This window comes from Lathyrus oleraceus, chromosome 3, assembly GCF_024323335.1.
Source record: "Lathyrus oleraceus cultivar Zhongwan6 chromosome 3, CAAS_Psat_ZW6_1.0, whole genome shotgun sequence".
Lineage (NCBI taxonomy): Eukaryota > Viridiplantae > Streptophyta > Magnoliopsida > Fabales > Fabaceae > Lathyrus > Lathyrus oleraceus.
Genome location: NC_066581.1, coordinates 458379982 through 458452070, shown reverse-complemented (window position 1 = coordinate 458452070; position 72089 = coordinate 458379982). Strand labels below are relative to the sequence as shown.

The 72089-nt window shown below is 38.5% G+C and overlaps 1 long non-coding RNA gene across 1 annotated transcript; it reads right to left on the bottom strand.

The window, feature by feature from the left end:
• Positions 1-35585: 35585 nt before the first annotated feature.
• LOC127129386 (uncharacterized) lies at positions 35586-47083 on the bottom strand. Its single transcript, XR_007806326.1, has 2 exons — positions 46806-47083; positions 35586-35876 (listed from the first exon to the last, which is right to left on the bottom strand). It is a non-coding gene; the product is annotated as an uncharacterized LOC127129386 (long non-coding RNA).
• Between the last annotated feature and the right edge of the window lie 25006 nt (positions 47084-72089).

The following is a 72089-nucleotide window of genomic DNA, read 5'->3' as shown; positions in this document are numbered from 1 at the left end:
GGATTTTATCCTATAAACAACCCAGTAACCGGTTCAGGATAATTTTCCTTTCGAGTATATTATTCACGGTCTGCCGGTAATGAATAATATGTCTCATTTGAGTATTCTATCCACGTTCTGACGGTAATGGATATTATATCTCGTACGCTCTTGAGTCAATCGTTTGATTGTTTTCCCCTCAGAGTAAGATTCATTTTCCTTGTGGAATTGAATGTCCATCCTATAAACAAGTTTGCTTTTCTAGCTCTCTTCAGGATGATGAGTGTTTTGGAAGTGAAATCCAATTCACGCTTTGGTCGGTCACCTGTTATATACCCAGTAACCGGTATCCTTGGTGTTCCCTCCTTTCTGCTCCCTATTATGACCTCGGTCCCCCTGTGGAGTCAGATTTTTCCTGAGTTTGTTACCCGTATGCCTGGTAACATCTCATTTCTTTGTCGCTTCCCTCAGTGGAACTTTCTGTTGCTCCTCCCCAGGAGTCAGCTTGTGTCTCTCCAATGGATTTATTTTCCATTTGGAATTCTTTCCCCCGTGTGAGTCCTTCACTCCCCAGTGAGTTCTCCTGTCTGTTTTCTATTCTTCTAATCAGAGTCGTGTCTTGTTCACGTTGTGTCAGTTTTGTTTTTTCCCCAGTTTAGAGTCGTGTCTTGTTCACGCATTTCTTTTATTATCCCCATTAGAGTCTTGTTAGAGTCTCTGTTCCTGGTGAGTGTACTACTCCGATGGATCGTCTTTTCTTCTGTGTGAATCATATTCCCCACAGAATTTGTGTCTTTTGCACGCATACATCTGCATCATGAGGTCTCTTAGGGACCAAAATTTGTCTCATTACTGTTATTTAAGCCCATTCTACCGCGTCGAGTTGAAGATTTCTAAACTTCACTTCTCCGGCTAGAATGACCTTAAATAGGGGCATCTGTAAGACCCCAATTTTGGGCCCTAAGATCCCTCATGGCCCATATCATTCATATCATAACCTCAAGGATCAATGCATGCCTTTGCTTTCCTCTTAGTGGGTGGTTTGCCTTGTGGGTTGTTTTCTTGATCACCAAGCATACTTTGCATTTGTATATCTTTGCTTTCATATGTTTATCATTCAAAAAGTACAAAAATATTGTCAGTCTAACCTTGTTGCTTGCAGTTGAAGCAGTCATCAGCAATTAGGTCAAAATCAGTCGTTGATCAGTCAAAGCAATGGATGATGGCCATTCTTGTGGAATTTGGGCATCATGATCAATAATCAAGAGTTCATACATCTTATGACATCATTTGAAATCAATTTCTCAAGGAATTAGGGTTTGGAATTCATCAGAAGTGGTTCAGTCAGTCCAAAACCCTAGAAAAGTCAAACTTGGTCAACTGAGGATTTAATCAGAGATTTGATGGATAGAATTGATTTGAAGGAGTTCATTCATGCTTGTATAAGCCTCATATATCATGTCAAACCTCATCATGGAAGAAAATCAAGTCAAATCAGAAATTTTCCAGAAATAGAAAGTGGACCTGTAATTTTAACTGCCAAAAATGGAAACTTCTTGATCCTCAACTTACATCATGATACAAGCTTCAAATGAATTTTTGCCCAACATGAAAGTTGAAGATCTTGTCTTCCCATTTTCAAAAAGTCCAAGAACTCTCAAATCCCATGTGTGGTTGTCAAGATATGATCAAATCATTTTCACCAATTTTTGAACTTCAACAAGCCATAACTCTCAAACCATAAGGCCAAATTTGGTGGGGTTTTTTCCTACACACCACATTTTTCATCCTCTTTCCAAAAATATAAATTTCATGACCTAAAACCTTACCAATCAAAATGGCATTTTTGGACCTTTTGCATTTAAATTCAAAGTTTGACCAAACTTTGACTTTTTGAGTTTTTGACTTTTTCTTGATTTGGTCAATTGGGGAATGTTCCATACATCATTTGTGACTTGTTCCAATCCCAAAACCATCATCATACCACCATTTTCCCATCATTTTGAATCAAAATGCAAATTTGGCAATTTGGCAAAAGAAGCTTCACAAAAGTAAAAATCAGTACAGCATTTCACTTGTACAACCAAAGCAGCAGAAATGCAGTCTGTTTCCAGCCTGTGCCCAGCCCAAATTCGCAGCAAAAACACACCTCCACTTCCACTTTGTCCACAATTAGCAACTTTGCAAATGAAGGCATTTACACTAAGTTAGCTTAGCACATGGTTAAGTGATGATTAACAGATGATATTTAAGGGATTCTTCTGATTCCAACCCTAGTTTTGGCAGCCATACAGAAAAAAAATACTCTTACTCTCTCATCTTGCATTTTTGCTTGACTGAGATTTTCTGCAAAAAGCTGTAAACCCTCGAGCTTTCTTGGCTTTCCTCATCATCCATCATCATTATAGACTGCTTTCCAATTGAAAAATCCTAGCTGGACCAACATTTTCAAGCTCTGTTTTACAAAGGACCTTTAATGGCAAGATGAGATTTGAAGAGCTCCAAGTGTTCTCGAGCTAGAAAAGCTTCAACATCCTTCACTACAAAGCATAAGCATCACCTGTTTGCACCTTATTCCATCAATACATAACTGTTGCTACGATTTCTTCCAAACCAAGTAAGTTATCGACCTCCCTCATATGCCTTGCTATGTTATGTTTCTGAAAGGTCTTGGTATGCTAGTTTCAATGCAATTTGTTTCGAAGGAAATGGTTGTGACATGAGGGAGAAATCTGAGTTTTTTTATTTTTGCATACAAATCTATTTTCCATCGATTTACTCATTTGTGGTGGGTTCAGTAACAATCATGGTTGGAATTTTGTTATTTAAGGTCTGCTAATGCTATTGCTGTGCTTAATTTGCTGTTCTGGGCATGTCCATTTTTTTCAAGTTCATAGTGATGATGAATATCCTGTTGTGATAAACCCTTATACTATGTTCCAGAACTCCAATTCATGTTGTGTGGTTTGCTATTTGTTACATGTTGCTTGAAACTCACTATGCCAGGCCATGATTATTTGTTAATACTGGTTGATGTTTGGCTCATGATGTTGCTTACTGCTGTTCTAACCCTAAAACCTGCCAAGAAATCTCATGAGTATGATGTATGCTGTTGTTCATGATTGGTTTTTGAATGCAAATCGATGATGAATACATGAGTGCCATGCTGCTTGCTTGATGCTTATTTTTTTGAATGAGTTCATAATGTTGGAAGTTGCTATTGACTGCTTGCTAAATCCATGCTGATGTATGTTGGTGCTAAGTCATTTTGATGTTAGTTGATGTCAGTTATTGCATGAGCATTGAGGCTGGTTAGGTTTATTTTGTTCATGGTTGATAAATGTTGCTGAATGATTTTGCCATACCATTACTATGCTGTTGTCTGTTTTGTTTGGATGCTAATGAACACATCATACCATGCTGCTAAAGTCCTGCTGCAGTTTTGACAAATATTGAATGATGCTTAACCATGCTGTTAATACCCTGCTGTCATCGCAACCTTGAACATGCTCAGAAATTCATATTGATTCATGTTCTGTTTGTGTTAGTATACCAGTTGAATACTGTTACCTTACTTTTGAAATGTTGGTCGAATGATGATGATTGATGAACATTTATATGCCCTGCTGTTGTTTGTGTTGGAAGCATGAGAATACATGATACATGTTGTTGCTGCACATGCCCTGCTGCTGTTGAAACCTTAACCATTTCCCAATGCCATATTGTTTGTGTGGTTTGGTCGAGTCATTTTGTTTTGATGATTGGTGACAACATGAATATGTGCCTGCTGCTGTTATGATGATGTTGTTCTGCTGTTAATGCTCATTGCCATATGCTGGATATGTTTTTGTTCATGCCATGAATACTGTTGCTACTTAAACATAACTTTGTCCGGAGTTTGCTCATGATCTTGTTGGGATTGTATGCTGTAGGTGAAACCTAGTATTGCATGAAACCCCCATAAAATTCAAAGCTGATTGACTGCTGCTTGTGTGTTACATGAACCTGCTGTACCAAGGCCATGACATTAGGTGTTTGTGTTTAAAACTTGTTTGATGTTGATGAACCATAAACAATGGAATTGATGCTGCTATTGATGAATACCTTTGCTGCTGTTAAACTACTTGCTATGCCCAAAATCTTTTTGTCATGCTTGTGTTGTTTTAATGTTTATGACATGAAGCACATTGAAGTTTTCTGTTTGCTTGATGCCTACATGGTGATTGCATGATGTTGCTTGGTCGAATTTGGCATGATGTTGATTGCTTGAATGTTGCAAATACCATGTTGTTGTCGAAACACTAGTAACTTTCCAGCAAACTTGCCCTGTTCACATACTGCTATTGTTGCCTGCTGTTTATGTGCTGTTGTTGGTTTGCTTGCCATGAGAACATGATACCAACGCCATGCTGTTGTTTTTGATGAACATGATAATGATGAAATACTGCTTGCTGTTTATATGCTGTCGTGTGCTGTTGTTTTGTTTGATATGATGTTGATGAGCACCTGCTGCCATGCTTGAAAATACCATGAGCAATGATGCATAAACCCTAAGGGTTTTGACCTTGAAACACAATTGGTTGTTTTGATAGAATTTCCTGCGTGTGTACTGTTGTATTGCCAGCCAACCAATCACAACATTTTATTCTGTTTGCCAAAACGCTGCAGTTTTGTTAAGTGATACCCGGAATTACACAAATGCCATCCCGTTGACTTGTTTGCCATGCTAGCTTGCTCATATTTCATCCAATATTTCACCCAATTTCACAAATCATTTTCTCATTCAATTTTCATCAAAAAAATTATGAAATTTTTTCCACATGTTCACAAATGAGTCTAGAATTTAATTGTGAATTTTAATTAATTTTCCCATTGGTTGGTTTTTAATTGACAATTATTTTCTCAACATGTATGCATAAATGATACATTGTGCCAAATCTTTTGTGAAATTGTCATTTTGTATCCAATGAGCTTGAAATTTTTTGTGGTAAAACTAGACACATTGACCTTCATTTCCATATAAAGTTTGTGCATTTATCATTTGTGGATTGAGGGTTATGATTTTCTGAAGTTATGTGTTACATTTGGTGCTATACCATGATCATGCATTTTCCCAATTTTGGTTCACATGCTTCCTCTTATCCAAATCACTTGAAATTTTGCATGAATGATATTTCACATGTCTAGTTTGTGTATGATTTTTCTTGGAATTAATCTTGCTGTTTTCCATTTGATTGAGAATTTTCTTCCATATGTGGTCATTTGTTGACTTTTTGTGCTATGCCTTGCCAAATCTTTTGTGAAATTCTCAAATCTTATTGTATGATCATGAAATTTCATATGTGATAACTAGACTCTTTGAGCTTTGCATTGGTGTTAATCTCATTCATTTCTCTTCTGTTTTCAAATTGATATGATTTTTTGAAGTTGACCCATGCTTGTTGACTTTCACCATGCTTACTTGAATTTGATTTGACTTCATGATTTTATTTGACTGCCTTCCTCTCATCCAAATGCCTTGAAATTTTACATGTATACCATGTTAGATGTTAGGATTGAGCGCGATTTATTTCATAATTTTTGAGATTGTTTGAGTTGACTTTTGGATGAAGTCTTTGCTGTTGACTTTTGTATGCTTCTCTTGCCATGCTTTGCATCCTTTTGCATATGAAATGACCATGATGCATGATTTAATTATGAACCCAATTGAGAATGCTTCTTGAATGTTCAAACTTGGTTTGGGTTGACTTTTTCATTGCTGCCTTGACTTTTTCTTTCACCTTTGACCCTAGGCTAGTCCTAGTGGTCTTCTAAGCTTATGTTGAGTTCATCTGTTTCAGGTTGAGCACCAATGCCCCAAAGACCTTTCAATTTTGATTGAGTTGGTTTGTTTATCATGTGCTAACACTTGTTTTGTAGGTGACTCATATGCTTGAGTCTTTGTGCCTTGCACAATTGATCCCTCTGTGGTTGACTTTTTGTTTATCCATTTGCCTTTGATTTTGACTGTTGACTTGTTTACTAATAAGTTTGACTTTTTCAGGTACTTTAGTTGCCTAAGTTCTTTGAACTTGCTTGCTTGCTTTGCTATTTAGCATTTGCTTTTGAGGTATAAACATTTCTTCTTCATGTAGTCTGGAGACCCGGTCTGTTATTTGACCGGGCAAACTGTCTGAAGTCCTCCTTAAGAGGCAATGCCTGTGTTTGTTTATATTTGTCCTAAGCAGGAAAAGTCCTTCAAGTAAGGCAATTGGTGGAAGGTAGGGATAAGCAATCTATCCCCCACTATTCAGTGTGTCCTCTCTTTGCTCCCATTACATGGTTGAAGCAATGAGATAAATACCCAAGATCTAATCGAGTCAATAATGTGGAGAGAGTTCCTACCTTCTGAACTCCCACACTTTCTTTGATGCTCTCTCTGATTTGAGATTGAAGCCATGAGGCACACCCCTCATCTCCTATTCATCTGCTTCACCTGAGCCCCTCAATGGCCAGGTTAAGAGCGACCTTCACCCATTACAGTGGACTTTCAAAGTCAAACCCTCTTGTGTGAGCCCCATTGTTTGGCTATAGAGTGTGCTGTTTGATATTCATTGATTGATTGATTGCTTCGTATGCACTTGCTTGCCTGTATGCTATGCATTTATCATCATCATCAATTGCCATTAGTGCATGATCATCTCATTTGTTTTGTGATGCTATCATTGTTATTTGCCCATTGAGGACAATTGTAAGTCCATTGCTTTGGCATTTGCTCCTGTGATATGGAAGGATAGGGTGTAAGACCTCATTGGTCACTCATATCTTCTGTTTTATCTGTTTGTATGTGAGGATACAGTTATAAGTCCCTGTAAGTTGGCATCTGTTATCCTGTGATCATAATTTGATCCGTTTGGTGTTGTATGTGAGGTTGCAGTTATAAGTCCCTGTAAGTTGGCATCTGCTTTCCTGTGATCATAGTTTGTTCATCTGTTTGTATGAGAGGTTGCAATTATAAGTCCCTGTAAGTTGGCATTTGCATACCTGTGATCATATTGTTGCTTTTGTTCTTGTATGTGAGGATCCACTGTAAGTCCCTGCAACGTGGCATTGGTATTCCTATGAGCATATTTGTGGAGTTAACCTAAGTCCAGACAGATTGGCAGTTAACTTCCATTTCTCATTCTTGTTTTCTTCTGTGGAGATTAGTGTAAGACCATTGAGTGGCATCTGATATCCTATTCTGTTTTAGGAGACTGGTGTAAATCCATCTATTGGTATCCGGTATCCGCTTTTTATTTCTTTGCCTGTGGAGATTAGTGTAAGACCATTGAGTGGCTTCTGACATCCCATTTTGTTTTAGGAGATTGGTATAAGACCAGTGATTGGCATCCGATATCCGCTTTTGCTTGCTTTGTTTGTTTGTTATTATTAATTGCTATTCCAAAGGACACACTTGAATCATCTCCCATATGATCTCAAGAAGTGAACCTTCTAAGAAGTCTTACTTTCCATCTTCATCCATTCACCATTCATTATGTCCTAGACTTTTCACACTTTACCTTTCAAACTTGACATAAGTGTTGTGCAAACATCTTCATGTTTTCTAACTAAAAACCTGGACTCAAGTCCTTGACTTTTTTCAAAACTCCATTTCATAATACTTATCTGAATTAATCTTAATCATACTTTGACTTCATTTTCATAATCACAATCAATTAACTTCACTCATTCACTTGTTTTGGCTTTGTCCATTAATCTTTTCACATTAGCCATAGGTTTCAATTATCTTTGTGGTTGATGTAAATCTTGCCTATCCTTAGTGAGTCGACAGTAAGACTTCCGTACTTCAAACAGGGCTAACCCCTCTAGTACGTCGAAGCTATCCTCGCATGGTGGATGTTGTTTTTTTGGTCGAGTGTTCTCCCATTGATAATGAAAAGCCTCAGTGCTTGTGTTTAAAATTGAACCTAACCAACTTTTGGAAATCTTTTAGCCGAACTACGGCGTTCTGATCCTTACCTTTGATGGAAGGTACGTAGGCAACGGGTTCATCCGTTCGAACCCAATAATAATAAAAATTGTATATTCTTTTCTCATCATCTCAATCATGTTTGCACAATGTTTATGTCATAACAAATAACAATATTTTACAACAAGTGTGAAAAGGGCTCCCTAGGAGTACCTAGGACGTAGTGGGTGCCTAACACCTTCCCATTGCGTAATTTACCCCTTACCCAGAATCTCTGATCTTTTTATTAGTTTTCTACGTGTAAAACTTCTTAGGCTTTTGTTCGCTTTTTAGCCAGTCCTTTGGATAAATAAAAGTGCGGTGGCGACTCGAAATTTCAATGTATCTCTTAGCTTATGATTTAATCGATAGATCATATAGCGACGAATACACCGCTACAGTGTATACCACTCTTCGACCTGAAACCACTATGGATCCTAGATGTGGAGTCGAGTGCTTTATTGCTGATCCAACGTTGTCCGTAACTGGATAACCATAAAGGCAGTTGATGGGTACTCCACGAAGCATGCTGAGGGACATGAGTGACCTAGATGGAATTTGCCCATCCTGCATAACAGGATAAATGTCTATGGGCCCAATATTGAACTGGACAAGGATGACACGGTCTATGCCTTGTGTTCAATATAGACATAAGGGCAAAAGGGTAATTATACACATAATTATTATCACAGAAAGGTTTTGTCAGATCACATGACATTTTCGTGTCTTGGGTAGCAGTGATGTGTTGCTAGATACCGCTCACTGTTTATTATATTAAATGTGTGATTTAGTATAATTGCCAACGTCACGAAAACCTACAGGGTCACACACAAAGGACGGATTGATGAGAGATAGAGTAACTAAGGAATACCGTAAGGTACGGTGCCCTTAAGTGAGTTATAGAGCATCGTAAGGTACGATGTACTTGAGTAGAATACGAAATATGGTAAGGTACCATGAGCTTAAGTGATTTTGGGCATATTATAAGATATGGGCCAAAATACACTTAAGTGGGCTTTTAGCTTGAAGCCCACACAAGTGGTTCTATAAATAGAACCCTTGTGCAGAAGCAAAAATTGGCGGTTGCATTATTTTCGTTTTCTCACTTTCTCTCTCTCTCACTCAAAGCCTTCATTCATACCAGCTAGCACTGAGATTGAAGGAATCCGTTCGTGTGGACTGAGTAGAGACGTTGTCATCGTTCAACGTTCGTGATCGTTTCGTGGATCTGCATCAAAGGGTTTTGATTGTCACAAGAGATCTGCACCAAAGGTTTCGATCATCACAAGAGGTAAATATTCTATCACTGATCATGACCATTCGTAAGGATCTCTAAAGGAGAAATTTTAATTTCCGCTGCGCTTTGGGTCGCAAATTCTCCTTCAAAAACAACTTTGGCCTCACAACAGAGTACATAGCAGCGGAAAACACACATCTAGCTGGGAAATTGACCTAGCTAATACACTCAGAGTAGCAGCACACTCACACACATAGAAGTTAAATAAAAACTTCTAATAGCAGCACACAAAAACACACTCACACTCATGGAGGTGGAACATCAGTTGCAGCACAACCTCTGGATTAGAGGATCTTGAATATCTGTTTAGCAAAACAATCTGTTGTCCTGGGGCATCACAGGTGTTACTCCCCCTTTTTGTCAAAAATGTTGCCAAAGCAACACTTTAAATTACAGACCAACATAAACGGAATTACACAACTGACAGAAACACAATCTTGATTTTACTTCATAGTTTCAATCAAGACTACCCCCTCTTGATCTTGCTTTACAACTTTGATCAAGACACCACCCACTTGATCTTGCTTCACAACTTTGATCAAGTAGTCACACACTCTTGCTTCACAGCAGGTACACCCATATCAGATGCCATGACGTTGAGTCTGACATCTTGACATACTCCTGCATGAACACTTTCTTGAAGTCCAGCAGGCAGATAGGTTGTCTCATGTTAAGACATCACACATAACATCTTGTGAACAGTCTTTGTTTTACCAAAATTGCTCCCCCTTTGGCAAATTTTGGCTGAAACATATATCTTTCCTTTTTGTTCACAAGGTAAACTATCAGCAGTTAAACAACATAACAGTAGTTTAAACAGCAACAGAAGCAACACAATTACTAGCTTTCTGGTTACTAGTAACACACACATGCACAAGGGTACTTTTCTTCCCCCTAAATCTGTGCATACATCAAATAACAGTAACTCCAACACCTGTACCACACAACTGTAACACACAGGCTCATTCTAATATATCATAATGAGACACACCACATCCATATTTCCTTATGAATATAAGTTTCAGAAGGAAATAACAATATTGTCCAAGGCAATGTCATGACATCCGGTCAGACATTCTTCTGCTCACTCAACCTTGACACACACCACATCATCCCAAAAACTAACAAGGTGCCATACCTTGTTATCTGAGAACTCATAGACCACAAGCTTGATGATTACTTGCAGCACAAGGACAGAACTCCCCCTGTCATGAACAACCAACTCTCCTCTTGAAACTTGGAGATCACACATGAACATATCCAACACCCCAAAGTTGGACCTGCACATACTTCCTGATTCAAAGAGAACCCAGACCACTTGATGAATGGAAAACATAAGACGCATCTTCATGTCTTCAAGAGCACACCCTCTATTCAACCCTCTTGGCTGAACACATCCACACTCTGTGTCAATCTCTCTTCTAACCAGAACAGAAAACCACTTCACAAAATGTTCTAACATTAGTTAGGACATCCTCACAACATAACAAAGAACACCATCTGATAATCTTCAGATATCACTGAGTCACCAGCTTGATCCAAAAGAAACCAGACACAAATTGAGACATATACTTTCTCATCCCATTACAAGAGATAATCTTCCCTAGATAGCTTAGAACTCCTACCACAAGCTCCAAGAGATGAATAGAAAACACCTCCTTTTATCTTCAACTTACTATTTTTCTGCTCAACAGTAATTTGTCTCAGACTTTCCTCAAGAATAATCAGCTGCCATATGTTGATTATCTTGATTCTTCGAACTCACTTCTGAGATAGACCAAATGCCACTTTTTTACCTCTCCAAGTTTATCAGACTTCTCCGAAAGATATTCTGACCTTCCAAGTGAGACTTGAACTTCAAGCTACATGTTAAACAAAACTTAGATTCTCTAAGACATGAACATGTAACATCTTCTCCATCCAGCAACTCCAAAGAACTGCAATGAGAACGATCTTTTTGAAGTACCCAATCTACAACTCTGTAGACCCTTTTATCTTAAGTTGATGTGCCACTTCACCAACTAAGATTCTGATGTTGAACCAAATGTCACAACATTGTGTTTTAACATTTAGCTGTTGAATTCAGCTCCTTCTTCTGCCACTTGAAAGAACTTCCTCCCTACACAGAACAAGAGTTCAATGATCTCATAGACTTGATTGTGGAACCAAGTTTGAGTAAACAACCTCCATCCTGCAGTTTTGCAGTTAAGTCATCCAAGCTCACACCTTGATGAATCCCTGCTTCTTCTCCAAAGACATCAGACACTCTGATGCATGAGTCTTCAGAAGGACCAGTTAGAGACTAACCCTTCAACTATACCAAGGATTCCACTTCCTAAAGCAAAGCTGTTTCCATGATGTTAAGAATGCTGCCACTTGTTCTTAACTCCACAGTGTGCATTAGCCAATGCAATTCCTTACTTAGATTAGAGATAAACTGATCCAAGTAACCACCATCAAGACTATGATGTCTTCTTCTTCTTGTACACACCAAGGCTGAACATGTTTCTCGCCAGGAAACCTTTTCAGAGATCATATGCTTTTGCTGCCACCAAAGAGATAGATCATAAACCAATGTACTATCCTTCCTGTGATTCTGCACAAGGTCTTGAAGAAGAGATGTTCCAACATCATTAGGAACATCAATTGTCTTGAGATCCAAGGATAATCAATTAAATACTTGAACTTGGCACAAGTAGACATTGATTTTAAATCCCTTCCCAATTATCCTTTCAGATACTTCCACCACAAGAATACTTTGAAAATACTCTTCTTGTGTCAACATCTTTTGCTTGCAAGCACCTCAATAGATTTGAGAATCTTTCCAGATTAGATTCACCCTTAGGAAAGAGAGAGATAAATCCTTCCTTGCAAATGTGTCACACAACAACCAGAACCTATGAGACACAGGTCAACAGCCAACCAGACCCTAGGCTGACCAAACGTGAGGAGGTTAACTAAAACTCCCCCTCAAATTAACAATCATGGAGACTCCACACCAATATCCATGCATTGCACACAAATGTCTCAACATGACATACACCATCCCTACCAGTGGCAACTAACTCTATGAGTTATACCTATACATACTCCAATCGCACCAATCAGACTCCACCTGACCATAAGTACCAGTGAAGAAAACAACACTAGTCAATAGTAGATATGCATTGCCAGAGCATACTACCTCAACCAACCTCTGAATCTTCATATTCTCACTCCTTGAAAGAACTGCCACTTCAGAGCATGGTGTTTGAATAACAAGATTCATGGTCCCAAACCTCTTAGATGAAATAGCAATCAGGTTACCCCATTATTGACTTCTAACATCCAGGGGACTTGTCTTTCAACACAACATAGTGCTTCAGGGAACAACTCTTCAACCCTGATCAATCTACAGGAATAAGACAAACATCAGGAAATTGCACAATGTCACATCTCAACCAACTCCACTTCTAGAGATCAGACTTCTAAAAGTGACCTTCTTGAGCACACACACAGTTGACCCTACCCTTGTCAACTTAGCACACACAAATGTCTCCTCTTCCAGGTCAGGAGTAGGTTCCAAACAAAAGTATCCCTTTGTTTGACACCTAAAAACATCTGCTCTTCAACTAGTAGCTGTATACTTGTTGAACAACATGTTCTAACATCACATAGAACATTAGTTCCACCTCCTTGGAGCAAACCCTACTTGAAAGTCTTCAAGGTCTTCATATACACTACCCAAGAGAGTAACAAAATCAGTGATCAGGTGATTCTTACCATCCTGAAGTGAGAACGTCATGATGAGTGGACTTGAGGAGACTCAAGTATCTTTGACATCTTCAGTAGATTATGATGAAATCTTGAATACAGCAGCCTTTCATCCACATGAGGGGAAACTACATTAGAGTTTGAGTTTTGCCAGGTATTATGCAGCGGAAATCATAATACAACTCAACCTATGAACACACACTTCACCAGATCAGCCTCCAAGACCATACCAAGTTTGAATATGATTCAATACTGGCACAGCTGTCCCACACAAGGGCCAATTGCCAACCTCCAAAGACAGGTCCACACATTTCCTGTCATGAATAGTCCATCCACCTACTTCAAGGGACCATTCAGGGACATCATAGAACCTTCCACAGGTTCCAACATCAGTACTAAGACAACTCCTTGCAAGATACCAGAAAGTATCACCCATGGATCTCATCCAGAAACAGAACAGGATGCCTGCTTTGATACCAATTGAAATTCTGGCGTAGTCAGAGTTCAGATGTTCTACACGAAGTCATGACATCTGATCCAACAATATTACTAATACAACAAGGTATTTATACAAATTAAATTCCAGTACTGATATGCACACATTCACAGATGTCACGACATCTGCTAATATATCACCATAGTATGGAAGAACACCCAGTTCTGTCCATCTGGTACAAAGACACAACAGAGATCAACCACAACACTTACTTCTATTGAGCCTGCACAGTTATCAGCATGATGTCTCAACATTGATTTGAACATCACCTGTTACAGCATTACAGGTTTACCTTATTTTATACTAGACAGAATTATAACGTGCAGAAGGTAAAAACACAGGTAATTGTTAACCCAGTTCGGTGCAACATCACCTACTCTGGGGGCATACCAAGCCAGGAAGAAGATCCACTATCAGCAGTATTAATTCAGAGTTAAACTCCCCCGTTTACAACTCTTCACTTAATCCCTACCCAATGCAATCTATACCTAGGAACTCCTAGATAGAAACCTCCAGTTTCCATTCCTATCACTACAAATACAATGTAATGCTAAACAACTTGAACTTGCTTCACAGCTTCATTCAAGCACGTAATCACTCTTGCCTACAGGCTTTGAGTTACAAAAACTCTTAGCTTTGAACACTGAGAAATACATGGTAACCTTCCCACAGGTTGGGAGGTTTACCTCACACACACCCCTAAATTTTCATTCTATGAGGCTTACAAAACCTAGGTTACAATCTGCTATTTATAACCTAAACACCCAACTGGATTTGGGCCTTGTACTTGTATTTCCTAAAATTAAGGTTAGGCAAGTTAACCTAATTTCCACATATTAGGGTTCTAACAAATAGGCTATTTGTTAGGGCTCTTGAATTTAGCTCTTCTGTTAGTTTCCTGGATTTTAGATCAGCTGTTGTATTCCTGAAGAATAGCCTGAGAAAAATCCTGAAACAGAAAAACTAACCATCCTACAATTTAGCATATGCTGTCAGGAATGAATGTCACAACATTCAGTTTGACGTCCAGAACATAGACCATATGCTAAGTCTGTTATTTTCCTGAAAACAGACTGTGCTAAATGCTGTACTGTAAAAGACCAACCAGTCTATACTTCAGTATCACCTTACAGTAATAAATGTCAAGACATCCAATTTGACATTTTCACAATGGGCCTTATGCCAGGTCTGTTATCCTCCTGAAGAACAGACTGAATTAAATACTGAACTGAAGCAGAAAAACCAACCTGCCTATTATTCAGTATATGCTGTCACTGATGAATGTCACAACATCCAGTTTGACATTCAGACAGTAGGCCTTATGCCAGGTCTGTTATTCCCTTGATAAACAGCCTGAACTACATACTGAGTTATAACAGCCAACCAGCTATTCTATACCTCAGTATCTGCTATCAGGGATGAATGTCATACTATCCAGCTTGACATTCAGTAAATCCTGTATTAGTTAAACCTGCAACATACTACTCAAGTATGTCATGACATCAGTCAAGACATCAGAGTACAGTTAGTGTTTTAGTACAACATGCAGCCAATCAAACATCTACAAAGCATGTCATGACATCAGTCAAGACATTAGACTCCAGTTAGTATTTTAACATAAAATGCAGCCAATCAAACATCTACAAGATCTGACCAATGGGATGAAATCCAACAGACAAGAATGTCATATAGAAAACCCATTTTCCCTTTGGACTTTGAACCATGCAATAATCAGCAAGCAAATATCAATATGAAGAGCAAGGCATCAAATAAAGATGGTCACATCCAAGCAAATAACTTACAGCTAACAATCTTCTTTATCTTCTCAAGTATCAGATGACATACTCCTTGATTAGCTCAGAATATGGCCTTAGACACAAGTTCAAAGTAACAGTTGCATCAAGACCATGTAGCAGATGAATTCATGAAGATCCCAATGCTTGCATCAGATGAGAGCTCAAATCACAATAACTTGGTTTCAGAAATGTTGGCATTGGCCAAGTCCTTTTTGCATATGGAATGTTGCCTAACTCTAAGTCCAAAAGCTCAGATCAAATCCAACAGTCCACACAAACATTTTTTAGGGTTTTTGTTGTTTATTAAGTATTTTAAGGTCCTAAGACCACAAACACAAACAAAATACATAAACAAATATATACAATCACAATATATGGCTCAAATGAGCAAAGTGAATATGATATAAACATAAACAAGTTAAATGGTATGTAAATGACAAATGAAATGGTAAATAACTTGAATTTAAATTGCATAAAGTAAATGACTTGAAAAATAATAGCAATGTGATAAAAGTTAGGCAAATGTTAGTTGATTAGATGTTAGTGATGTTTTGCTTTTCAATTGATTAAGTCATCCTTTGGAGAACACTCAACCCTCTATTCAAAAGCATGGATCCTTGAACCAAGACATCTTCCAAAGGAAGGAAAAAGGCCAAGTTTCCATACAATACCATGAAAGGGGGGAGACTTACAATCTCACTTACTAGAATGCTATGACTTTAGGGTCAAAATTTAGCTCTATGTTAAGCAATCGTAATTGGACTTATGTAGAAGTCACAACTATCTGAGATCGGGCAATAGAAATTTTGATGTTAATGCATGTTAGAGGTATGGTATAATGAACCATACTCCTAAAACATACCATACACAAAAAGAAAAATATCAAAGGATGGACATATCTCATCCATACTTGTATTGGTTCATCTAACACAAGGTTATTGATGAACCAATTAGCCTTAGGATATTGAGACTTCATTGGTCAATGGAAAGGATGGGAGAGAATGGGATTGAAGATAAAGAGGGAGGGGATATAAGAGAAACACAAATTGGTTATGGGAGGAATTTTATCAAATTAAAATCATTCATTCATTTTGGGAGGTGAAATGTACATTTCATCAATCCCCTAAATCCAATGATTTTAACTCAACAAAAGTCAAATCAACCTTGACCAAGACACAAACATATAGTCAAACTTCACAAGCCAATAAAAATGACCAACATAATTTCTACACAATTAATCAATTAAAAATCAAATTAAAAATGCATTTAAATTAAATTAATTTGGTCAAAACCTAAAACCTCTTTAAAACACCAAATAAATGTCCAAGAGATTTATCCTACGTCAAACAAGGTCAAAGGACCTTAGACAAAAAATTTCATAATTTTTGAAAAGTCAGAAGTATTTTTAAACAATTAAAAATATGCACAAAAATAATTAATTCATGAAAAATATCAAAATTAATCCAATAAATGATTTTAATTCAGAAAATGAAAGAGGAAAATATTTAAAGATTTTTGGTGAAAGTCTCATATTTTTTGGATAAAAAATGAAGTTAATATGAATTAATTAAAATAAAGGGATTAAACATAAAATCAAAAAATCAAAAAAACAAAGGCCATCAGATCTCCCTCATTAATTGAGGTGGCAGATCTGATGGCCAGAAGCGTGCATCCCACAAGTACCTGAGTCAAACACGCTGCAGGCTTGGTTATCAAAAGCAAGGGACGCGATTAAAACATTTTAATTGGATCCTGTGGCTGAGATGTGTGACAACACATCACTGGAGCTAGGGCTCCGGTCTTCTTCTCCGGTGGACCTCACCGGACTGTTCCACCATCAACCATCACCAAAATGAAAGACAAAGACATGGATTTAAAGAAAAAATGCTCAGGAGCTCAAATCTGGCCTCAATTTTCTCCAATTCCAAGTATATAAAAAGATATAGGGATTTGAATTTTGAGGATCATGAACTGAGTTGCTTCGATTTGACCTCAAAGCAACTCAATATTCTTGCCTACATTGATAGGACTTCAGACAACCAAAAATCACAAAGAATGGTGAAGAATTGAGGGAGAATCGAAGAAAAGAAAATTCTGAAAGTTCACCTTCAATGGAGCTTCAAACTGGCACGATCTTGTTTCCAATTGTGCTCGGCCTTGCTTCAGATGCTTGTTGGAAGTGATTAGGATCAAGAAAAGGTATGGATTCTTGGAGTTTCAATCTCAAAACAAATGGAGATTTGAAACTCGATTTTCAAAGAAAATGTAGATGTTTAATTGGCTGCATTGTATGGTAAAACACTAGCTGGATTCTAATCTCTTGACTGATGTCATGACATGCTGTGGAGATGTTTGTTTGACTGCATTGTAAGTTAGAATATCTAGCTGTACTCTGATGTCTTGGCTGATGTCATGACATTCTGAGTAGTGTACTGCAGGATTAGCTAATACAGGTTTTATTGAATGTCAAACTGGATGTTATGACATTCATCCCTGTCAGCAGATACTGAGGAATAGAACAGTTGGTGTTCTTATAGAACTCAGTATTTAGTTTCAGTCTGGTTATCAAGGAAATACCAGACCTGGCATAAGGCCTATTGTCTGAATGTCAAACTGGATGTTATGACATTCATCATTGACAACATATACTGAACAATAGGCATAGTGGGTTTCTGCTACACTTCAGTATGCATCTCAGTCTGTTCTTCAGGAGGATAACAGACATGATGTTAGGCTCTGTGTGTGAATGTCAAATTGGATGTCTTGACATTTATTAATGTACGCTGATACTGAGGTATGGACAGATTGGTCCTGTACAGTTCAGCAAATTTGTACAGTCTGTTTTCAGGAAAAACAAACTTAGCATATGGTCCTTGATTTGGATGTCAAACTGAATGTTGTGACACTCATTCCTGACAGCATATGCTATATTGTAGGTTGTTTAGTTTTTCTGTTTCAGCATTATTCTCAGGCTATTCTTCAGGGACTCAACAGCTGAGAGAAAATCTAGAAAACCAACAACCAAGCTACAATTAATGAACCTAACAAATAGCCTATTTGTTAGTAACCTAGATGTGGAGTTTAAGGGAACACGCGTGACCTTAATTTCAGGAAAATACAAGTACAAGGCCCAAGTGCTGTAGTATAAAAGGATGGCAATCCTTCATTCAGAACTGGGGATTTTGAGGCGTGAAGATTTAGTGTGTCCATCATACTTCACTGCTGTATTTTTGTGTCTTGTATTAGACGTATCTTGTAAGCCAAGCTATTATCACATAAATGATTGCATTGGTATAGGGTGTTCATTGAGTTGTAAGTGTTGTGTCACTCTAAGCTTTTAAGCGTGAGTGCTGTGTATCTTGATTAAAGCTGTGAAGCACAATCAAGAGTTGTTTGAAGTGTGACTTCATAATTGTCTTTAATATTGATTAAAGGTAGTAATCACTGAGGTGATTGAGGGGGAGTGAGTAGGAACTTTGATCTTAGTGTAAGATTGAAATTGCATTGGGTAGGTATTAAGTGATAGGGTTAAACAGTTGGTTTAAGGTATGAATTAATACTACTAATAGTGGATTTCCTCCCTGGCTTGGTAGCCCCCAGACGTAGGTCATGTTGGACTGAACTGGGTAAACAATTACTTGTGTTATTCACTGCACTTACTTTTAAGTTCTGCATAATTCTTGTCTGCGCAGAATCGGATGTCATAACAACCCGTGTGACATCGAAAGTCTGATAACTAGAATTTCAATTGGCATCAGAGCAGGCACCCTGCCTGTTAATTTCTGGGTGAGATCTAGGGAAGTTACTTTCTAGTACCATTGACAAGGATATAGGACACTCAAATAGACCACCCATGCTGGATGGTTCTAACTATGATGACTAGAAGCCCCGTATGATAGCCTTCTTAAGGTCTCTAGATAGCAAAGTATGGAGAGCTGTCAACAAAGGATGGGAACATCCAACGAAGACAGGTGAAGATGGAGTTAGTGTGCAGATTCCTGAAGAAGAGTGGGACAAGGAGCAAGAGGCATTAGCCCTTGGAAATTCTAAGGCATTGAATGCATTGTTCAATGGAATCAGTAAGAACATCTTCAGACTGGTGCACCACTGTGAGCTGGCTAAGGAAGTTTGGGATACCCTCAAGATAACTCATGAAGGTACCTCCAAGGTGAAGATGTCCAAACTTCAGATGCTGACCACCAAGTTTGAAAATCCGAGGATGAAAGAGGATGAGACTATTCATGACTTTCACATGAATATTCTTGAGATTGCAAACACCTCTGGTGGCTTAGGTGAGAAAATGGCTGAAGAGAAACTTGTAAGAAAGATTCTCAGGTCATTACCTAAGAGATTTGCCATGAAGGTCATTGCAATAGAAGAGGCTCAAGATATCTGCAACATGAAGGTGGATGAGCTCATTGGTTCTCTCTAAACCTTTGAAATGGGCTTGTGTGAGAATGTTGAAAAGAAGAACAAAAGCATAACTTTTGTATCAAATACTGAAGAGGAGTCAGAAGCAGGATATACTGGAGGTAATGAAAGCATATCAGAAGCCATAGCCATGTTTGGGAGACAGTTCAACAAGTTCGTGAAGAAGATTGATCAAAGAGGTAGACCAAATGTCAAGAACATCTCGTCTGACATCAGGAAAAGATCAACTTCTGAAGAAACGTTCAACCAAGGCAAGGGAATCCAATGTCATGGATGTGAAGGCTATGGACACATTAGAGCTGAATGCCCTACTTACCTCAAGATGCAAAAGAAGGGGCTAGCTGTCACATGGTCTGAGGGAGATTCTGAAAGTGAATCTGAAGGAGAATCTGAAGGAGAATCTGCTAAACATGTCACTGCACTAACGAGTGTTTGTGCCACTGATGATGACTCAAGTGCATATGAACTGACCTTTGATGAACTTGCTGCAACTTATAAGAAGCTATGTGTCACCAGTGCAGAAGTGCGTGTACAAGGAGAAAAGCAGAAGAAGCTCATCAAGGAGCTGGAAGATGAGAGACAGAAGCATCTGATAGTCATAGAGGGTCTAAATGGTGAGATAACCTTGCTGACCTCCAAGCTGGATCAAATGACTAAATCCATCAGAATGTTGAATAAAGGAACTGACACCTTGGAAGAGATCCTAAAGGTGGGACAAAAGTCTGGAACCATATCTGATTTAGGCTTTGTGAAAAAATCCTCAGCTAAACTCAAACGCCCAAAGGCTAAAGTTCAGAAATTCAAGCGGAGGTCACACCCAATGTCTCAACATCAGGGAACCAGGATGAATAATCTTCAGAAGAGGAAATTCCAGAAATGGAGATGTCACCACTGTGGTAGGCTTGGCCATATAAAAGCCTTCTGCTACAGGCTTCATGGTTACCCTAACCAAGCTCCTCATGTCAGACCTAAGCATAAGACATATAGGCACTATGTCCCCATCAAGAAGCGACAATGGTATGCTAGGTTAGCTCACACAACTCTAAGGGCATCTACCAGAGAAGACTGGTACTTTGACAGTGGCTGCTCAAGACATATGACTGGTATGGAGAATATATTGGTGGATATACAACCGCACACTACCAGTTATGTGACCGTTGGTGATGGTGCTAAAGGAAAAATAAAAGGTGTGGGTAAGCTGGACTGCTCTGGAGTCCCAGAACTGAATAATGTACTGTTAGTAAAAGGACTGACGGCCAACCTCATCAGCATAAGCCAGCTGTGTGATCAAGGATACTATGTTCAGTTCACTAAGGAGCTATGTGTTGTGACAAATGGAGATAATCAAGAAGTTATGAGAGGATCCAGATCCAAAGATAACTGTTATCTGTGGGAACCTAAGCTCTCAAACTTTTCCACAATGTGCTCCTCTGCCAAGGAAGAACAGGAGGTGAAGCTGTTGCATAGACGCCTTGGTCATCTACACTTAAGGGGAATGAAAAAGATCATATCCAAGGAAGCAGTTAGAGGAATCCCAAAACTGCTTATTGATGAAGGAAGAGTCTGTGGAGAATGCCAGGTGGGCAAGCAAACCAAGATGTCACATTCGAAGCTGGGACATCCTACAACTTCCAGAGTTCTGGAACTGCTGCACATGGACTTAATGGGACCTATGCAGGTGGAAAGTCTGGGTGGAAAGAGATATGCATATGTGGTGGTTGATGACCATTCCAGATACACGTGGATAAGCTTCATCAGAGAGAAGTCAGATACATTTGATGTCTTCAAAGACCTGTGCATCAGACTTCAAAGGGAAAAGGACAGTTGTGTTGTCCGAATTAGGAGTGATCATGGTACGGAGTTCAAAAATTCCAAGTTTGATGAGTTCTGCTCGTCTGAAGGAATAAGTTATGAGTTCTCCTCTCCTATAACTCCTCAGCAGAATGGGATAGTTGAAATGAAAAATAGAACTATTCAAGAATCTGCCAGAGCTATGATTCATGCAAAGAAGCTCCCTATGCACTTTTGGGCTGAAGCTATGAATACCGCTTGCTATGTTCACAATAGAGTCACCTTGAGAAAAGGAACCCCCTCCACTCTGTATGAAATATGGAAAGGCAGAAAACCCACTGTGAAGTACTTTCATATCTTTGGAAGTAAATGCTACATTCTCACAGATCGTGAACAGAGAAGGAAAATGGATCCCAAAAGTGATGAGGGTATATTCCTAGGATACTCAACTAACAGCAGAGCGTACAAAGTGTTCAACTACAGGACCAATCTCCTGATGGAATCCATAAATGTTATTGTGGATGATAAAGAGGAAGGAATCGATGTCATAGAGGATGTTGGAACATTCCTTGATACTACAACAAACATACCAGTCAAGTGTGAAGAAGTACAGGAGACTCCTACTGAATATAAGGTAGATGCACCCACCAAAATGCCATCAATCAGAATTCAGAAAGACCACCCTAAGGATCTTATCATAGGAGATCCCAATAGTGGTGTGACTACCCGATCAAGGGAAATTAGCTCAAATTCCTGTTTTGTATCCAAGGTTGAACCAAAAAATGTGAAAGAAGCCCTGACTGATGAATATTGGATCAATGCCATGCAAGATGAACTGGAGAAGTTTAAAAGGAATGAAGTATGGGAGCTAGTTCCACGACCTGAAGGGACTAACATCATTGGTACCAAGTGGATCTACAAAAACAAGTCTGATGAGAAAGGAGTAATTACTAGGAATAAAGCAAGACTAGTAGCTCAAGGATATACTCAAGTTGAAGGGGTTGATTTTGATGAGATGTTTGCACCCGTTGCTAGGCTTGAGTCCATCAGATTGTTGTTAGGTGTAGCATGCATTCTGAAGTTCAAATTGTTCCAAATGGATGTGAAGAGTGCATTCTTAAACGACTACTTAAATGAAGAAGTCTATGTGGAGCAACCGAAAGGGTTCTGTGATCCTAACCAACCTAAGCATGTGTACAAGTTGAGGAAAGCCTTGTATGGGTTGAAGCAAGCACCTAGAGCTTGGTATGAAAGGTTGACTGAATTTCTGACCTCAAATGGATACAGAAAAGGTGGGATAGATAAGACCTTGTTTGTGAAGGATGAAGATGGCAAAATCATGATTGCTCAAATCTATGTGGATGATATAGTTTTTGGTGGAATGTCAGAGCAAATGGTAAAACATTTTGTTCACCAAATGCAATCTGAGTTTGAAATGAGTCTGGTTGGGGAACTGACTTATTTTCTTGGAATGCAAGTCAACCAAATGGAGGATTCTATGTTTCTCTCCCAAAGCAAGTATGCCAAAAACATAGTTAAGAAGTTTGGTATGGATAATGCTAGGCACAAGAGAACTCCTGCACCTACTCATCTAAAGTTAACCAAAGATGATGGAGGGCCCAGTGTTGATCAATGCTTGTATAGAAGCATGATAGGTAGTCTTCTATACCTAACTGCAAGTAGACCTGACATTTCTTATGCAGTTGGAGTGTGTGCTAGATACCAAGTAGAGCCCAAAGTGAGCCACTTGAATCAAGTCAAGAGGATTCTCAAGTACATCAATGGGACTTGTGATTATGGGATGCTGTACTCACATGGTTCTGAGCCTGTCCTCTCTGGGTACTATGATGCTGACTGGGCTGGGAGTGCTGATGACAGAAAAAGCACATCAGGAGGATGTTTCTTCTTGGGAAACAATCTCATATCATGGTTCAGTAAGCAGAATTGTGTATCTCTGTCCACTGCAGATGCTGAATACATAGCAGCTGGAAGCAATTGTTCCCAACTGGTTTGGATGAAACAGATGCTCACTGAGTACAATGTCTCTCAAAATGTCATGACATTGTTCTGTGATAATCTCAGTGCCATCAATATTTCCAAGAATCCCATCCAACACAGCAGGACCAAACATATTGACATTAGACATCACTTCATCAGAGATTTGGTGGAAGACAAAGTGATTACCTTGGAACATGTAGCCACTGAACTCCAATTGGATGACATATATACAAAGGCTCTGGATGCTACTCAGTTTGAAAACTTAAGGGGCAAACTGGGAATATGTCTCTCTGAGAACTTATAGCAACCAATGATGTTTGGGATGTATTGTTTAATATCTCTGCCTATTAAACAATTGGAAGTGTGCTTCGATTGGTCAACAGATCATAGCTATGTCACTTACAACAAGTGTGGCAACAAGAGGTTAAGGAGATATCCTAACTTGAGGCAGCCTATGCACCTGCAAGAGTTCAAGGACAATGTTCATGCAGGAGTGGTTCTGGATGTCAGACACAAAGTCATGGCATCTGATATGGTGGTACCTACTGTAAAGCAAGAGTGTGTGACTACTTGATCAAAGCTGTGAAGCAAGATCAAGTGGGTGTTGACTTGGTTGAAACTGTGAAGTAAAACCAAGTCTGTAATTCAGTCTTTTATGTGTAATTCTGTTTATGTTATGTGGATCTGTAATTTAAAGTGTTGCTTTGGCAACATTTTTGACAAAAAGGGGGAGTAACAGGTGATACCCCAGGACAACAGATTGTTTTGCTTATTGCTAAACAGATATTCAGGACAAATATTCAAGATCCTCTGTTCCACTTCTAATGAGTGTGAGTATGTATGTGTGTGCTACAATTAGAAGTTTTTATTTAACTTCTGTATGTGTACTGATATGTGAAGTTTTTATTTAACTTCCATGTGTGTGAGAGTGTTGCAACTCTGAGTGTATTAGCTAGGTTAATTTCCCGCTAGATGTATGTTTTCCGCTGCTATGGACTCTGTTGTGAGAGCAAAGTGTTTTAGCCAAAAATTTGCCAAAGGGGGAGTTTGTAAATGTTTAATTGGCTGCATTGTATGGTAAAACACTAGCTAGATTCTAATGTCTTGACTGATGTCATGACATGCTGTGAAGATGTTTGTTTGACTGCATTGTAAGTTAGAATATCTAGCTGTACTCTGATGTCTTGGCTGATGTCATGACATTCTGAGTAGTGTACTGCAGGATTAGCTAATACAGGTTTTATTGAATGTCAAACTGGATGTTATGACATTCATCCCTGTCAGCAGATACTGAGGAATAGAACAGTTGGTGTTCTGTTAGAACTCAGTATTTAGTTTCAGTCTGGTTATCAAGGAAATACCAGACCTGGCATAAGGCCTACTGTCTGAATGTCAAACTGGATGTTATGACATTCATCATTGACAACATATACTGAACAATAGGCAGAGTGGTTTTCTGCTACACTTCAGTATGTATCTCAGTCTGTTCTTCAGGAGGATAACATACTTGATGTTAGGCTCTGTGTGTGAATGTCAAATTGGATGTCTTGACATTTATTAATGTACGCTGATACTGAGGTATGGACAGATTGGTCCTGTACAGTTCAGCAAATTTGTACAGTCTGTTTTCAGGAAAAACAGACTTAGCATATGGTCCTTGATTTGGATGTCAAACTGAATGTTGTGACATTCATTCCTGACAGTATATGCTATATTGTAGGTTGTTTAATTTTTCTGTTTCAGCATTTTTCTCAGGCTATTCTTCAGGGATTCAACAGCTGAGAGAAAATCCAGGAAACCAACAACCAAGCTACAATTAATGAACCTAACAAATAACCTATTTGTTAGTAACCTAGATGTGGAGTTTAAGGGAACACGCGTGACCTTAATTTCAGGAAAATACAAGTACAAGGCCCAAGTGCTGCAATATAAAAGGATGGCAATCCTTCATTCAGAACTGGGGATTTTGAGGCGTGAAGATTTAGTGTGTCCATCATACTTCACTGCTGTATTTTTGTGTCTTGTATTAGACGTATCTTGTAAGCCAAGCTATTATCACATAGATGATTGCATTGGTATAGGGTGTTCATTGAGTTGTAAGTGTTGTGTCACTCTAAGCTTTTAAGCGTGAGTGCTGTGTATCTTGATTAAAGCTGTGAAGCACAATCAAGAGTTGTTTGAAGTGTGACTTCATAATTGTCTTTAATATTGATTAAAGGTAGTAATCACTGAGGTGATTGAGGGGGAGTGAGTAGGAACTCTGATCTTAGTGTAAGATTGAAATTGCATTGGGTAGGTATTAAGTGATAGGGTTAAATAGTTGGTTTAAGGTCTGAATTAATACTACTAATAGTGGATTTCCTCCCTGGCTTGGTAGCCCCCAGACGTAGGTCATGTTGGACTGAACTGGGTAAACAATTACTTGTGTTATTTACTGCACTTACTTTTAAGTTCTGCATAATTCTTGTCTGCGCAAAATCGGATGTCATAACAACCCGTGTGACATCGAAAGTCTGATAACTAGAATTTCAGAAAATCTTTAAGATTATCCTTCAATGGTGAGGGTTTGGGATTGCAGGTTCAAAGCTTGGGCATGAGGTCCTTAATTATGAGCAATGAGGATTGTATTTATAGCCAAGGAGATTCATTTCCACACACTTCCAAATTTGGCAAAAATGAGTAATTCTCTTTGCATGCTTGCATGGGCGCGTGATAGGCCCATCAAGTGATGCAATAAGGTCCAAAAATGAGTGAGGATCATGCTGAAATCATGTTGTTAAGTCATGTAATCGTGTATGAGAAGTGGAAGTAGAAATCATCCAAATGGTTCTTCATATTGCACCCATGCGCAAGTCCTTCATTATTTGGCCAAATGAGGTGATCTTGGACTTTTTGGTAAGGTGAGATCAAGGGGAACAACTTTAATGTTGGATACGTTTTCATTTGAAGCTTGGATCATGATGAATTTTGAGGTGGAAGTTTGGAAAATCAAACATATTTGAAAATTTTCTAAGTCCCAAGTCAAATGTTCACTTCTTCCACCTTGAATAACTTTTTCTATGGACTTCAAATGAGAAACGTTCCTTCATCAAAGTTGTAGATATTTCAAACCTATTCAATTTGATCACAAATTTGACCTCATTTGGATTTGGAATGAAGGAGTTATGCATTTTAGAAGTTGAGGAAAATCACTTGTTCAATGGTAGTGGCCCAAAATGACCTATAATGTTTCCTCTTGGCACATGCATTTGCAAGCTGAATTTGAACTTCCTCCAAACATGAAAGTTGAAGTAGACATATTGAATTTGATCATGTAATTTTAATGTATTTCATATCATAAAAAATAAGAAAGTTATGGTCTGGGGAAGTTGACCTCCAAGCAAAAATAGATCTTGACTTAAACATGAAAGTTGTTTGGAATGTCATTTTGAATAACTTGGATCTTGGAATAATTTTAATATGACAAAAATTTGTAGGAGATAGGGTCTAAGGAACCCCAGTTTTGATCAGTTGACTTTCTTTCGTCAACCACCATGAACCAACTTGCTAGCTTGATGTTCTATTGACTTTTGGGACCCATGGAGGATAATATATGTGTAAGATAATGAAATATGAAGTATCCCTTGAAATATTTTATCAATTTTTGAAGAAACTTGTTGAAGAAGTCACACAAGATACCTAGATGAATTAGGGTTTCCAAGGCAAAAAAACTCCAAACTCTTGATGATTTCTTGATCAAAATGATATGTGAAGATCATGAGGATTCATATATGATGCTTAGAGCCAATGTGAACCAATTCTTGATTTCACTCCTTGCATTGAGGGTCTTAATCCCTAGTGAGCTTGATAGAGCATAGATGAACATGCACACTACATACAAAAGCAACAAACTATACATTGACATATTTTTGGTATTTTGGTTAGTAAATAATGAAAAACAAAGCATGATACAATAAAAAAATGTGCTTGGTGATCTCTCTGAATTCAAACCCAATTAGTGAAAGGTAAGGAGGATACCAAGGTGTGATCCCATTGCCAATGCATATGATGAGATGGTATCAGGGATCTTGGGGTCAAAATTGGGGTCTTACAGCTGCCCCTATTTAAGGACATTCTAATTGAGGATGTGAAGGTTAAAATCTTTATATCGACTCAGTAGAATGGACTCAAATAACAACATATAAAAAAAAATTGGTCCCTAAGAGACCTCATGATGCATATGATATGAAAATGCTAAAATAAGCTTTGTGGGGAAAATATTGCCACAAAGGAAAAGAAATTCGGAGAGACTGAAAGTCCACAGGAGAATAATGCATTCCGTAAGGAAAAATCACTGGGGAGACAGAGACTCTGGGGATAAAAAGTTGTGCGTAAGCCAGGCTACGACTTAAAAACTGCTGGGGACACGAGGGTAATTCCATGAAAATAAATCAATGGAAAGACTTAGCCGGGAAAAAGGGGGAAAGTCTGCAAGGGAAGCGAGTAAATCAAAACAAAGTTGAAATACTCGGACCAAACAGGGAATGGAGATTTCACTGAGGAAATACACACCCAAACTCAACCGGGGAAGGATGAACTTCAACACAGGAGTACCAGAATCACATTATCTATTACCGGTTACTGGGTAAGGAGATAACATAATCTGACAGAGAGGACATCCATTACCGATTAGGGTAAACATATCAAGGACGACTCGCTAAAGGACATATGAGGTGTATTCGTTACAGGTTATTGGGTAAGAATAACCTGCTGGGGAAAAGCCAAATAGGATTTACAACTACCGGTTACTGGGCAGAAGACCGAAGAGGGAGAATATACGTCACCGGTTAAAGTGAACATATCAAGGATAAACTCAAAGGGAAGAATATCCGTCATCGGTTAAGATGAACATATCAAGGATATACTGCCGGGGAGAAAATAAGAACTATATCTATCAGTTACTGGATATAATACCGAAGAGAGAATATTTATCACCGGTTAGAATGAACATATCAAGGATAGACTTGGCAGGGGAAAGTGGGATCTATAAGCAAGTTTCTTCAAGGTTAAGTTTTCTTGAGTCAGTGGATCCGGTAGTCAGAGTCTTTATTTAGCAATATTAAACTTCAGAGGATGCTGTATCTGACTTCATCAGAGTTTCTCTTTATTTGACTTCTTCAGAGCGTACGTCTTCAGAGTCTGGATTCATTCTTCTCTTTCAGAGTGTCTGACTTCTTTAGTTTTTGCTAGCGCCTGTGTTGGATCAGAGTCAGAGCCTTCTGGTCACGTATCTTCTGAGTAGTGTCTTAGCGCTTGATTCTGTATTTGATGATTATCTATTTGATTATTTTGATCAAAGTCCTTCACACTTAGAAAAATTTCGTTAGGGTACCATTTTTGTTTCATCCTTTGTTATCATCAAAATCTTAGAGATACATTGTAGAACTAAATATGTTCTTACAATCTCCCCCTTTTTGATGATGACAAAACAAGTCAGAATAATGATGAAACAATACATAATATCTCAGAAACAGATAAAGGGAATGGACCCCCCCTGAGTTAGATCATCAGATTTAACAAAAGTTCTTATCGGACCTTCCTTGTGTGGAGTTGGTTTTGTACCTTATCTATTTTCCTGCATAACTTTAGTTGTCATAAGTCATTAGGATTTATTAATGTTCGTAGTGCCTTGAGATGTTTTAGATATATGTTTTCATCAGAGCTGTTTTAGTTCTTCCCCTTTTTGTCAGAATCAAAAAGACATAGAAGGATAAGCAGGAAATGGACATTCATATATATAAGAGAAAAATAGGTACAAATAAGAAGCAATGAGAGCATAGATCAGAAAGCAAAAAAAAACATCAGAGGAAAAATAACAAACAAAGAGCCTAAGTGCCTAAGGGTTTGGGGGCGGAGGCATCCTTTGGAGCAACTGAGTCAGCAGATTCTGAATGTTGGTGTTGACGGAATCCTGGTGATCCAACCTAGCTCCTACCACTTGTTGTTCCTTTTGCAGTTCCTCCAGAGTCTTTAAGACCAGAGGGGAAAAACCAGAGGTAGATTTCTCCCCCGAGTCAAAGCATCAACACTTGCCTTGGCAGTTTCCTCTACGGCAATGCGTGCTGCTTCTTCCGCTTCAACTTTTGCTTTTGCCTCAGCCTCGACAGCAACAATAGCTTCAGCAGCAACCTTTTCTCCAACTTCTTTGATCCTCTTCTTTTCTTCCAGGCGAGCTTTCTCTTCTACTTCCTTCCTGGCCTTTTCCTCAGCCTCTCTGGCCAAGTGAGCCTGTAGCCTAATTCCAGCATCTCTGACGAAGTCGTTGCTGACTTGTTCAGAGAGGCCTTTCAGTTTGAAGGCTTCAGAGGTCATCCATATGATCACTCTGTTCCAGTGGATCCTTATTGCAGAGGGATCATCACTGATGCAAGAGTTGACAGACAGAGACTTGATCTTCTCCACTGAAGACTCTGCAAAAACAGCTATTGCTTCTTCTAATATGGGGAAGGTAGTTTCTGGTTCAGAGTTAGAGGCTAGAGAGAATGATGGAGTTTGGTTGGTGTCATATGGATTTTGAATAGGAGTGATGACGACAACAAAGGTTTGTGATGGGGAAATATCAGAGGGAAATGGTGTTGTTTGTTCGGGTTGAGGATTTGGTTAAGGTTCAAATGGTGAGGGTATTGGTTGTTCAGGAGGTGGATTAGGTTGTGTAGGTGGTGGTGTTTTAGGTTGATCAGATGGAGGTGGATTTTGTTATTTAGGGGGTGGGGAAGTGACTTCAGGTTCAGGTTCAGTTTGTAATGGTTGTTGAGAGGCTAGAGCACGAGCTTGAAGTTGAGCTAGAGTGGGGGATTAGGGGTCAGAAGGTTCGTTGTCAGATGAAATAATATAGTATGGTGGGGATGAAGGTGAGGATGATGATGGTGAGGTAGTTTCATTCAACATTTCTTCTTCAGGAATGGGTAGTGTAGTGGTTGCAAGGTTGAATTTGAGAGATGGTGGGTTGGAGGTTCTGGTGGTTGAGGGGGGTGTTTCAGATGAGGTGTAGATGAGAGTGGTTTGGGGAAGAGAAGAAGCAATAAGCTTAAGTTTTAAAGAGCGGGAATGAGGTATAGACTTACTTGGAGAGTCAGCCAGAGGGACTAGAGGTCTTGACCTATAAGTTTGTTGCAGCTTTGCCTTCTTCGCCTTCTTGGACTTCTTAGAAGGCTCTCACATCCTCTTCATGAAGTTTGGTGGATGCTCAGGTAGCCAGTCCACTGAGAACTCAAAAATGTCCACCCCTTGGTTTACAAGATCTTGTAGATAGTAAGCTACCACTTCTGGAGGGTCAATCTTGGAGAACAAATATAGACCATTGAGAATCTTCCTCTGATCCTTGAGTGCTTACCAAGAAGTGTCTAGAGTTGGTTTAGCTTTGACTTGCTCAATTATCCCCATACTCTTTAGATTTCGAGCATTCAGAGGTCTTCCAATGTCGATAGTGACATCCTCCATCAGATTGTGACGGATCAGATGATCCACTAAGCCAATCTCGATTAGAACATCCGAGATAAGTCTTCCCAGAGGAATGTAGTTTATGGTCTTCATGTTATTTATGGTATCTTTGACATAGTCTCTGAGATACTTGAAGAGCAGTGCTGGCAGACTCAGTTTCAGCCCCTTGTGGATGCAGTACAGAATGCACTTCTGATCTGTGTTGATGTAGTCAGAAGAGTTGGATACAGGGCGGTGATGAATGGTGCCTAGGATGATCTTCATCCAGACACGGAGATTCTGATGGAGTTCTTTGTTCTTGGAGTGTTTTCCCTCAATGTTCTGTTGAAAGATAGTGGGGGCTATTTCCTAGGACAAGTATTTTTCCTTAGGGTTGATGTTGTAGATTCTTCTTCCTCCTGTCTTTTCCATATTTAGAAGGGAGGCTATTGATTTCTCAATGATGAATATTTTGACTCTTGAAATCGCCAGAACTCCTTCACCAGATATGTGTACACAGGGCCGTAGAGTCTCTGAAAGTAGGTTTCCCACCCTTGCATTCTTAACTCCTCAGTGAGGTCTACGCCATTTCTCTTCATATTTTCGAAATCCACCAACGACTCACATAGTACCTCAAGCTTCTCAAATGGTGTTGCAAGATGTATGTGAGGTTCACAGTCAAGAATGTGGGGTTCCCTTTAGACAGGGGTTGAGACAACGCCAGTAGTTGTAGTTGTTTGTTGAGTAGAAATAGGTGTTTGATCCATTGAATCCATCTGTTGTGAGTAGTTGTAGACAGATTGTTATTGAGCATCCATGTGGAACAAAGTTGAAGGAGGTTTTGAACGATGATGAACTTGTTGAAGATAAAGATATCCTTGAAGATGATGAAGAACTGAGAGAGAGAGAGGGTTTGTGTAGGGCGTGAGTGTAAAGTGTGAACTTGTGATGAGTGAAATGTATTTATACCTAATTGGATGCATGCAAAACGACAACATTAGAAGTAGTTTTGATGTTAAAAATTAAATGAAGCACATTATCCAAGTTTACACGCTTAGGGGAGAAATGATTACAACCCATGATGGAGGTCTAATCCCCAAATCAACATACTGCTCGAGGAGATTTCAAGAGTTTGTCTTTTGATTTCTGCTAGACAGCTGTCTAGAAGATTCAAGGTCAGACGTATGATGCTCCGCATGTCGATTTATCTGATCTTCAGGAATACCAAAGCGTTGGGTCTCGAGGATTTCTAATTCAGATGACTCCTAACTGGTAGAAGCATCAGAGTCAGATCAAGATGCCAGATGTTTAATTCAGAGTCTTATTTTTCTATTTCAGAGAAGCACATTTATTCTGGACAGATTTGAATGTTCAAAATTTTCAAAATAAAAGAGAATCTGTCTTCAGCGAAGGGTTTAGTAAAGATGTCATCCCATTGATGGTATGTATCAATAAATTTTAAAGATATTATCCCTTTCTGAACATAATATCTAATGAAGTGATGTTTGATTTCTATGTGCTTAGCTCTGGAATGCAATATAGGATTCTTACTTAAACAAATGGAAGCAGTATTATCACAGAAGATAAGAACGTTACTCTCAAAGATCAGAAGGTCTTCAAGTTGATTTTTCATCTAGAGCATCTGAGTGGTGCAGAGTGACGCTGATATATATTCTGCTTCTGTAGTGGACATGGCTATGGTTGATTGTCTTTTGCTAGCCCATGATATAAGATTATTTCCCAAGAACTGACAGTTCTCAGATGTACTTTTACGTTCCATTCTGTCCCCTGCATAATCTGCATCACAATAACCAGAGAGCCTATACTTTGATGTTTTCTCATACATCAGGCCAAGGTTAGGAGTTCCTTTCAGATACCTGAGGATTCTTTTAATAGCTGTTAAATGAGATTCCCTAGGGTCTGATTGGAATCTAGGACAAAGATACACACTAAAAAGAATATCAGGGCGTGTGGCCGTCAGATAGAGAAGAGAGCCTATCATGCCACGATAGAGCTTCTGACAAACCTTCTGGCTAGTTTCTTCCTTTTCCAGAATGCAGGTTGGATGCATTGGTGTCTTAGCAAGTTTGCATTCAACCATTTCGAATTTCTTCAGAATGTCTTTTATGTACTTACTTTGATATACGTAGGTAGCTTCTGAAGCTTGATTGATTTGAATTCCCAGAAAGAACTTTAGTTCTTGCATTAAGCTCATTTCAAATTCTATCTGCATTAGCTCAGAGAATTCATGACATACAGAGAGGTTAGCTAAACTAAAGGTAATGTCATCAACATATATCTGGCATATCATGAGATCATTTCTAATGTTTTTACAGAAGAGTGTAGAGTCGACCTTTCCTCTAATAAAATCATGTTCCAGAAGAAAGTTACTTAATCTTTCATACCAAGCTCTGGGAGTTTGTTTTAGTCCATACAGTGATTTCTTTAGCTTAAAAACGTGTTATGGACATTTAGAGTTTTCAAAACCCGGAGGTTGATTGACATATACTTCTTCTGATATATAACCATTAAGGAATGCGCTCTTGACATCCATCTGATATAGTTTGATGGAATGTGTCGCACCTCGAAAAATGAGAACACGACTATAAGCGAAGCGCAATCGCACACTCGCAATGATGGACTGAACAGAGTCGCCACCAAACTTTATTTATTCCTAAAAAGGAAAGGGGAAATATCGATAAAACCCAAGAAAGAACGACAATGATTATGGTCGTCACAACCAATATCAGGGTTCGGGAGTCGGTTACACAAGGGGAAGGTATTAACACCCCTCACGTCCGTTGTGTTCAACGGGAACCATTTAGTTAGTTTCGTTTTGAATGTTAGCTTATGTTAGTCTTCTCAAGTTATTATGAGGGAAAGAATAAATAGAAGAGAGGAGGATATTTTTGGATTTTTAATGAAGGATTAAACCTAAGTTTTCTTATTAGTGGGCCTGGCAAGATTTACAAGTCCTGCTCCTATGTATCTCAATAGAGAAGTCAAGGCTTACGTAGTTCTGGGTAGAAAATGTTTGTTTGTTGGTCGATTTTAGCGAAAGCTATATTGTATTAATCGATGAAAACATTGTTTTACCCAAAACAGATGAGGAGCGGACGTATACCACACATCGAATGGATTTACAAATCTACATTCGGAAAAGCGTCACTTATCTCGACTCAACAATCATGGCCGAAACATTGTTTTGCATCACCTTAAGACAATATATCTTTCGTTTATGAAAAAAGTTTTTGATTAGTCGCACGACGGAGAGAAAGAGTTTGATTGGTTGGATTTATTTTGAGTAATGGCGAGAACTTGGACGAGCGAGATATCCATCTCGAATCCTAGTCTCAGGAGTGCGTGGTATCCACCACGTTCCATTTCCATCTTACTGGAAAAAGTATTTAATAAAGATTAAGTGTTTTGAATTTGATTGAGAAAGGGGTTTGAAGAAACCGCATTGACAATTTTAAGAAAATGGCGAGAGCTAAGATAGGCAAGGCATCCACCTTGAATCTTAATCTCAGGAATGCACGGTGTACACCATGTTCCATTTCCATCTTTATTGAAAAAGTGTTTAGGTAGAAATCAAGTATTTTTTTTTGAGTTTGAAAGACGGATATTTGATGAGAACGAGACATGAGCCTCGGAATCAATCACTCGGGGTTCCACTGGAATGCTAGATTCCAATGGTCCTTTTTTATTCGAATTATTTAAGAAAATTATTTAATGGACAACGAACACTTGGTGAGAATCAAATGTTCAAAGGGTTACGCCAGAATGCTTGATCCCAACGGTCCTTTTCTTTCGAGTTTTTTAGAAAAAGGTTTGGATATTGTATTTGATTTTTAGAAATATCTCTCAATATGTGATCGAGGATGGACTCACATAAATGATTTGAGACAGTTTGACTTGGTTACAAAAATTATTTGAAGTAGAAATTGAAATGGTTTAATGGAAAATGAAAACTCAATAAGAATAAGACATGTGCTTTTGGACTTAATTGTTTAAGGGTTACACTGGAATGCTAGATTCTAACGGTCCTTTTCTTTCGAGTTTGTTTAAGAAAAGATTTTTGTAAGTTATGTTAAGAAATTATAAAAGATATAAATAACTAGCATATTATAAAAAATAAAAAAAATAGAAAAAAGACAATTGAATATTGCACTTGGTTTAAGAGAGGTCAATTGGTACCTGATCAAGGTTTAATTCAAATAAATTGAGACAAGATTTAAATTGAAATTGGAATGGTTTAAAATTGAATTTAGACATGATTTAAATTGAAATTGAAATGGTTTTAAAATGAATTGAATTTAGACATGATTTAAATTGAAATTGAAATGGTTTTAAAATGAATTGAATTTAGACATGATTTAAAATGAAATTGAAATGGTTTTAAAATGAATTGAATTTTAAAATAAATTAAAATTGAAAAAATAATTTAATTTATGATCAAAATGAAACAATGATCTTAATTACTCATCTTGGCGATTAATAATTAGTTATATGAATTAAATAACCTAATTGATTTTTTTTTATAAATTGGAATGGTTTAAAAGGTTGGATTTTTCAGTAAAATCACCATTAGGCATATCAATCAGCATGTTAATCTAACAGTCCTATTCAATAAATCTAACAATCCCAATTAACATTTGCATCATCTAATTAACCAACATTCACTAACCAATGCTTGGTACAATAACTTAACATAGGATTAACATGATAGAAGTACAAATTAACGGCATCACCACAAATCAACACCAAGTCAACTTACTAAACCAGAACAAGGAACTGGTTGCAGAACTGATGCAACCTATGAACCTGCAACAAACATGTTCTAAACTCAAACCAAACTTGTAAGGTCCAACTTGCATCAATCCAAACCTTTAAAACTTGTCTCAAGCACATTAGCACACTGCAGTCATCAAACCAAACAAGTGAACCAACAACATATGAACCAGATCATGGCAGCAGTATGCTATTTACAAATCAAACTCATTATATTGCTATGAATCCAATAACCAGATCTTAACAAGAATGCATAATTGAATCGAAATGATTAAAGACGTCATATGCATATGCTTAACAGCAGAGTTGATTTAACTGCAGCAGTTGACTCTAATTTAACCCATGTAGTTTCAGATTTGGCAATCAACATACTGAAACTTTCAAGATGTGGCTAATAAAATAATCACTTCAAAGTAATATGTATAAATTTAGCAACGTTAATTGAAAATTCAATTACACTTCTACAGCAGTAACCTAGGACAGCAACAACAAACAAGTCAAAAGTATTAAAACATGTGAAACACCAACCTAGGTTTCCCGTGTTTCTCCTCCTTTGAGCTTGTTCTCCTTCGTCGTCCTCCTCCTCCTGACGAATCTCAACCGGAACACCGTTGCCGTTGTTGTAAGCAGAAACCGCGTTCGCTTCCGGATCCATCGTAACCTTCAACGAATCCATAGACGGATCTCTTCCTTTGTTATCGGCCGCATTAACGAGGATCTCGTCGAAGATCTTGAAGAGTCCAGGAACCTACGAACGGCACGGTGAACCATTTCATCGTTTTCGCAAACCCAAAGATTTTGAGTGTGTTTTTCGTGGTGGTTGGTGGTGCTTGTTGGAAGAAGAGGATTGAGTGTTTGAGTGTGAGCAAAGAGAGGGGTTTTGAGCGATGAAGACGGTGGACAACTGTATGGACAGAGCGGCGAACGCTTTCGCGGACGGAGGGAGTATTGGTGGCGTTTGTGAGTGGAGATGAAGTGTGACAATTGAGAAAGAGTGAACGACGAGGATGGAAGGGTAAGAGGTGACGGCGGATTTGAAGGTTTTGGGCGGAGGAAGGTGAATCGGAGAAGGTGGCGGCGGTGACAACGGTTTGAAGGAGAGGGGTTTGGGTGGTGCCGCGATGAAGAAGATGAAGGTTATGGTGGTGGTGACGCGCGGCGGAAAATGGTGAGGAAGAAGAGATTCACGGTGGGTTTTTATTTTTTATTTTTTTACTTTCTTTAGAGAGAAGAGAATGTGAGTGAGGGTAGCTGGAGTGAGGTTGGATTTGGGAAATGAGTGGTGGAGAGAGAGTGAGTGGTGGTAGGCGTGTGAGGAGGCCGCTTAGGATTCACCATCTCTGTTTTCTTTCATGAGCAAATCCATACTTATATAGTGTATCAATTAGGGTTTTTATTTTTTACAAATGCCAATAATGCCCATAAGATGTTTTATGAATTAAAAAGGGTTTAGAAATAATTGAATGTAATAAAATCATATGAATTAAAATAAATAAGATAAAATTAAAACAACAAGAGGATTAATCCTATTTATTTTTCTAAATTTTGATAAAAAAAACAAAAATAAAAGGGATTAAAATAAATAATAATTGATCGCGAAAAACGCTCAAAAAATTAAAATGAATGTACCAAGATGATCAGTGTGAAATAAACTTTTCGGAAAAATACAACGTTTCTTTTAATTTTGAAATAAATTTTGATCGGTTAAACAGACTTGAGCTGATCAAAAAGTGGCCGAAAAATTAGGTGAAAAATAAATCGAATACCAGATTAAACTACGCGAAACATAGATTAATAAAATTGATGTCTAGAAGCTTGATTTTAAAAAATTTCGTTCACTGATTTGACGCACATCCGTTGATTAATTCAACCGGTTTGTCTATAGATCCGAAAAATTATTTCGACTGATATTTTAGGCACTATGCGGTATGGAATGAATGGTTTCCTATGTAGACATGCAATAGCTATGACGAATGTATTGAGTCAGCGATTCAGGGTCAAAATTGGGGTATGACAGTTGCCCCTATTTAAGTGTCTTCAACTAGAGAATATGAAGCAGGACACTCTTCATATGATCATAGTGGGAGATAGTTAAATACTAAGAAGACCCGAATTTTGATCCTGAAATGAAAATGATAGGATATGATATGAGATGAATGCCTGAATGAATGACTCTTTTTATTTGATTTGCTAGGGACATGATCAGACATAAGATAAACCCTAGCATGATGCTTTATGATGGATGCAAAATGAAACAAAGATCTATGGGGGATGTTAATGCTCCACAGGGAGACAGACAAATGGTAAAAACCAACTCGCTAGGGAAGACAATCCTGCTGGAGAATCAGACACACACTGGGGAGTAATCGAAGTGAAAGTTGATAAACGACACTTAGAATACAAGAGATTTCGGCAGTAAGTTCACACATGACTTACTAAACCCGAATAAGAAAAATTTCTACAACAGGTTCATACATGACCTGATAACACTGAAACAATCATAGAGAAAGATTCTTCAAAACAGGTTCATACATGACCTGGTAATACTGGAATGAAAGCTCGACAATAGGTTCATACATGACCTGACAACACTGAGGATATCAAGAAGTTCTGACAACAGGTTCAGACATGACCTAACAAACTCAGAAAAATTCAAAAAGAGTACATCAACAGGTTCATACATGACTTGATGACCAACTTGAACATTTTGAGAAAATTTCCACAACAAGTTCATATCTGACTTGACAACATTGGAACAAAAGGTTCAGCAACAGGTTCATACATGACCTAACAACACTGGAATAATCAAAGAAAAGATTCTTCGAAACAGGTTCAGACATGACCTGGTAATACTGGAGCAAAGGCTCAACAACAACGAGTTCATACATGACCTGACAATGCTGAGGAATATCAAGAACGGTTCTGACAGCAAGTTCAAACATGACCTAACAAACTCAGAAAAAGTTCAAAAAGAGTATATCAACAGTTCATACATGACCTGAGAACACTAAAATAATTATAGAGAAAGATTCTTCAAAACAGGTTCAAACATGACCTGGTAATACTGGAATAAAGGTTGAACAACAGGTTCATACATGACCTGACAAAACAGGAACATCCAAAGAATTTTCAACAACAGGTTCATACATGACCTGACAACACTTGACTATTCAAAGAATTTTCAACAGCAGGTTCATACATGACCTGACAACACTTGACTATTCGAAGAGTTTTCAACAGCAGGTTCAAACATGACCTGACAACACTTGAATATTCAAAGAATTTCAATAAATGGTTCAAACATGACCTAACGACACTTGAATATTCAAAGAATTTTCAACAGCAGGTTCAAACATGACCTAAAAATAGTTGAATATTCAAAGAATTTTTAACAAATGGTTCAAACATGACCTAACAACACTTGAATATTCAAAGAATTTTCAACAGCAGGTTCAAACATGACCTAACAATACTTGAATATTCAAAGAATTTTTAACAAATGATTCAAACATGACCTAACAACACTTGAATATTCAAAGAATTTTCAACAGCAGGTTCAAACATGACCTAACAATACTTGAATATTCAAAGAATTTTCAACAACTGGTTCAAACATGACCTAACAACACTTGAATATTCAAAGAATTTTCAACAACTGGTTCAAACATGACCTAACAACACTTGAATATTCAAAGAATTTTCAACAACTGGTTCAAACATGACCTGATCACTTGGAATATACAAAACATTTCAAGAACGGGTTCAGACATGACTTGACAATGTCAGGGGACATCAAAAGATTTTATCAACAGGTTCAAACATGACTTGACAATACTAGAAAATAAACAAACAAAAGTTCCATCAACAGGCTCAAACATGACTTGACAATATTGGAAAATTCAAAGTGTTTCAACAACAAGTTCAGACATGACCTGACGGTTTTGGAGAAAGTCAAAGAATTTATTAACAGGTTCAAACGTGACCTGACAAACTAGAAAACACAAAGGAAACTTCAACCATAGGTTCATACATGACCTGAAAATACTGAAAAACATACATATTAAGTTCCATCAACAGGTTCATACATGACCTGACACTTTAAAATACATCTGACAATTCTGGAGATTTCTCACAAGAAATTCATCCAATCAAAGATTTTGGAGATTCTTAATAGGGAAATTATGCATAACAAAGATAAGCAGGAGTCTTCTTATAAGTAGATCATCCGTGCAAAAGGCTATGATGATTCTTTACAAAGAAATCAAACAAAACCAACATCATTGGAGTTTTCTAACACGAAAAACCTCCAAGCTTCTGGGAATTCCTCAAGATGATAAGTCATACATGACTTTCACGGAACCATCAGGAAAGACAGGGTAATTAAACTCTTTGTACGTGCCAACAACAATTGGACTTTTAACCGTAAGTAATGGATTACAACCAACTTTTAACGGATTTTGCCAACAACAATTGGACTTTGACTGTAAGCAATGGATTACAACTAGCTTGCCAACAATAACTGGACTTTGACCGAAAGCAATGGATTACAACCAGATTTTAACAGATTTTGCCAACAACAATTGGACTTTGACCAAAGGCAATGGATTACAACCAGCTTGCCAGTAACAACTGGACTTTGACCGAAAGCAATGGGTTACAACCAGCTTGCCAGCAACAACTGGACTTTGACCGAAAGCAATGGGTTACAACCAGCTTGCCAGTAACAACTGGACTTTGACCGAAAGCAATGGGTTACAACCAGCTTGCCAACAACAACTGGACTTTGACCGAAAGCAATGGATTACAACCAACTTTTAACAGATTTTGCCAACAACAATTGGACTTTGACCGAAAGCAATGGATTATAATCAGCTTGCCAATAACAACTGGACTTTGACCGAAAGCAATGGGTTACAACCAGCTTGCCAGCAACAACTGGACTTTGACCGAAAGCAATGGGTTACAACCATCTTTTAACAGATAGGTGCCAACAACAATTGGACTTTGGCCGTAAGCAATGGATTACAACCAGCTTTTAACGGAGTTTGCCAAGAACAATTGGACTTTGATTGTAAGCAATGGATTACAACCAGCTTTTAACAGATAGGTGCCAACAACAATTGGACTTTGACCGTAAGCAATGGATTACAACCAGCTTTTAACGGATTTGTGCCAACAACAATTGGACTTGAAATGATGTTGGTGACAACCAAAATTCAGATACCAATTACAATTGTACTTATAAACAGAGTGACAATGATGCCAACGACAATTGGGTTTAGAATGAGTTCTAGTAACAACTGAGCTTTGGAATAATGCTAGTGACAACTGGGTTTTAGGAGACACCAATGAGTCTTGAAATAATTCCAGGGAGTGGCATAAGGGTTTTGGAAGTGCATCAGAACAAAAATGACATGTCTGGGAATTCATCAGAGAGTAAAAGAAACAAATTCTGGAAATGCATCAAAATTATAAGTGATATTCTGGAAATACATCAGAATACAGACACATCCGGTAATACATCGAGGAAGTTTTGGAAATACATCAGAATACAAGATAGACATATTCAAGAATACATCAGATAGGTGGGGAAACATCTGGAAACACATCAGACAAGTTATGGAAATACATCAATAAACAAAGGAGTAATCCGGAAATTCATCGGATAATCCAAAAAGGAAATTGAACCTCCTGGACAAAATTGCCAACTGAGTCGGACTTGAAAATGACTGCGAAAACTGGATGATGGTTTAAGGGCACCAAAGACAAACTGGAATTAGAGGTCAAAGGATATAGGATCAACAACAAGACCCGGGTCAATGCAAAATGAGCACGAAGTACATTTCGGCTATACATGGTTTGGATTTTCTTTTATGCATGATATATGAATGATCATGATATGAAAATGATGACACTTGAGTGGACAGGGAGTTTGTAAAGACTGTTTATGAAGATCATGATTCCTTAACACCGAGAACTCAACCAAATATTTTATGATAGATGTTATCAAAGGATAATTCTATCAAGCTTGACAACCACAACTTAGCCAATGGGATCCTTTTGGAGGATTAACGAATCGTGATAGCATAATTTCCGGGAACTCATCTTAAACTCAAAAGTTCTTGACGTACGACAGAATTTGTTTGAGCAGTTTGAAAGCATGAAGAAAGAGGTTTTGCCCCTCTGTGGCTCATCTTGCCCTAGTCTGTTGGGTCTTTGGACATGTTCACCTTGAAAGTGAGTTTGGAAACAATTTGCCATGAGACTACCTCGAGATGGCTTGCCCTAAGTGTTTGAAACTTGCAATGGTCTGAACTTGACTAACCAAATGTTGGAATGGTAGACTCTTGATTGACTTTCCTTGGATAGTTGGACTTATTGAGCTCTGAGGTGGCTTGCCCTGTTCTGAGTCTTGAAGCAAATTACTCTTGGCGAGATGACCCTTAGGGTGATTAGCTCGAATTAACTGATGCTCAAAGTGATTTGCCCTTGACTAGACTTCTTTCACTTTATCAAGTTCCTCAACTGTATTTGGAATTTCTTTGATGCTAAGTGTTGTCTCGCAAATAAGATTGTTCATTCAAAAATGGAAATTTTAATTCAATGCCTATGCGGAAATTTGAAATCAAAGTTTATTGATATGAATGGGTGAAATACAGTGAACGAGTCGTTGATAAGAACACAATGGTGATCAAGTCATTCACAGTATGCAAGTTGGTGCCATCAAATGATTAACAAAAATCGTTTGGAGTCAGGTTAACACAACCTTGTTGTAGTATGCTTTCAAAATAAACTCTGCCTCAATTAGGTCTTTTAAGGGTTGTAATGTGGCCTGGTTCACGGTTTTCTAAACAAAAAGGATATAAGGCTCAAAATTTATTTTTTACCCACCCCTTCTTCTTGATGATCTCCAGTTCCTATGTTCAGTTAATTCAATACACGCATTCGACTTCGAAGGTGCAAAAGTGAAAATGAGGATTCAAGATGAGATTTTCTTGAAATGGCAGTCACCTTATTTTATTTTTGTTGAGGATTTAATGACCTCTTTTGATTTACTTATTTTATCCCTAACTTTTCCTGGACCGCTTCTTTAAAGCTTTCGGTCCACCAGGATGCCCTAACTTTTGCCCAAGTCATTTTGTGGTGTTTGACTTAGCGGACTTTTTCTATTTTTTTTACGTGTTGACTGCCAGGTTATTGGTGGATGAGGATCAACCAACACTAATTTTAGCTTTTCTCAACTTCTTCGACACTTAAACATGTGCGCGAAGGATAACATGTGGTTGAACCTAATTGGAGGGTGTACATATGGACGATTTTTTTGAAAGATCGAATGCACGGTCAAACTATCTGAACACAACTACCCAACCCCAGGTTAAGATTAAAGGTTTTAGATCTGAAAGAAACACCAGCTTCTAGGCTCAAAGTGGTTGACTAGGGATTAACTCCTTATCTCTTTAGTGTTTAGGGATTTGAAACAATGCCTTACATCATCGACAAGGTTTTCTTCAAAAGCATACCACAACAATTTCAGGTGTTTCATTTTCATCATCCTCCTTCCAATCTTTGTTAACACAACGGTTTGATAAACAAAAGTGAATGAGAGGAGTATTTTTGTTTTTAACATAAATGAGAAACGAGTGAATACGAATGGATCAATTCAAAAGATGCATAAATATTTCATTAACCTTACCAATTCAAAGAAAACAACAATGCTTAAAAGCAATTAACAATCAACATGCGAGGAAACTCCAAAAGAGATGCTGAAACAACCAAATGATTGCCAACTTTGGGAATGACTTCTTCAAACTTGATCCATTAACTTCGGGGGACACCCCTTGTGATCTTCGCACTTATCCGGTCGATGGGTTAATGTTTACCACCAAGCTTCCTTCTTGAAAGGCTATGTACCCGTTGTCAATCAACTGTTGTACTTTGGCTTTGAAAGCGTTGCAGTCTTCGGTTGAACGCCCTCTTGATCCAGCATGATATCCACATTGCACATTTGGGTCATACCTGGGTGGGTAAGGTTGTGGAACCGGCTTGAGAGACTTGGGAACCACCAACGAGTTTCGAATTAGAGGTTGTAGAAGTTGGCTATGAGGATTAGAAACCCAAGGTGATATCTCAATGCTCTTACCAGGAAATGATGATATCTCACTAGCCACATCCTTGACCTCTTCCTTGTGGTACAAAACCTTGAGGGGTTTCAAGGGTCCTTTCCCTTTCACATTACTTGGCCCAGAAATCAAGATATATGTACCCGAGCCTTCCTCCTTCAATGCTTCTTGAATTTTCCTTAGACATGGTTCTTTGTTCTAAATGTGTGTCAGGAATCACTTTGCTTGAACATGGACAAAGGATGGATGAGTTTTTTTTGTATTTTTGGAAAATGATATGCAATGCATGATAACGAATGCAGATGCAATGGTATATGAATGGATGCAATGTATTTTTTTTATGTTTTGGTATGCAAATAAAATGCAATCCAGGTAGTTAGGATTTGGGATAATGTGAGTAACTCAGAACATCTTACTAGGTAGGCTCCTTAATAGATAGTTCTAGGATTTCTACCCATAAACCCACTCACGGGATAGTTTCTACATTTTTGATAAGGTTCCCAGAGTCATGGACCATAATCGTATTAACATCATAAAATAGGCTAGCCGCTTTATGACAAGAGTGACGAAAGGTCTCTTCTGAGCGAGGTTTTCATATCGGGTGCAAAAAGGAGAGGCCCTTGGAGTCCATCATTACGCAACCACCAAAATAATAACTGGTTCTAAGAGGGGCTCCTAGAGTCATGGACCCTTCATGAATCAACGTCATGCGACAGGCTAGCTGTCTTATAACGAGATCTACAAACAGGTCTACTCTAGGGGAGTCTTCATGCTAGACACGCAAGGAGTGACCCTTGGGGACTAACACTACACAACTTCCAATTCTAAACTTATGTGTTCTCTCTTCTTTTTCCAAAGCTCGGGTGTAGTCTTCTCAAGTTATTATGAGGGAAAGAATAAATAGAAGAGAGGAGGATATTTTTGGATTTTTAATGAAGGATTAAACCTAAGTTTTCTTATTAGTGGGCCTGACAAGATTTACAAATCCTGCTCCTATGTATCTCAATAGAGAAGTCAAGGCTTACGTAGTTCTGGGTAGAAAATGTTTGTTTGTTGGTCGATTTTAGAGAAAGCTATATTGTATTAATCGACGAAAACATTGTTTTACCCAAAACAGATGAGGAGCGGGCGTATACCACACATCGAATGGATTTACAAATCTACATTCGGAAAAGCGTCACTTATCTCGACTCAACAATCGTGGCCGAAACATTGTTTTGCATCACCTTAAGACAATATATCTTTCGTTTATGAAAAAGGTTTTTGATTAGTCGCACGACGGCGAGAAAGAGTTTGATTGGTTGGATTTATTTTGAGTAATGGCGAGAACTTGGACGAGCGAGATATCCATCTCGAATCCTAGTCTCAGGAGTGTGTGGTATCCACCACGTTCCATTTCCATCTTACTGGAAAAAGTATTTAATAAAGATTAAGTGTTTTGAATTTGATTGAGAAAGGGGTTTGAAGAAACCGCATTGACAATTTTAAGAAAATGGCGAGAGCTAAGATAGGCAAGGCATCCACCTTGAATCTTAATATCAGGAATGCACGGTGTACACCATGTTCCATTTCCATCTTTATTGAAAAAGTGTTTAGGTAGGAATCAAGTATTTTTTTTTGAGTTTGAAAGACGGATATTTGATGAGAACGAGACATGAGCCTCAGAAAATCAATCACTCGGGGTTCCACTGGAATGCTAGATTCCAATGGTCCTTTTTCATTCGAATTATTTAAGAAAATTATTTAATGGACAACGAACACTTGGTGAGAATCAAATGTTCAAAGGGTTACGCCAGAATGCTTGATCCCAATGGTCCTTTTCTTTCGAGTTTATTTAGAAAAAGGTTTGGATATTGTATTTGATTTTTAGAAATATCTCTCAATATGTGATCGAGGATGGACTTACATAAATGATTTGAGACAGTTTGACTTGGTTACAAAAATTATTTGAAGTCGAAATTGAAATGGTTTAATGGAAAATGAAAACTCAATAAGAACAAGACATGTGCTTTTGGACTCAATTGTTCAAGGGTTACACTGGAATGCTAGATTACAACGGTCCTTTTTTTTCGAGTTTGTTTAAGAAAAGAGTTTTGTAAGTTATGTTAAGAAATTATAAAAGATATAAATAACTAGCCTATTATAAAAAATAAAAAAATAGAAAAAAGACAATTGAATATTGCACTTGGTTTAAGAGAGGTCAATTGGTACCTGATCAAGGTTTAATTCAAATAAATTGAGACAAGATTTAAATTGAAATTGGAATGGTTTAAAATGAATTGAATTTAGACATGATTTAAATTGAAATTGAAATGGTTTTAAAATGAATTGAATTTAGACATAATTTAAATTTAAATTGAAATGGTTTTAAAATGAATTGAATTTAGACATGATTTAAATTGAAATTGAAATGGTTTTAAAATGAATTGAATTTTAAAATAAATTAAAATTGAAAAAATAATTTAATTTATGATCAAAATGAAACAATGATCTTAATTACTCATGTTGGCGATTAATAATTAGTTATATGAATTAAATAACCTAATTGATTTTTTTTTATAAATTGGAATGGTTTAAAAGGTTGGATTTTTCCGTAAAATCACCATTAGGCATATCAATCAGCATGTTAATCTAACAGTCCTAATCAATAAATCTAACAATCCCAATTAATATTTGCATCATCTAATTAACCAACATTCACTAACCAATGCTTGGTACAACAACTTAACATAGGATTAACATGATAGAAGTACAAATTAACGGCATCACCACAAATCAACACCAAGTCAACTTACTAAACCAGAACAAGGAACTGGTTGCAGAACTGATGCAACCTATGAACCTGCAACAAACATGTTCTAAACTCAAACCAAACTTGTAAGGTCCAGCTTGTATCAATCCAAACCTTTAAAACCTGTCTCAAGCACATTAGCACACTGCAGTCATCAAACCAAACAAGTGAACCAACAACATATGAACCAGATCATGGCAGCAGTATGCTATTTACAAATCAAACTCATTATATTGCTATGAATCCAATAACCAGATCTTAACAAGAATGCATAATTGAATCGAAATGATTAAAGACGTCATATGCATATGCTTAACAGCAGAGTTGATTTAACTGCAGCAGTTGACTCTAATTTAACCCATGTAGTTTCAGATTTGGCAATCAACATACTGAAACTTTCAAGATGTGGCTAATAAAAGAATCACTTCAAAGTAATATGTATAAATTTAGCAACGTTAATTGAAAATTCAATTACACTTCTACAACAGTAACCTAGGACAGCAGCAACAAACAAGTCGAAAGTATTAAAACATGTGAAACACCAACCTAGGTTTCCCGTGTTTCTCCTCCTTTGAGCTTGTTCTCCTTCGTCGTCGTCCTCCTCCTGACGAATCTCAACCGGAACACCATCGCTGTTGTTGTAAGCAGAAACCGCGTTCGCTTCCGGATCCATCGTAACCTTCAACGAATCCATAGACGGATCTCTTCCTTTGTTATCGGCCGTGTTAACGAGGATCTCGTCGAAGATCTTGAAGAGTCCAGGAACCTACGAACGGCACGGTGAACCATTTCATCGTTTTCGCAAACCCAGAGATTCTGAGTGTGTTTTTCGTGGTGGTTGGTAGTGCTTGTGGGAAGAAGATGATTGAGTGTTTGAGTGTGAGCAGAGAGAGGGGTTTTGAGCGATGAAGACGGTGGACAGTTGTATGGACAAAGCGGCAAACGCTTTCGCGGACGGAGGGAGTATTGGTGGCGTTTGGGAGTGAAGATGAAGAGTGACGATGGAGAAAGAGTGAACAACGAGGATGGAAGGGTAAGAGGTGACGGCGGATTTGAAGGTTTTGGGCGGAGGAAGGTGAATCGGAGAAGGTGGCGGCGGTTTGAAGGAGAGGGGTTTGGGTGGTGCCACGATGAAGAAGATGAAGGTTATGGTGGTGGTGACGCACGGCGGAAAATGGTGAGGAAGAAGAGATTCACGGTGGGTTTTTATTTTTATTTTTTTACTTTCTTTAGAGAGAAGAGAATGTGAGTGAGGGTAACTGGAGTGAGGTTGGATTTGGGAAATGAGTGGTGGAGAGAGAGTGAGTGGTGGTAGGCGTGTGAGGAGGCCGCTTAGGATTCACCATCTATGTTTTCTTTCATGAGCAAATCCATACTTATATAGTGTATCAATTAGGGTTTTTATTTTTTACAAATGCCAATAATGCCCATAAGATGTTTTATGAATTAAAAAGGGTTTAGAAATAATTGAATGTAATAAAATCATATGAATTAAAATAAATAAGATAAAATTAAAACAACAAGAGGATTAATCCTATTTATATTTCGAAATTTTGATAAAAAAACAAAAATAAAAGGGCTCAAAATAAATAATAATTGATCGTGAAAAACGCTCAAAAAATTAAAATGAATGTACCAAGATGATCAGTGTGAAATAAACTTTTCAGAAAAATACAACGTTTCTTTTAATTTTGAAATAAATTTTGATCGGTTAAACAGGCTTGAGCTGATCAAAAAATGGCCAAAAAATTAGCTGAAAAATAAATCGAGCATACCAGATTAAACTACGCGAAACGTAGATTAATAAAATTGATGTCTAGAAGCTTGATTTTAAATTTTTTTCGTTCACTGATTTGACGCACATCCGTTGATTAATTCAACCGGTTTGTCTGTAGATTCGAAATTTTTTTTCGACTGATATTTTAGGCACTATGCGGTATGGAATGCATGGTATGCTATGTAGACATGCAATAGCTATGACGAATGTATTGAGTCAGCGATTTAGGGTCAAAATTGGGGTATGACAGAATGATTTATAGCAAATGAAACAAGTAAGCGAATAGATTCTAACTTGGTGACTGGGGCAAAGGTTTCATTGTAGTCAATGCCTTCTTGTTGACTGTAACCCTGTGCCACCAGTCGTGCTTTGTTTCTGACTACTTCTCCCTTTTCATTCAGTTTGTTTCTGAACACCCATCTGGTTCCAATAATGTGAGTTCCTTTAGGCTTTGGGACGAGATCCCATACATCATTCTTTGAGAATTGATCTAGCTCTTCTTTCATAGCCAGAACCCAGTCATTGTCTTGAAGTGCCTCATCACAGGAAGTAGGCTCGATTAGAGATACTAATCCTAGAGGAGTTTCTTCAGATACTTTGAATGTTGACCTAGTTCTGACAGGTTCATCCTTGTTTCCCATAATCAAATCTTCAGATATGTTGGGGCGACTTCTTGATCTTTTTTGGATAGTTGAGGATTCAGTTGCATCTGGACTTTGTTTGTCAGATACTTTTGGTGCTTTAGTCTTTTCGTCAGAGCCTGCAAGAGTGATCTCCAAATCTGCAAGTTTCTCAACTAGCTTTGACTTTTCAGGGTCAAGCTTATCATCAAATCTAACATGTATTGATCCTTCCATAGTTTTGGTTTTTGTGTTGTATACTCTGTAGCCTTTAGAGTGTTTTGAGTATCCTAACATAATGCCTTTTTGTGCTTTTGAATCAAACTTGTTCATATGTTCTTTAGTATTGAGAATAAAACAAGAGCATCCAAACGGATGGAAATAAGAAATGTTGGATTTTCTTCCCTTACACAACTCATAGGGAGTCTTTTCCAGAATAGGTCTTATAGAGACTCTATTCTGAATATAACACGTTGTATTTACTGCTTCAGCCCAAAAGTGCTTAGCCACATCTGTTTCATTGATCATGGTCTTGCCCATATCTTGGAGTGTCCTATTCTTCCTCTCTACAACCCCATTTTGTTGTGGAGTTCTAGGACATGAGAAATCATAGGATATTCCATTAGAATCAAATAGTTCCTCAAAAAATTTATTCTCGAACTCGCCACCGTGATCACTTCTGACTTTGATGATTTTAGAGTCAAACTCATTTTGCTCTTTTGAACAGAAGCTAGTGAATACATAGTGAGACTCACTCTTGTGCTTTAGGAATTTTACCCATGTCCAGCGACTAAAATCATCAACTAGTCCATACTTCTTTCCATTAACCGACGCTGTCTTAACAGGCCCAAAAAGGTCAATGTGAAGAAGTTCCAGAGGCTTAGAGATGGAAACAATATTTTTATTTTTAAAAGATGTTTTCAAAAAAATTCCTTTCTGACATGCTTCACACAGAGCTTCTGAAGAATACTTCAGTTTAGGTAGACCTCTAACTAAGTCGAGTTTATTTAGCTGAGAGAGTTTTCTCATGCTAATGTGGCCCAAGCGTCTATGCCATACCCATTGCTCTTCATGAATAGTCAATAAACATTTTACATTTTGATCTTTCAGATCTGAGAGATTTATTTTGTAAATATATTTTTTCCTCTTGCCAGTGAATAAAAATGTTCCATTATTCTGATTAATTGCTTTACATATTTTTTGATTGAAGATTACATCATAACCGTTATCACTTAATTGACTTATTGATAATAGGTTATGCATTAATCCTTCTATATAGAGAACATCAGATATAGAGGGAAGAGTTCCATTACCAATAGTTCCGGAGCCTCTGATTCTTACTTTCTGATTTCCTCTGAAACCTACACAACCATTGTCTTTAAGTTCTAGGTTTTGGAACATATACTTTCTTCCCATCATGTGTCGCGAGCATCCAGAGTCCAAGTACCATGATTGGTGTCTTAACTCTGCGGCATAAGATATCTGCAACATAAACAGTCTTATCCTTTGGTACCCAGAATCTTTTGGGTCCTTTGTGATTTGTTTTCCCAGAGTTTCTTAGATCTTTGGGTTTTCTAGCATTATCAAAATGTTATGCTTGTGCATGTGTGTAATGATAGGAAAAAAGAGATTTGAGTTTGTCATCTGTAGAAGACTTATCTTCACTAGGGATATACCCTATTCCTCTTTTATTATTCCGACTGACTCCATAAATCATGGATGCCATTCTGCTTCTTTCTATCCCATTTTTCAGAAACTTTTGAAAAGATTTTTCATATTCATATATTATTGTGTTAGAAGTTTGTGGGGTTTGAGATAACGCTTCTTCAAGTTTTAAACATTGTTTATTTGTGGAGTCTCTTTCTTTTATCAAAGTTTGATTTTCATCTTTTAGTTCTGAAACAGTCATCTCAAGCTTATCACATTCTTCGATGGTTCCCTAAAGAACCCCTTTTATAGCTTTAAATTTTTGTTTGAGTTTCTGATATGAGCTTAGAGTTTCAGAAAGGCATGATTCAAGGTCAGAGCGAGAAAGATTAGAAAATACCTCTTCAGGATCAGATTCTCCATCTGATGTGTTTCCAGAGGTAGTAACCATAAATGCAACATTTGCCTGTTCTTCAGAGTCTGATTCAGAGGAATCAGATCCATTATCGTCCCAGGTGGCCATCAATCCCTTTTTGGTTTTGAATGAGCTTTTCTTGAAACTTTCTCTTCTGGAGCTTTCTTTCTTAGCTTTGGACATTCGTTTATGTAATGACCTGTTTCCTTACATTCATAGCATGTTATTTCTTTGTTTGACTTATCTCTAGAAGGTGATTCTGAGCGATCTCCCTTGGGTCTTAGTCTTCTGAAGTTATTATTCCTTTTTCTCCAAAGTTGTTTTACTCTTCTGGTAAAAAAGGATAACTCTTCTTCATCGTCAGAGTCTTCTTTTTCAGAGTCGTCATTGTCTTCCTCTTCAGCTTGGAAGGCTTTGTTCCTTTCTGGTTTGCGTCTTTCAGATATGGACTTTAGGGCTACAAGCTTGATCTTATTTTGAGGCTCGTCTTCCTCAAGTTCTATGATAACATGAAATAATATCACATTTTTGGACTTGATTTAATTAAATTATATTATTATTTCATTCGATTTATTTTATATTATTCGATATTACTTGGTATTTTCCTTCTATTTATTTCAGGTAACGTTATTTGAAGCATATGTGAAAAAGAAAGAAAAGGGGGTGCAAAAAGAGGATTCTCAAGGAAAAGCATTCCACTAAAGCCCAGCCCACAACTACAAAGGAGAAGCGTTGTGATGCTGTGATGACCGCCACACAAGGTGTGACGAGCGTCACGCCCCTCTGCTAAGTGTTACGAGCGTAACACATTGTGTGACGGACGTCACACCCCATTCCTATTTTTTTTGGCTTTGACGCGTAACAGAAGCATGTTCTCCTATTCTTCCTCTGACTCGTTGACACGCTAGAAAACCTACTGAAGGAACTTTTGGGAAACGATTACTAAATGGATGAATATAAATAGATCCAATTGTGGAACCCTGAAGCTCTCCTCTCTTACTCTCCTTTTTTCCGCCGTGCAAGCTTTTACAGCAATATATTTTACAGCATTCTACTTTCTTAGCATTTTTATTTCCTTTTCTTTTCTATTTAATTTCCAAAGCATTGAATTTATTTTCTTTCACACTAGTTTCTACACCGGAAACTATTGTGTAGTTTTTACTGGATCTAACCTTACGTTAGGTCATAGTATTTTATTCCTTCGCCTTTATTTTCCTTTCCGAACGAAGATTGTGAAGAACAAATCCAACCGGTTTGTGGTGGAGTGTTCAAGCATCGAAGCTAGGGAACAACCAAGATTTCTATTAATTTTACAGGTTCATTAATTTATTGTTTTAATTTATATATGCTCTGTACTGCTGTTTATCTATACTGTTTGTCTGATATGGTTGTATTTAAGCATAATTATTGTTTAGGCTTGTTTAGCATGTCCAGCTAAATAAACTTAGATATCGGTATGTAAAGTAAGCGGAATAAAGGAATCAAAACTAAGTTGGTTTAAATTTATGTAAAAAAAATATAGTCACTCTTTTTATGGTCTCAATTTACAGAGTTAATTCCAAAGTTTTTGTACGAGAGTAAAAAACATAAAGAAGTTAAAATCAATAGAACGACGGTTTGAGCTTTTAACTGGACAGTGTAAATTGGACATTAACTTTAAATCAGGGCGAAAGCAATTTTTAGAGTTAATTAAATTCTAATCATTTTCAAAAAGTATTTTTAAAGGTTAAATGTGAGAACGAGAGTTAAGCATTTAAGTTTAATAATATAATCTAAGTCAACAGAGCGAGAGTTTGAGACGAGGGTGTTTAAACGGTTAGTATTTTAATAAAAAGAGTTTCTATAGATTCTATTGTATTCAAAAAGTGATTTTAGACTTAACTAAATAGTGAGAGCGTATGTTGATATAAAGTCATAGTCTGATTCAATAGAGTGAGAGTTTGAGAAAAGATTTTTAATCAATAGTGTCTACTGAAAAGACTTATTTTAAAACTAAGAAACCAACGAAGATTTGATTCCCTAATTACGACGAACTACATACCGATATCCACGTATTTGATATTTAATCTAGATCCGATTTTAGTTTTACTTTTCCTCCTAATCATCAAAGTATCATCTGCCTTAGCTTTACGAAGTAACCTTAGAAAAACGGTATATCGATTCATTAAGTCCCTGTGGGATCGATATCTTTTAAAACTACGCGATTAGACTGTGCACTTGCAGTCAATACCCCAATAGACTCATAAAGTCGCGATCAAGTTTTTGGCGCCGTTGCCGGGGACTTTTATTTAGTTGATATCGTAACTCTTCTGTTACGCTGTAGAGACTAAGGCAATTTTTATTTTTCCCTTGTCTTTCGTTGATTTGTATGCCACACACTCGCTCACAAGGCGAACCGTACTACTTACGAATCAACGACGTTGAACGATATCTCCGAGTCTTACGACGAATTCGGGAGTATCGTGCTGCAAACAATCTTCCTCCAATCGAAATTCCTGACCTCAAAAATCTTCTTCCTTCGCCGATACCCGAGATGGCAAAACTAGCTCGTGCTCTTCGAGATTACGCCGCTCCATCACAAGATGAGCCGCATTCGAGTATTGCTTCACCCGTAATCGAAGTAAACAACTTTGAACTTAAACCTTCGCTGTTGCAGGCAGTGCAACAGAACCAATTTTCTGGAAATCCTACCGAGGATCCAAACCTTCATTTATCCGTATTCGTCCAATACACTGATACTGTTAAAGCTAATGGTGTCACTTCAGAGGCAATTCGACTTCGTCTTTTTCCTTTCTCGTTAAGAGATAAAGCTAGAAGATGGCTTCAGTCTCTTCCTTCTAACTTAGTCACCACATGGAATGAGTTGAAGAAAGTCTTTCTTGCCAGTTATTTTCCTCCAAGCAAAACAGCTATGTTAAGATCCCAGATAAATGGATTTAAACAGAAAGATAACGAGTCTCTTTTCGAAGCATGGGAAAGATACAAAGACATGATTCCACACCATGGTTTAGAGGACTGGTTAGTAATTCATACCTTCTATAATGGTCTCTTATACAACACAAGGTTAACAATAGACGCCACCGCAGGTGGTGCGCTTATGGATAAACCATACGCTGTCGCTTATCAACTTATCGAGAGCATGGCCCAAAATCATTATCAGTGGGGAAGCGACCGAACAATGGTAGAAAAACCTCGAACAAAAGGAGGCATGTACGAGATAAGTAGCCTTGATCATGTTAATGCAAAAGTGGATGCTCTTGCCCAGAAAATTGAAAGTTTAAATGTATCACCTCCAGCCACCGTGGTTGCCGTAACTCAAAATTGCGAAGTCTGTGGAATTCAAGGTCACACTCCTATAGATTGTCAACTCCTAACAGGAATCCAAGCAGAGCAAGTGAACTATGCTCAAGGAAATCCCTACTCGCATACCTATAACTCAAACTGGAAGAACCATCCTAATTTTTCATATAAGAGTAATAATGCTTTATACGCACCAGGTCAAGCTCCCAGTCAAGCCCCAGCTATACCTCCTGGATATCAAAAGCCGACCCCATCTACACCTAACAATAACGTTCCTAGGAAATCCAACTTGGAAATCATGATGGAGAACTTCATAGCTTCTCAACAACAAACAAATAAAGAGTTCTTAAACCAGAATGTACACACTAATGAAAAGATTAAACAACTAGCAAGTAAAGTAGATGCCCTGGCTACCCATAACAAAATGCTGGAAACACAAATCTCATAAGTAGCTCAACAACAAGCGCCTACTGCTGCCCCAACTGGTACATTTCCTGGACAGCCCCAACCTAACCCGAAAAGCCACGCTCATGCAATTATATTAAGAAGTGGAACAGAGGTAGAAGGACCGTCTGACCCAAGGATTGAGAACCAAAACTCTAAAAAGTCAACTGAGGAAGAAAGTAAACCTAAGGAAAAGGAAGAGTGTAACAAGGAAACCATAGAAAAGAAAGAACCTTATGTACCTCCACCGCCTTACAAACCACCTATCCCTTATCCTCAAAGGCAAATTAAAACCAAAGACGCGGGCCAATTTAAAAAATTTGTTGACCTACTGAAACAATTAAACGTCACCATTCCTTTTACAGAAGCTATTACACAAATGCCCTCATATGCTAAGTTCTTAAAAGAAATTCTTTCTAATAAAAGGAAACTTGAAGATAGCGAAACCGTTACACTCACTGCTGAGTGCAGCGTGATAATCCAAAATATGCCTCCTAAACTTAAAGATCCTGGTAGTTTCTCTATACCCTGTCACATCGGAAAATTTGTCATAGACAAAGCTCTATGCGATTTAGGAGCCGGTATCAGTGTTATGCCCTTGTCCATATGCAAGAGACTTGAAATGGGAGTATTAAGACCAACTAAAATGTCTGTGCAATTAGCAGATCGTTCCGTTAGATATCCTGTAGGAATTCTTGAAAACGTTCCCGTGCGCATAAGTCAATTCTACATCCCAACCGATTTTATAATTATGGACATAAGAGAAGATGAAGTTACCCCCATTATATTGGGAAGACCATTCTTAGCAACCGCCGATGCTATCATAGACGTAAAACGAGGACGACTCACTTTCGAAGTAGGAGAAGAGAAAATTGAGTTCATTCTTTCCAAATTTTTGAAAGCACCTGCAATAGATGACGCATGTTACTTCATGGATATCATCGATGAATGCATAAAAGAAACAAAATTAGAAAATGACGAATTGTCTGACTGTCGTGTAGAAGACAGACTGAACCAATGTTTAGCAATAACATCGGATCCTACACAATTCCTTAAGAAACCAACCCTCGACCTGAAAACACTTCCCAAAAATCTGAGATATGAATTCCTAGACTCAGAACTTGAACGACCAGTGATAGTCAATGCAGACCTAGGAAAACTCGAAACCGAAAAACTCCTACATATCTTAAGAAAATATCCAACCGCACTAGGATACAACATCACCGATCTTAAAGGGATAAGTCCTTCTATTTGTATGCACCACATCATGCTAGAAGAAGACTGTAAAACTTCTAGGGAACATCAGAGGAGACTAAACCCGATCCTGAGTGAGGTAGTGAAGAAGGAAGTAACGAAGTTATTAGAGGCAGGTATTATATATCCTATATCCGATAGCAAATGGGTTAGCCCTGTACACGTAGTACCAAAGAAAGGGGGTATAACCGTGATCGAAAATGAAAAAGGAGAAACTATAACCAAACGAATCGAATCGGGATGGAGAATGTGCATTGACTATAGGAAGCTAAACAAAGCAACCCGAAAAGATCATTTTCCTTTACCATTCATAGACCAGATGTTAGAACGACTAGCCAAGCATTCTCATTTCTGCTATCTAGACGGTTACTCAGGCTTCTTTCAAATACCAAGTCATCCTGATGACCAAGAAAAGACAATGTTCACATGTCCTTTTGGTACCTTCGCTTATCGACGAATTCCGTTTGGCTTGTGCAATGCTCCTGCAACCTTCCAAAGGTGAATGATGGCCATATTCGCCGATTTTCTTGAAAACATCATGGAAGTCTTTATGGATGACTTTTCCGTATGCGGGCAAAGTTTCGAAGAATGTCTTGAAAACCTAGAAAGAGTTCTAGAACGATGTGTAAAAGTAAACCTAGTACTTAATTGGGAAAAATGTCACTTTATGGTACAAGAAGGGATTGTTTTAGGACACATCATATCAAATAGAGGAATTGAAGTAGACAAAGCCAAAATAGAAGTAATCGAAAACCTTCAACCTCCGAAAACTGTGAGAGAAGTACGAAGCTTCTTAGGACATGCCGGTTTCTACCGACGATTCATTAAAGATTTCTCTAAAATAACTAAACCTTTAACCGGATTGTTGATTCCTTAGGATTGGCAGTAATTTTAGAAAACAAATAATGTAATCATCTCTGTTGTTTTAATATGTTGGGTTGAAGAAATTCAACATCTGGACCAACATGTCATGTACGATGTCACGACATCAGGTCTGTGACATCGCACATGTGTAGGAAACTGAATAAATTAATTCAGTATATGTCATGGGATCAGCAAGGATATCTGGTGAATATCCTAACTCCCATGTGGAGGTCTTGAAGACTAAATCAGAATATATATAGGCTCTAAACATGGAGATATATATGGAGAGAGTTTAGGAACTTGAAGACCTTGTTTGTAGCAGAATTTTTCTGCTGAAGTTGCAACAGCAAAGAACAAGTCTGCTGCAATTTTCTGAAGGCCCAAATCCAGTTGGGTGATTAGGTTATAAATAGCTGATTGTAATCTAGTTTTTGGAAGCCTCTTAGAATGAATTTTTAGGGGTGTGTGTAAGGTAAACCTCCCAATCTGTGGGAAGGTTACCATGTGTTTCTCAGTGGTAAAACCTGAGAGTGTTTGTAACTCGAAGCCTGTAGGCAAGAGTGATTTTGTTCTTGAATGAAGCTGTGAAGCAAGTTCAAGGTGTGGTAACATTACATTGTGATTGTAGTGATAGGAATGGAAACTGGAGGTTTCTATCTAGGAGTTCCTAGGTATAGATTGCATTGGGTAGGGATTAAGTGATGAGTTGTAAACGGGTGAGTTTAACTCTGAATTGATACTGCTAATAGTGGATCTTCTTCCTGGCTTGGTAGCCCCCAGATGTAGGTCATGTTGGACTGAACTGGGTTAACAATTTCCTGTGTTTGTTTTCCTTCTGTATGATATAATCATGTCTGCCATAACTAAGCATGTATTCCAGTCTGTTCATCAAGATAATAGCAGACCTGATACATAGCCTTCTGTTGGAATGTCAATCAGTATGTTTTGACATTCATCAACAACAGCACATACTGTTTAATAAGTTGATGATTTCAGTTCAGTATGTAGTGAAGTCTGGAGTTCAAAAGCATATCAGACCTGGCCAAAAGATCATTGTGAAACTGTCAAACTGGATGTCTTGACAGTTCTTCCAGTAAGCTGATACTGAAGTAGAGACTGGTTGGTCTTTTACAGTACAGCAAATTTAGCACAGTCTGTTTTCAGGAACCAAGCAGACTTAGCATATGGTTCTGGACTTGGATGTCAAACGGGATGTTGTGACATTCACTCCTGACTGCACATGCTACATTGTTGGATGGTTAGTTTTTCTGTTTCAGGATTTTTCTCAGGCTATTCTTCAGGAATCCACCAGCTGATCTAAAATCTAGGAAACTAACAACTAAGCTACAATTAATGAACCTGGCAAATAATCTATTTGTTAGTTCCTTAATAAGTGGAGATTAGTTTAACTTGTTACAACCTTTAATTTAGGAAATACAAGTACATGACCAACAAACTGGAACAATGAAACAGATAATGTCCAAAACAGGATTGAGACATCTTGCTGATATCTGTGTAGGAAAACAACAGAAGTGAATGATAAGGTGCACATAACTAGGTGTCCCTCCATTCTAGGATGACATAGAAGGAGAGGCCGTGACACTGTGAAAAGTTGCACATTAGTACAGAGGGTAATAACTGTCTTGCTGTAATAGGTACAATGTTAGATCAGATGTCATGACTTGAAGTAGAACATCTGAACTCTAACTACGCCAGAATTTCAATTGGTATCAGAGCGGGCATCCTGTTCTGTCTCTGGATGAGATCCATGGGTGATACTTTCTGGTAGCTGGCAAGGAGTTATGTTGGTACTGATGCTGGAACCTGTGTAAGGTTCTGTAATTCCCTGAATGGTCCCTTGAAGTAGGTGGATGGACTGTTCATGACAGGAATGGTGTGTACCTGTCTCTGGAGGTTGGCAATTGGCCTGTGTGTGGGACAGCTGTGCCAGTACTAAATCACATTCAAACCTGGTATGGTCTTGGAGGCCAATCTGGTGAAGTGTGTGTTCATAGGTTGAGTTGTATTATGATTTCCGCTGCATAATACATGGCAAAACTCAAACTCTGATGTAGTTTCCCCTCATGTGGATGAAAGGCTGCTGTGTTCAAGAGCTCATCATAATCTACTGAAGATGTCAAAGATACTTGAGTCTCCTCAAGCCCACTTATCATGATGTTCTCACTTCAGGATGGTGAGAGTCACTTAATCACTGATTCTCTTACTCTCTTGAGTAGTGTATATGAAGACCTTGAAGACCTTCAAGGAAGGGTTGTTCCAAGGAGGTGGAACCAATGTTCTATGTGATGTTAGAACATGTTGTTCAACAAGTATGCAGCTACTGGTTGAAGAGCAGATGTTTTTAGGGTCCAAACAATGGGATAATTCTGGTTGGAACCTACTCCTGACCTGGAAGAGGAGACATCTGTGTGTGCTAAGTTGACAAGAGCAGGGTCAACTGGGTGTGTGCTCAAGAAGGTCATCCCTAGAAGTTGAGCTGGTTGAGATGTGACATTGTGCAATCTCCTGCTGTTAGGCATCTCCCTGCAGTGTGATCAGGGTTGGATAGTTGTTCCCTGAAGTACTATGGTGTGTTGGAAGACAAGTCTCCTGGAAGTTGGCAGTCAATAATGGGGTAACCTGACTGTGATATCATTTAAGGGGGTTATAACCATGAATCTTGGTATTCAAACACCACGTTCAGAAGTGGCAGTTCTTACTAGGAGTGAGAATATGAAGATTCAGTGGTTGGTTGAGGTAATATGCTCTGGCAATGCATATCTACTATTGACTGGTGTTGTTTGTCTCATTAGTACTTATGGTCAGCTGAAGTCTGATTGGTGTGAGTGGAGGAGTTAGTTGCCACTGGAAGGGATAGTGTATGTCATGTTGAGACATATGTGTACAATGCATGGATATTGGTGTGGAGTATCCATGATTGTTAATTTGAGGGGGAGTTTTGGTTAACCTCCTCAAGTCTGGTCAGCCTAGGGTCTGGTTGGCTGTTGACCTGTGTCACATGGGTTCTGGTGGTTGTGTGACACATTTGCAAGGAAGAATTCATCTCTCGCATTCCTAAGGGTGAATTTAATCTGGGAAGACTTTCAAAATTGTCTAGGTGCTTGCAAGCAGAAGATGTTGACACAAGAAGAGTACTTTCAACGTATTCTTATGGTGGAAGTATCTGAAAGGAAAATTGGGAAAGGATTTAAGATCAATGTCTACTTGTGCCAAGTACAAGTGTGTAATTGATTATCCTTAGAGCTCAAGATAACGGATGTTCTTAAAGATGTTGGAACATCACTTCTTCAAGACCCTGTGCAGAATCACAGGAAGGATAGTACATTGGCGTAGGATCTATCTCCTTGGTGGCAGCAAAAGCATATGATCTCTGAAAAGGTTTCCTGGCAAGAAACTTGATTCAGCCTTGGTATGTACAAGAAGAAGAAGACATCATAGTCTTGATGGTGGTTACTTGGATCAGTTTATTTCTGATCTAGGTAAGGAAGTGCATTAGCTTATGCACACTGTGGAGTCAAGAACAAGTGGCAGCAATCTTGACATCATGGAAACAGCCTTGCCTTAGGATGTGAAATCCTTGGTAGAGCTGAAGGGTTAGTGTCTAACTGGTCCTTCTGAAGACTCATACATCAGAGTGTTTGATGTCTTTGGAGAAGAAGCAGGGATTCATCAAGGTGTGAGCTTGGATGACTTAACTGCAAACCAGCAGGATGGAGGTTGTTTACTCAAACTTGGTTCCACAATCAAGTCTATGAGAACATTGAACCCTAGTTCTGTGAAGGGAGGAAGTTCTTTCAAGTGGCAGAAGAAGGAGCTGAATTCAACAGCTAGATGTCAAAAAAACAATGTTGTGACATTTGGTTCAACATCAGACCCTTAGTTGGTGATGTGGCACATCAACTTGAGATAGAAAGGTCTACAGGGTTGTAGATTGGATACTTCAAAATCTTGAAGTTCTAGTCTCACTTGAGAGGTCAGAATATCTTAGGGAGAAGGCTGATAAACTTGGGGAGGTCAAAAAGCAGCATTTGACCTTTTCATATGAGAATTCATGAAGGAGGTAATCAACCAGTGGCAGTTGGTCTATCTTAGAAGTGAGTTCGAAGAATCAAGATAATCAACATAAGGCAGCTGATTATTCTTGAGGAAAGTCTGAGACAAATTACTTTTGAGCAGAAAAGTATTAAGTTGAAGACAAAAGGAGGTGTTTTCTATTCATCCCTTGGAGCTTGTGGTAGGAGTTCTGAGCCATCTATGGAAGATTATCTCATGTAATGGGATGAAAAGGTATATGTCCCAATTTATGTCTGGATTCTTCTTGATCAAGCTGGTGACTCAGTGATATCTGAAGACTATCAGATGGTGTTCCCTGTTATGTGTGAAGGATGTCCTAACGAATGTTAGAACATTTTGTGAAGTGGCTTTCTGTTCTGGTTAGAAGAGAGATTGACACAGGGTGTGGATGTGTTCAACCAAGAGGGTTGAACAGAGGGTGCGCTCTTGAAGACATGAAGATGAGTCTTATGTTTTCCATTCATCAAGTGGGTTGAGTTCTTTTTGAATCAGGAAGAAGGTGAAGGTCCAACCAGGTTGGATATGTGTGACCGCCAAGAGAGTAGGTTGTCCATGACAGGGGGAGTTGTGCCTTTGTGCTGCAAGCAATCACCAAGCTTGTGGTCTATGTGTTCTCAGATGACTAGGTAGTTATCAGGATGCAGTGATGTATGTCAAGGCTGAGTGAGCAGAAGAATGTCTGACCGGATGTCATGACATTGCCCTGGACATTGCTGTTAATTCCTTTTGAATTTTAAAGTCATTAGGAATTATAAGGGTGATGTGGCTAAGTCTGATAAACCAGAATAAGCCTGTTGGCTACAGCTGTGTGGTACATGGGGAGTAACCATCAACTGAAGTGTGAAAAGTTGGCTGTAGCAGTGCTAGGTGTCAAGTATCTACTGGAGGTATGACAGAGGTCTTGGTGAATACTGGCTGAATGCAGGAATGTTAAGGTTTGGGCAAGCTGCGCCTGGATCTGGTTTTGTGAAGGGTGCCTTTACAAATGTTTAGCTAAAAAGGGGGAGAGAAATATAGTCCTGGGGTTGAGAATGTACCAGAAGCAAGCAAGCCAACTGTGGATGTGGCAGCAAACAGACGTTGGCATCAGGCACAAAATCCACCAACTGGGGTTTCCACTTGTGTCTTGTGATCTGAGTTAAGAAGACAGTTGTGCCTTGTGATCTGAGTTATATTGTCTATGTACTCAGCATTACATATTCTTCTGGAAGCTCTCCGATTGAGGGGAAGGGTTCTGGTACAACTGAGTATTGTCCCTCTTCTTCCCCATGTACACCAACTTTGGTGTTTGTGGTGGTGGAGCCAATGACGGAGATGAAGAGCATTCCCAAATTGGGATGTTTTGTCCAGTGTATTGTTTATTTGTTTTAGCTAAAATTTGCCAAAGGGGGAGATTGTTGATTCCTTAGGATTGGCAGTAATTTTAGAAAACAAATAATGTAATCATCTCCGTTGTTTTAATATGCTGGGTTGAAGAAATTCAACATCTGGACCAACATGTCATGTACGATGTCACGACATCAGGTCTGTGACATCGCACATGTGTAGGAAACTGAATAAATTAATTCAGTATATGTCATGGGATCAGCAAGGATATCTGGTGAATATCCTAACTCCCATGTGGAGGTCTTGAAGACTAAATCAGAATATATATAGGCTCTAAACATGGAGATATATATGGAGAGAGTTTAGGAACTTGAAGACCTTGTTTGTAGCAGAATTTTTCTGCTGAAGTTGCAACAGCAAAGAACAAGTCTGCTGCAATTTTCTGAAGGCCCAAATCCAGTTGGGTGATTAGGTTATAAATAGCTGATTGTAATCTAGTTTTTGGAAGCCTCTTAGAATGAATTTTTAGGGGTGTGTGTAAGGTAAACCTCCCAATCTGTGGGAAGGTTACCATGTGTTTCTCAGTGGTAAAACCTGAGAGTGTTTGTAACTCGAAGCCTGTAGGCAAGAGTGATTTTGTTCTTGAATGAAGCTGTGAAGCAAGTTCAAGGTGTGGTAACATTACATTGTGATTGTAGTGATAGGAATGGAAACTGGAGGTTTCTATCTAGGAGTTCCTAGGTATAGATTGCATTGGGTAGGGATTAAGTGATGAGTTGTAAACGGGTGAGTTTAACTCTGAATTGATACTGCTAATAGTGGATCTTCTTCCTGGCTTGGTAGCCCCCAGATGTAGGTCATGTTGGACTGAACTGGGTTAACAATTTCCTGTGTTTGTTTTCCTTCTGTATGATATAATCATGTCTGCCATAACTAAGCATGTATTCCAGTCTGTTCATCAAGATAATAGCAGACCTGATACATAGCCTTCTGTTGGAATGTCAATCAGTATGTTTTGACATTCATCAACAACAGCACATACTGTTTAATAAGTTGATGATTTCAGTTCAGTATGTAGTGAAGTCTGGAGTTCAAAAGCATATCAGACCTGGCCAAAAGATCATTGTGAAACTGTCAAACTGGATGTCTTGACAGTTCTTCCAGTAAGCTGATACTGAAGTAGAGACTGGTTGGTCTTTTACAGTACAGCAAATTTAGCACAGTCTGTTTTCAGGAACCAAGCAGACTTAGCATATGGTTCTGGACTTGGATGTCAAACGGGATGTTGTGACATTCACTCCTGACTGCACATGCTACATTGTTGGATGGTTAGTTTTTCTGTTTCAGGATTTTTCTCAGGCTATTCTTCAGGAATCCACCAGCTGATCTAAAATCTAGGAAACTAACAACTAAGCTACAATTAATGAACCTGGCAAATAATCTATTTGTTAGTTCCTTAATAAGTGGAGATTAGTTTAACTTGTTACAACCTTTAATTTAGGAAATACAAGTACATGACCAACAAACTGAAACAATGAAACAGATAATGTCCAAAACAGGATTGAGACATCTTGCTGATATCTGTGTAGGAAAACAACAGAAGTGAATGATAAGGTGCACATAACTAGGTGTCCCTCCATTCTAGGATGACATAGAAGGAGAGGCCGTGACACTGTGAAAAGTTGCACATTAGTACAGAGGGTAATAACTGTCTTGCTGTAATAGGTACAATGTTAGATCAGATGTCATGACTTGAAGTAGAACATCTGAACTCTAACTACGCCAGAATTTCAATTGGTATCAGAGCGGGCATCCTGTTCTGTCTCTGGATGAGATCCATGGGTGATACTTTCTGGTAGCTGGCAAGGAGTTATGTTGGTACTGATGCTGGAACCTGTGTAAGGTTCTGTAATTCCCTGAATGGTCCCTTGAAGTAGGTGGATGGACTGTTCATGACAGGAATGGTGTGTACCTGTCTCTGGAGGTTGGCAATTGGCCTGTGTGTGGGACAGCTGTGCCAGTACTAAATCACATTCAAACCTGGTATGGTCTTGGAGGCCAATCTGGTGAAGTGTGTGTTCATAGGTTGAGTTGTATTATGATTTCCGCTGCATAATACATGGCAAAACTCAAACTCTGATGTAGTTTCCCCTCATGTGGATGAAAGGCTGCTGTGTTCAAGAGCTCATCATAATCTACTGAAGATGTCAAAGATACTTGAGTCTCCTCAAGCCCACTTATCATGATGTTCTCACTTCAGGATGGTGAGAGTCACTTAATCACTGATTCTCTTACTCTCTTGAGTAGTGTATATGAAGACCTTGAAGACCTTCAAGGAAGGGTTGTTCCAAGGAGGTGGAACCAATGTTCTATGTGATGTTAGAACATGTTGTTCAACAAGTATGCAGCTACTGGTTGAAGAGCAGATGTTTTTAGGGTCCAAACAATGGGATAATTCTGGTTGGAACCTACTCCTGACCTGGAAGAGGAGACATCTGTGTGTGCTAAGTTGACAAGAGCAGGGTCAACTGGGTGTGTGCTCAAGAAGGTCATCCCTAGAAGTTGAGCTGGTTGAGATGTGACATTGTGCAATCTCCTGCTGTTAGGCATCTCCCTGCAGTGTGATCAGGGTTGGATAGTTGTTCCCTGAAGTACTATGGTGTGTTGGAAGACAAGTCTCCTGGAAGTTGGCAGTCAATAATGGGGTAACCTGACTGTGATATCATTTAAGGGGGTTATAACCATGAATCTTGGTATTCAAACACCACGTTCAGAAGTGGCAGTTCTTACTAGGAGTGAGAATATGAAGATTCAGTGGTTGGTTGAGGTAATATGCTCTGGCAATGCATATCTACTATTGACTGGTGTTGTTTGTCTCATTAGTACTTATGGTCAGCTGAAGTCTGATTGGTGTGAGTGGAGGAGTTAGTTGCCACTGGAAGGGATAGTGTATGTCATGTTGAGACATATGTGTACAATGCATGGATATTGGTGTGGAGTATCCATGATTGTTAATTTGAGGGGGAGTTTTGGTTAACCTCCTCAAGTCTGGTCAGCCTAGGGTCTGGTTGGCTGTTGACCTGTGTCACATGGGTTCTGGTGGTTGTGTGACACATTTGCAAGGAAGAATTCATCTCTCGCATTCCTAAGGGTGAATTTAATCTGGGAAGACTTTCAAAATTGTCTAGGTGCTTGCAAGCAGAAGATGTTGACACAAGAAGAGTACTTTCAACGTATTCTTATGGTGGAAGTATCTGAAAGGAAAATTGGGAAAGGATTTAAGATCAATGTCTACTTGTGCCAAGTACAAGTGTGTAATTGATTATCCTTAGAGCTCAAGATAACGGATGTTCTTAAAGATGTTGGAACATCACTTCTTCAAGACCCTGTGCAGAATCACAGGAAGGATAGTACATTGGCGTAGGATCTATCTCCTTGGTGGCAGCAAAAGCATATGATCTCTGAAAAGGTTTCCTGGCAAGAAACTTGATTCAGCCTTGGTATGTACAAGAAGAAGAAGACATCATAGTCTTGATGGTGGTTACTTGGATCAGTTTATTTCTGATCTAGGTAAGGAAGTGCATTAGCTTATGCACACTGTGGAGTCAAGAACAAGTGGCAGCAATCTTGACATCATGGAAACAGCCTTGCCTTAGGATGTGAAATCCTTGGTAGAGCTGAAGGGTTAGTGTCTAACTGGTCCTTCTGAAGACTCATACATCAGAGTGTTTGATGTCTTTGGAGAAGAAGCAGGGATTCATCAAGGTGTGAGCTTGGATGACTTAACTGCAAACCAGCAGGATGGAGGTTGTTTACTCAAACTTGGTTCCACAATCAAGTCTATGAGAACATTGAACCCTAGTTCTGTGAAGGGAGGAAGTTCTTTCAAGTGGCAGAAGAAGGAGCTGAATTCAACAGCTAGATGTCAAAAAAACAATGTTGTGACATTTGGTTCAACATCAGACCCTTAGTTGGTGATGTGGCACATCAACTTGAGATAGAAAGGTCTACAGGGTTGTAGATTGGATACTTCAAAATCTTGAAGTTCTAGTCTCACTTGAGAGGTCAGAATATCTTAGGGAGAAGGCTGATAAACTTGGGGAGGTCAAAAAGCAGCATTTGACCTTTTCATATGAGAATTCATGAAGGAGGTAATCAACCAGTGGCAGTTGGTCTATCTTAGAAGTGAGTTCGAAGAATCAAGATAATCAACATAAGGCAGCTGATTATTCTTGAGGAAAGTCTGAGACAAATTACTTTTGAGCAGAAAAGTATTAAGTTGAAGACAAAAGGAGGTGTTTTCTATTCATCCCTTGGAGCTTGTGGTAGGAGTTCTGAGCCATCTATGGAAGATTATCTCATGTAATGGGATGAAAAGGTATATGTCCCAATTTATGTCTGGATTCTTCTTGATCAAGCTGGTGACTCAGTGATATCTGAAGACTATCAGATGGTGTTCCCTGTTATGTGTGAAGGATGTCCTAACGAATGTTAGAACATTTTGTGAAGTGGCTTTCTGTTCTGGTTAGAAGAGAGATTGACACAGGGTGTGGATGTGTTCAACCAAGAGGGTTGAACAGAGGGTGCGCTCTTGAAGACATGAAGATGAGTCTTATGTTTTCCATTCATCAAGTGGGTTGAGTTCTTTTTGAATCAGGAAGAAGGTGAAGGTCCAACCAGGTTGGATATGTGTGACCGCCAAGAGAGTAGGTTGTCCATGACAGGGGGAGTTGTGCCTTTGTGCTGCAAGCAATCACCAAGCTTGTGGTCTATGTGTTCTCAGATGACTAGGTAGTTATCAGGATGCAGTGATGTATGTCAAGGCTGAGTGAGCAGAAGAATGTCTGACCGGATGTCATGACATTGCCCTGGACATTGCTGTTAATTCCTTTGAATTTTAAAGTCATTAGGAATTATAAGGGTGATGTGGCTAAGTCTGATAAACCAGAATAAGCCTGTTGGCTACAGCTGTGTGGTACATGGGGAGTAACCATCAACTGAAGTGTGAAAAGTTGGCTGTAGCAGTGCTAGGTGTCAAGTATCTACTGGAGGTATGACAGAGGTCTTGGTGAATACTGGCTGAATGCAGGAATGTTAAGGTTTGGGCAAGCTGCGCCTGGATCTGGTTTTGTGAAGGGTGCCTTTACAAATGTTTAGCTAAAAAGGGGGAGAGAAATATAGTCCTGGGTTGAGAATGTACCAGAAGCAAGCAAGCCAACTGTGGATGTGGCAGCAAACAGACGTTGGCATCAGGCACAAAATCCACCAACTGGGGTTTCCACTTGTGTCTTGTGATCTGAGTTAAGAAGACAGTTGTGCCTTGTGATCTGAGTTATATTGTCTATGTACTCAGCATTACATATTCTTCTGGAAGCTCTCCGATTGAGGGGAAGGGTTCTGGTACAACTGAGTATTGTCCCTCTTCTTCCCCATGTACACCAACTTTGGTGTTTGTGGTGGTGGAGCCAATGACGGAGATGAAGAGCATTCCCAAATTGGGATGTTTTGTCCAGTGTATTGTTTATTTGTTTTAGCTAAAATTTGCCAAAGGGGGAGATTGTTGATTCCTTAGGATTGGCAGTAATTTTAGAAAACAAATAATGTAATCATCTCCGTTGTTTTAATATGCTGGGTTGAAGAAATTCAACATCTGGACCAACATGTCATGTACGATGTCACGACATCAGGTCTGTGACATCGCACATGTGTAGGAAACTGAATAAATTAATTCAGTATATGTCATGGGATCAGCAAGGATATCTGGTGAATATCCTAACTCCCATGTGGAGGTCTTGAAGACTAAATCAGAATATATATAGGCTCTAAACATGGAGATATATATGGAGAGAGTTTAGGAACTTGAAGACCTTGTTTGTAGCAGAATTTTTCTGCTGAAGTTGCAACAGCAAAGAACAAGTCTGCTGCAATTTTCTGAAGGCCCAAATCCAGTTGGGTGATTAGGTTATAAATAGCTGATTGTAATCTAGTTTTTGGAAGCCTCTTAGAATGAATTTTTAGGAGTGTGTGTAAGGTAAACCTCCCAATCTGTGGGAAGGTTACCATGTGTTTCTCAGTGGTAAAACCTGAGAGTGTTTGTAACTCGAAGCCTGTAGGCAAGAGTGATTTTGTTCTTGAATGAAGCTGTGAAGCAAGTTCAAGGTGTGGTAACATTACATTGTGATTGTAGTGATATGAATGGAAACTGGAGGTTTCTATCTAGGAGTTCCTAGGTATAGATTGCATTGGGTAGGGATTAAGTGATGAGTTGTAAACGGGTGAGTTTAACTCTGAATTGATACTGCTAATAGTGGATCTTCTTCCTGGCTTGGTAGCCCCCAGATGTAGGTCATGTTGGACTGAACTGGGTTAACAATTTCCTGTGTTTGTTTTCCTTCTGTATGATATAATCATGTCTGCCATAACTAAGCATGTATTCCAGTCTGTTCATCAAGATAATAGCAGACCTGATACATAGCCTTCTGTTGGAATGTCAATCAGTATGTTTTGACATTCATCAACAACAGCACATACTGTTTAATAAGTTGATGATTTCAGTTCAGTATGTAGTGAAGTCTGGAGTTCAAAAGCATATCAGACCTGGCCAAAAGATCATTGTGAAACTGTCAAACTGGATGTCTTGACAGTTCTTCCAGTAAGCTGATACTGAAGTAGAGACTGGTTGGTCTTTTACAGTACAGCAAATTTAGCACAGTCTGTTTTCAGGAACCAAGCAGACTTAGCATATGGTTCTGGACTTGGATGTCAAACGGGATGTTGTGACATTCACTCCTGACTGCACATGCTACATTGTTGGATGGTTAGTTTTTCTGTTTCAGGATTTTTCTCAGGCTATTCTTCAGGAATCCACCAGCTGATCTAAAATCTAGGAAACTAACAACTAAGCTACAATTAATGAACCTGGCAAATAATCTATTTGTTAGTTCCTTAATAAGTGGAGATTAGTTTAACTTGTTACAACCTTTAATTTAGGAAATACAAGTACATGACCAACAAACTGGAACAATGAAACAGATAATGTCCAAAACAGGATTGAGACATCTTGCTGATATCTGTGTAGGAAAACAACAGAAGTGAATGATAAGGTGCACATAACTAGGTGTCCCTCCATTCTAGGATGACATAGAAGGAGAGGTCGTGACACTGTGAAAAGGTGCACATTAGTACAGAGGGTAATAACTGTCTTGCTGTAATAGGTACAATGTTAGATCAGATGTCATGACTTGAAGTAGAACATCTGAACTCTAACTACGCCAGAATTTCACGGATTATTAATGAAAGATGCTGAATTCATCTTCGACAATAAATGTTTAGAAGCATTTCAAACACTTAAACAAGCATTGATCTCCGCACCCATAATGCAGACTCCGGATTGGAATGAACCATTTGAAATAATGTGTGACGCAAGTGACTACGCCGTAGGCGCTGTTTTAGGACAACGAAAGGATAAAAAACTTCACGTCATATATTATGCGAGTAGAACTCTAGACGAAACACAAATGAATTACGCCACGACCGAGAAAGAACTTTTAGCAGTAGTATTTGCACTAGATAAATTTCGTTCCTACTTGGTCGGAGCTAAAATAATCGTTTACACTGACCACGCTGCCATTAAGTACCTCTTAACAAAAATGGACGCTAAACCTAGACTCCTAAGGTGGATCTTGTTGTTACAAGAATTTGATTTGGAAATCAAAGATAAAAAAGGAACTGAAAACATAGTAGCAGATCACCTCTCTAGACTTGAAAACCTGGAACCGGAAAGAACATCGATCAATGATGATTTCTCGTACGATAAACTTATAGCTAATTTGGAAGAAAATAGAGCTGATGAACAGGTAGAGACCACCTTGGCTGTATGCGTTACACCATGGTACGCTGATTTTGTCAATTATTTAGCCGCCGGAGTGGTTCCACTTGATTTATCCTACCAACAAAAGAAACGATTCTTCCATGACATAAAACATTATTACTGGGACGACCCTTTACTTTTCAAAAGAGGCCCCGATGGTATTTTCCGTCGGTGTATACCTGAAGAAGAGGTAGAAAGTATAATCCAACATTGTCATTCCGCTCCTTATGGTGGACACGCAAGTACATCCAAGACCTGCTCTAAAATCCTACAAGCCGGTCTTTATTGGCCAAACATATGGAAGGATGTGCATGCTGCTGTCAAGAAATGCGATAGGTGTCAACGCACAGGAAACATATCTAGACGTGACGAGATGCCACAAAAGGGCATTTTGGAAATAGAAATTTTCGATGTGTGGGGAATAATTTCATGGGACCTTTTCCACCTTCTTTCGGTAACAAGTACATACTCGTAGCGGTTGACTACGTATCAAAATGGATTGAGGCTATAGCTTCTCCAACAAACGACACATGAGTAGTAACTAGACTCATTAAGAATATAATCTTTCCAAGATTTGGTGTCCCAAGAATAGTCGTCAGTGATGGTGGATCACATTTCATATCTAAGATACTCGAAAAATTATTGTTTAAGTATGGCGTAAAACATCGAGTAGTAACACCTTACCATCCTCAAACTAGTGGACAAGTGGAAGTATCTAACAGAGAAATTAAACAGATATTGGAAAAAACAGTCGCTACATCAAGGAAAGACTGGTCATCAAAATTACCCGAAGCTTTATGGGCATATCGAACCGCTTACAAAACTCCCATAGGAACAACCCCATTTAGGCTTATTTATGGTAAATCTTGCCACCTCCCAGTAGAGTTAGAACATAAGGCCTATTGGGCTATTAAAAATTTAAATTTAAACTATAAGGCCGCCGGTGAAAAGCAAACTCTTGATATAAACGAATTAGAGGAACTTAGACAAGACGCATACGAAAATGCCAGAATCTACAAGGAAAGAACGAAAAAATGGCATGATAAGCGCATATCAAGAAAAACTTTCAAACAAGGCGATGTAGTCCTTTTGTTCAACTCTAGACTTAAGTTATTCCCAGGAAAACTACGCTCTAGATGGTCAGGCCCTTTCCAAGTCACTAATGTCTTTCCTAGTGGGGTTGTGGAAATTAAGGGAAAATCTATGGAAGCATTTATCGTAAACGGGCAGCGTCTGAAACATTATCACTATGATGAGAACAATGAAGACTCGCAAGTCCTGCACTTAGACGTATTTGAAATTCTGGTGTAGTCAGTATTCAGATGTTCTACGTCAAGTCATGACATCTGATCTAACATTGTACCTATTACAGCAAGACAGTTATTACACTCTGTACTAATGTGCACCTTTTCACAGTGTCACGACCTCTCCTTCTATGTCATCCTAGAGAGGAGGAACCCTTAGTTATGTGCACCATCACCTTCACTTCTGTTGTTTTCCTACACAGATATCAGCACGATGTCTCAATCCTGTTTTGAACATCGTCTGTTACATTGTTCCAGTTTGTTGGTCATGTACTTGTATTTCCTAAATTAAAGGTTGTAACAAGTTAAACTAATCTTCACTTATTAAGGAGCTAGCAAATAGATTATTTGCCAGGTTCATTAATTGTAGCTTAGTTGTTAGTTTCCTAGATTTTAGATCAGCTGGTGGATTCCTGAAGAATAGCCTGAGAAAAATCCTGAAACAGAAAACTAACCATCCAACAATTTAGCATATGCAGTGA